At 37.9% G+C, this 70,726-nt stretch overlaps 6 protein-coding genes and 1 long non-coding RNA gene across 24 annotated transcripts; 4 read left to right on the plus strand and 3 right to left on the minus strand.

Moving 5' to 3' along the window:
* The first annotated feature begins 8,054 nt into the window (after positions 1-8,054).
* LOC103448661 (RNA exonuclease 4-like) lies at positions 8,055-11,783 on the plus strand. Its single transcript, XM_029098103.2, has 8 exons — positions 8,055-8,158; positions 9,307-9,431; positions 9,591-9,742; positions 9,951-10,081; positions 10,176-10,390; positions 10,668-10,874; positions 11,118-11,198; positions 11,295-11,783. Exons 2-8 carry the CDS (start codon positions 9,397-9,399, stop codon positions 11,536-11,538), a joined length of 1,065 nt encoding a protein of 354 aa, XP_028953936.1. The 5' UTR covers positions 8,055-8,158; positions 9,307-9,396; the 3' UTR covers positions 11,539-11,783.
* LOC139189665 (uncharacterized) lies at positions 10,524-12,978 on the minus strand. The gene is made up of 3 exons (XR_011573504.1): positions 12,538-12,978; positions 11,398-11,554; positions 10,524-10,842 (listed from the first exon to the last, which is right to left on the minus strand). It is a non-coding gene; the product is annotated as an uncharacterized lncRNA (long non-coding RNA).
* A 488-nt stretch (positions 12,979-13,466) lies between these two features.
* LOC103448663 (nuclear/nucleolar GTPase 2) lies at positions 13,467-19,308 on the plus strand. The gene is made up of 11 exons (XM_008387923.4): positions 13,467-13,867; positions 14,060-14,193; positions 14,635-14,764; positions 15,021-15,181; positions 15,574-15,675; positions 15,759-15,863; positions 16,099-16,227; positions 16,801-16,941; positions 17,650-17,750; positions 17,978-18,035; positions 18,742-19,308. Exons 1-11 carry the CDS (start codon positions 13,630-13,632, stop codon positions 19,129-19,131), a joined length of 1,689 nt encoding a protein of 562 aa, XP_008386145.1. The 5' UTR covers positions 13,467-13,629; the 3' UTR covers positions 19,132-19,308.
* Positions 19,309-29,647: 10,339 nt separating this feature from the next.
* Positions 29,648-36,799, plus strand: LOC103448665 (MLO-like protein 11). 12 transcript variants are annotated; one of them, XM_029098107.2, is made up of 16 exons: positions 29,758-30,312; positions 30,634-30,793; positions 31,005-31,062; positions 31,206-31,381; positions 31,655-31,771; positions 32,504-32,564; positions 32,723-32,811; positions 33,080-33,154; positions 33,692-33,777; positions 34,767-34,816; positions 34,992-35,032; positions 35,248-35,418; positions 35,565-35,600; positions 35,707-35,774; positions 35,873-35,933; positions 36,018-36,799. In XM_029098107.2, exons 2-16 carry the CDS (start codon positions 30,668-30,670, stop codon positions 36,408-36,410), a joined length of 1,608 nt encoding a protein of 535 aa, XP_028953940.1. In that variant the 5' UTR covers positions 29,758-30,312; positions 30,634-30,667; the 3' UTR covers positions 36,411-36,799. The 12 variants fall into 12 exon arrangements, with proteins under 12 accessions (XP_070664993.1, XP_070664992.1, XP_070664997.1 ...); XM_070808894.1 differs by having other exon boundaries at positions 29,777-30,312; positions 30,643-30,793; XM_070808895.1 differs by having other exon boundaries at positions 29,896-30,312; positions 30,654-30,793.
* A 149-nt stretch (positions 36,800-36,948) lies between these two features.
* On the minus strand, positions 36,949-38,259 carry LOC103448822 (glycine-rich cell wall structural protein 1.0-like). Its single transcript, XM_070808510.1, has one exon. It carries the CDS (start codon positions 38,257-38,259, stop codon positions 36,949-36,951), a length of 1,311 nt encoding a protein of 436 aa, XP_070664611.1.
* Positions 38,260-38,965: 706 nt separating this feature from the next.
* HIPM (uncharacterized) lies at positions 38,966-40,949 on the minus strand. 7 transcript variants are annotated; one of them, XM_008387924.4, is made up of 4 exons: positions 40,801-40,949; positions 40,164-40,245; positions 39,587-39,679; positions 38,966-39,173 (listed from the first exon to the last, which is right to left on the minus strand). In XM_008387924.4, the coding sequence occupies exons 1-4, from the start codon at positions 40,933-40,935 to the stop codon at positions 39,103-39,105; spliced, it is 381 nt and encodes a 126-aa protein (XP_008386146.2). In that variant the 5' UTR covers positions 40,936-40,949; the 3' UTR covers positions 38,966-39,102. The 7 variants fall into 7 exon arrangements, with proteins under 7 accessions (XP_008386146.2, XP_017191002.1, XP_028953949.1 ...); XM_017335513.3 differs by having other exon boundaries at positions 40,164-40,241; positions 40,820-40,945; XM_029098116.2 differs by having other exon boundaries at positions 40,820-40,944.
* A 1,422-nt stretch (positions 40,950-42,371) lies between these two features.
* LOC103423059 (putative nuclear RNA export factor SDE5) lies at positions 42,372-53,752 on the plus strand. The gene is made up of 12 exons (XM_029098117.2): positions 42,372-42,647; positions 43,836-44,465; positions 45,205-45,230; positions 45,547-45,624; positions 46,046-46,083; positions 46,234-46,472; positions 46,735-46,817; positions 47,069-47,125; positions 47,629-47,702; positions 47,788-47,882; positions 48,003-48,073; positions 53,379-53,752. Exons 2-12 carry the CDS (start codon positions 43,847-43,849, stop codon positions 53,493-53,495), a joined length of 1,497 nt encoding a protein of 498 aa, XP_028953950.1. The 5' UTR covers positions 42,372-42,647; positions 43,836-43,846; the 3' UTR covers positions 53,496-53,752.
* The last annotated feature ends 16,974 nt before the right edge of the window (positions 53,753-70,726 follow it).

Consider the following 70,726-nt stretch of genomic DNA (forward strand, 5'->3'; position numbering starts at 1 on the left):
TTCGAAGATGTGACTACGGGACAGAGGTTCAGGGCCGAAGGGGTAGAGGAAGACCTAGGAAAACTTTGGAAGAGACTCTAAGAAAAGACTTAGAGTACTTGGATCGAACGGAGGACATGACACAAAACCGAGCGCAATGGCGTTTTAGGATTCATATAGTCGACCCCACTTAGTGGGAAAAGGCTTTGTTGTTGTTGTTGTTGTAGTGTCCCTCCACTTGGATAATGATATATGGCGTATTTGTCCGTGTTTCATATACAATAAAAGATCTCTTGTGATTAAGATACCGTATCACCGTCTGAGCATGATGATTAGTATGATTTTGAAAGAAATATTTGCCAACGACGTTACAATTCTGCTTGGCCAATTTTTATTATTTGAAGTTTTATTTGATGTTTAATTTGTTTTTTTCAAAAAGGATTTAGTAGGTGAGGCACCAATTCAGTGATAGGAAATCTAAATTGGATGCGGCAACAAACAAGTTTAACATGTACTAAGACTCTAAGAGAAGGTGATTAAATTAATTAAGTGGATTTCAACTGGTTAGTGGGGAGCTGTCTCATCTTCCACACCAACCACAATGACAACGCGGACCGAGAATTTTATTATAAATAATACATATCGGTGTAGTCTTAGTATAAATCTTTATGGAATTCTATAATATCTTTTAGTTAGTGTTGTATTTAAAACGTATTACTTGAAAGATAAAAATTCTTTATTCCTTAATTACTACTATAAATAAAATCACAATAGAATGATATAATACACACCTCATAATTCACCTATTATATCTTCTCTCTATTTGCTGTCGCGCCCTCTCTTCATCTCTTTATAAATCTTCAGTTAAATATCAGAATGCTTTTGCTGACACTTAGAGACTGAAACTGAAGGTTCGTGGAGGAGGTTCTTCTACAACTAGCATTCAAAGACTTCATTTCGTTTCCAGCAAAATTAGGTTCTTCTAAAACACAAAATTGATATTTTATAAGCCCATGTTATCAAGATGCATGAATTCCCAGTCTTATTATTATATATATTGCTTATATGGTTCAATATATATAAACATGTTCATGCACACGCAACTACTATTTTCATATTTTGATTATGCAAATTTGCTATATTATGCTACATTGCTATGTTGAATTATGGGAGTTAAAGAAAAACAAGAAAATAGAAGCACTAAGGTCCCGTTTGGGATTGAGGTGATTTTAAAAAAAGCCACTGTGAAAAAAAGCTGAGGGTCATTTTTGTGTTTGGTAAACTGAAAAAAAAAGGCTTATTTTGGAAGCTGCTGTGAGAATAAGCTGAAAATCAAAGGAAAAGTTGAAGCTGCTATTTGTTGCTTTGAAAAAAAGCCAGTTTTTTCAAAGCACACAGAGCTACAGTGCTCCTTTAATGAAAAGACACACTATCATCCTGCTTTTTTTTCCAAAAGCACTTTCACAAAAAAGTTTACCAAACACTCTACTGGCTTTATTTCACAGCCGCTTATTCTCACAGCAGCTTTTTTTCAAAGCACAGCAATACCAAACCAGCCCTAACTAAGGTTTTAAAAACTCTAAAACTGAAAAGAAAGAAAAAAAGAAATAATGGTTGAGCCACGCCACCTTGCATGGTATGGCCTAAAGCCAAGTCGAGCCGCAACATCGAGCAGAGCCGAGCCTGCAACTCCTACTTCAAGGTTCTAAAAGATGCTAGGCTAGTCGAGTGGCGAGCTGGGGCCTAACGCCTAGGCAGATTAGGCGGATTTAACTAAATCAGTTATATTTCATGTAAATAAGTGTATGTTTATACTTAAAATATATATAATTTCATCAAAAACTACAAAATAGAATGACACATATATTATGAAGTATTGGAACATAATGAAAACATGGAAAACAAGCATATAATGTGTGCTCATTTAAGTATTCAATAAGTATCTTACAATTTATTGAAAAAAAAATAAAAAGCAAATTGAAATTTATCTATTTTCTACCCAAGTGAGTCGCAACCTAAGTGGGTCTGGGTGGGCTAGGCAGGTGCCTAGACGGTCTAGACGAGCGCCTCAGCAAGTCTAGGCATCATTTCTTAATTTTCAAACGCCTAAGCATTAATCGGGGCGGTGACCAGCTGCCTAGAGCCTAGATGGGGCCCAGGCGACGCTAGGAGGGGATTTTTAGAACAGTGCCCAAACTACGTGGTTTTGGCGTCTACTGTTGTGCTTTGAGCCCAAGCTCATTACTTTGGACTTTCATCATTGCAGCCTGCAGCTGCCCCCTAGGCTTTTGTCTTCTTATTGGTTATGATGATGCTGGTTACTTATCTGACCCGCACAGGGCACACTCTCAAACTGGTGAACAAAAATATCCCCTTCATTTGCAACTTCTAGTGTTGGATTTCTAGTTTGCAACTGAATTCCTATCATGATAGTTGCTGTATTTTCACTTGTATATTCTTCTTTTGAGGTGCACATTTGACATATTCTTAATAAAACAAACAAGAAGAAGAAGGCACCATAAGTAAATTCGATCTTTGGACACAAGATATTCAGAATTAAGAAAAGGATATCATTTTATTAGCTTAGCTTTAGGAAAGTTTATCTCCATTTGGCATAGGGTTTTGACTTTGTTCTAAAAATCAAGTGGTTCCTTCACATTATATGCAAACATATATGGATCACATACTTGCCAAATAAAGGGCAAAAATTGGTCCATCTCGAATGTTATACTCTATCATCTCGCTGCACTTTGATTAATTAGGTCGAGATTCGAGCTTAGAACTTCTTTTGCTATTAAAAAAATAACGAGTTACTAGGCCGAATTGTTAAATTAATTCTTCCTCACAAGCAGTGATCGCGACCATGCATGACCTTGCATAAACTATGTTAATTTAGCCTCGATGAGTGGTCTTGGTTAATTTCAAGAACCCTAGCTATGATATGATATGAGTTTGACATGAACCCTTGATATTATGAAAAAAACTCAAAGCTTATTTATTGAATAATATCAAAGCTTATATAGTGACCTTTAAAATAACATGATACTAAAATAACAAAGTATCCTAAAATCTTACCAACATAGTAAACCATAGAAATTGGCCTAAAATACCCATATATTATAGTGAGCAATATATGAACTCGTAACGACTTTATTTTCAAATGACAAGTGATTATGGGTCCAAATATGTAAAACTTAGATTTAACTGTAGAATATGCCCCTTTCAATTTGACATTTGTTCTACCTGCCATTGCATTTACCTAAACAAACACTAAAAGAAGGAAAAAAAAAAACAACTTGCCCACTCAAAACATGACATGAACTTTCCACTGCTCCAATTACAATCCACTTGAAGATGGCATGCAGCAGGAAAGAATCGTTGAATTGGGGGTGAGGAGTGTTAAGAATGAATTCCACATTCATGAGTAGAAGGACCTTGCATGTGCTTATAAGAGGTTGGGCTACTCCCAATTTTGTCAATTGGTTTTATGGTCGAACCTCAACTTTCTTCAGGGACTTCGTCGCAAAAACTTTTCCATTTCACTTGTTTAAAAACTTTCTTGGAGCTTCTAAGGCGGGATATGATTGAACACACTGCATCTCCATGAAATGATTTATTTCTTCACTTTCGTTAATTTATATTCATCAACATCAGGTTTGCTAATTTTCATAGTCATTGCTATTAACATATATTTAGGACAAGACCTTGACACAAGATGTTGTAGATGTCAAGAGGGTAGGAGATAGAATTATGGTAATCAATATTGTAATAGGACAAGAACTCATCAATGTGATTAGTGCGTACGCACTTCAAGTAGGGTTGAATACGAGTTTGAATGAGAAATTTTGGGAAGATCTTGGAGACTTGGTGTAAGGAATTGATCAGACGGAGAAAGTATTTATAGGAGGAGATTTAAATGGACACGTGGGCAAGGAGACAGGCAACTATGGAGGTTTTCATGGTAACCATGATTTTGGGGAGAGAAACGAGGATGGAGAAGTCATCTTGGATTTTGCAATGACATATGCTCTCTTATTAGCCAACACCTTCTTTAAGAAGAGAGAAGAACATGTGATCACCTACAAGAGTGGGTCGTCAAAAACACAAATAGATTTTCTTCTAATGAGGAAAGATGATCGTATAACTTGTAAGGATTGCAAAGTTATAACTGGAGAAAGCTTGGCTAAGCAACATCGCTTGTTGATGATGAATGTACATATCAAAAGAGAGAGAAAAAATAACAATACCTGGAAATGCCTAAGGACTAGATGGTGGAATCTTAAAGGAGAAAAACAAGCCATTTTCAAAAAGAAAGTAATCACCCAATACGTGTGGGATAGAGAGGGTGAAGCTAGCCAAAGGTAAGATTCCATGGCTAGTTGTACCGAAAAGTAGCAAAAGAGGTATTAGGAGAGTCCAAGGGAAAAGAAGATGTACAAGGATGAGGATATGACAATATGTACAAGCAACTAGATACTAAAGAAGGAGAGTTGGATATTTATAAACTAGCTAGAGCAAGGGAAAAGAAGACAAGGGATCTAAACCAAGTGAGGTGCATCAAGGATGAGGATGGAAAATTTCTTGCTACAGAGAATGTTGTCAAAGACATATGGAGGGGTTATTTTCATAATCTTTTCAATGAAGGATATGAAGGGAATACTTCTTTGGGGAGTTGAGTAACTCAAGAGAGTGTAGAAACTATTCCTTTTACCTCCGAATCAGGAAGGAAGAAGTGGTTGTAGCTTTGAAAAAGATGAAGCATAGAAAATCAGTGGGCCCAGATGATATACCGATCAAAGTGTGGAAAGTCTTGGGAGAGATGAGTATAGCATGGCTCACATACATTTTCAATAGGATTTTGAAAACGAAGAAGATGCCAAATGAGTGGCGAAAAAGCATTTTGGTGCCTATCTACAAGAATAAGGGCGACGTACAAAATTATATGAACTATAGGGGTATTAAGCTAATGAGTCATACAATGAAGTTCTAGGAGATAATCATTGAGCATAGATTGAGGCAAGAGACACGGGTTTCGAACAACCAATTCGGGTTCATGCCAAGGTACTTAACCATGAAGGCAATCTATCTCTTACGAAGATTGATGGAAAGATACAGAGATAGGAAAAAAGATTTACACATGGTCTTTATAGATTTAGAAATAGCGTATGATATGGTCCCAAGAGACATTATTTGGACGATTTTAGAGAAGAAATGAATACGAGTAGCATATATCAAAGCTATAAATGATATGTATGATGGAGCAAAGACTGTCATAAGAACTTATGAAGGACAAACCGAAAGCTTCCCCATAACTATAGGGTTACATCAAGGCTCATCCTTAAGTCCTTACCTTTTTGTATTGGTAATTGATGAGTTAACGGGACATATTCAAGGTGATATTCCTTAGTGTATGCTTTTCGCAGACGATATAGTGTTGATAGATGAAACTCAGGAAGTACCAAAGAGCGACCATTTTCGCTACCTAGGATCTATCTTGCAAAAGAACGGAGAATTAGATGGAGACCTCAACCATAGCATACAAGTTGGATGGATGAAGTGGAAGAATGCATCTGACGTGTTGTGTGACCGTCGTATGCCACTGAAGTTCAAGGGAAAAATTTATAGGATGACAATAAGGCCGGCGATGCTGTATAGCACAAAATGTTGGGCGGTGAAGCATCAATACATACATAAAATGGGTGTAGTAAAGATGAGTATGCTTTGTTGGATGTGTGGGCACACAAGAAATGATAAGACTAGGAATGAGGATATATGAGGTAAAGTAGGAGTAGCCCAAATTGAAGGAAATATAAGAAAAAATCGATTATGGTGGTTTGGACATGTGCAAAGAAGGCATACTGACGCTCCGGTTAGAAGATGCGACTGCGGGACAGATGTCCAAGGCCGAAGAGATAGAGGAAGACCTAGGAAAACTTTGGAAGAGACTCTAAGAAAACTCTTAGAGTACTTGGATCTAACGGAAAACATGACACATAATCGAGCGAAATGACGTTCTAGGATTCATATAGCCGATTCCACTTAGTGGAAAAAGGCTTTATTATTGTTGTTGTTGTATTGCTATTAACATATATTTAAGGGAACTTTAACGAATCATGGTACTGTTCATTTTAACGAAAAACCACATTTTTACACTAAAAAGTCAATTCTGATACCATTCACTTTACCCTTTATTTTGTCATTTTCGTTAAAACTCAGAGTTTTTAAGCCATTTTCATTAGTTTTTCTTATATCGAAACATGTTTCTGGACCTCTAGTATTGAAGTTGACGTGATAGCCACTTTTTGCTTAGGATTTTGGTTTGACATTCGAAACAAGAGAGAGAAAGAGAGAGAGAGGTGTAAATATGTGTAGTGGTGGGATGACATATTGGTCAAGGAAACATGCAGTGGTGCATATTGCATGGAAGTGGACCAGTTGATCGATCGACAGAATCACCGGAATATGAATGAATGATCTCAGCTTTCACTGCTGTACAACTTTGATTTCTTTTTGGTCTTGGCATCTCCAAAGCTCTTATGAATGAAGAATCTACTAGTGAGGCCCATCTTGGTCAAAAGGCCGTCTTGCTGATATTTCTTCCCCATGAAATGCCATGCATTTCTAAAGTCAAAATCCTCTATTATGTCTGAGGTTGGATATTCTTCATAATATTCGATGATATGAAAATAAATAAATAAATGACAAAGATTGAAAATAAAATTTTAAATAGTCATGAAATTAAATCCAACAACTAAAATACTTGTATTATTGAAGCCGCACCTGATAAAGTTAGTCTAACGATATTAAAAACATATAGGTATTCTCTAATTTGAACATAATTTAATAGTGCAATCATATCAACGCATAATAGTTTACCTTGTCAGTATAATAGGATGTCTAGAATGTTAACACAAATCTTTGACTTGAAACTAACTTTGACGGGTAAACTACACAAAACTATTTCAATTATAGATTGAATCATAATCTCATAATATTTTAAACATTTCAATGTTATATCTTAACTTATGAATTTGTGGCAATGTTAGATCTCTATTGAATTTTCTGTCAATTTGATTGTTAAATGATGACGTGGGTAACCTTGTAGTTGGCCAACTAAAATAAAAAAATTAATTAATTATTAATTTTTATTTAACAATTAAAATTAATTAAAAAAAAAAAATCCTTCCTTCGTCCTCCCCTTTGTCTCTTCTCCGTCCCCCTTCTTCCTTGTCCTCTAAACACAGCCAAATTTCCTCCTCCTCCGGCAACGTCTGATACACTGCCGATCGCAAAACGCCGATCGTCCCCCTTCGAATGGAGATCAACCGAGCCTCTCACTCTTATCATTTTTCCTCGCTTCGATTCCCATCATCACCCACCGGGGCTTTCGCCCCACTGCCACTTTAATCTCCTGGCAGTCACCATTTTTCTAGGAAAAGCCACCAAACAAAATGGCAAGGGGAGAGTTCCAAAAAATTAAAATGAAGAACCCCACCAAAAAAAATCCCAAAACGAAAAACACAGATATAAACCCATAAAATTCAAGAAATTAGAAAAATTAAATTTCAGAAATTCAAGAAGTGGCCATTTGAAGATTTGCCGAGCTTCGGATTTTTGAAATCCTCCATACTTTTATTTGCTGGAACGGAAGTTCATTACAGTCCAATATTTTTCCCTTCCTTTTTCCCCTTTTCTGGGTTCATACCAGGACCACCACTACAAAAATTAGCAGAGCAACCATCACCATCACCATCACCATCACAGATTCGCTTCCTCGACGCGTGTCAACCTCTACACCTTCTCCTTTATGTCATCGTCCGTCTGGTTCTCCATCAACAACCGTTCGATTTCTCCATCAATATCAATGTATTTAGTAGTGAATTATGACATAATCAAATAATTTTTCATGGTTATCATTACGAGCTAGTTGAAAACCTTATCTTCTACCAGCCCACTGCGTCCTCACGTTTCATTAGCTGTAGTGTCGGGCTTTTTGTCACCGTCAACCATCATACTTTATATCCCAGAATTTAAGCAAAGAACAATAAAAGGTTTCATTCCTTTTTTGGTCACATCCCAAATTAGCAACAAACCATTCGTGCGGGTCTCTCATCTCGCTCTGAATCTCTTGGTGCACAGATGCAAAGACAAATTTGACCAGAATATTATATATCAAAAGGTAACGACGAAGTCGACGAGAGATTAAAGATTTCATCTGATGCTTCTCATCTAATTGCTGCTGCTGCATGGGACTTGACTTGATTAGTGTTCTGATTACATGCATTAGCATGCAAATTAAAACCTACGTCAATCCAAAGCTATACATATACTTTACACATTACTAATCCAATAAATTAAAAGGAAATCCTTCTTTAACTGAAAGAGAAGATTCAAATGGGTAATATTGCTCCACAGACACTTTTGATGCAGATTGAACTAGAGCTGAAAAGTATCGTAGAGTACAAGAATTTCATATCGGAAATGGTGTGAAATGATTTCACTTCTACTTATGAATGGTTTCACTTCTACTTATACTGAGAGCTTTTGTTATAAAAACGTCATACATGTTATGTTGTTTAGGTGAAATGATGTGAGTTGGGGGATAAGATTGGTACATTTATTAGTAGGTGGTTGGCCCGTCTCTATGAAATCTTAATATAGTATCACAACAGATATTTGATTAGGCTCAAATTGCATAATGATCTTGTCTTGCATGAATTATCGAGTTTACTAACTTGCCTTGCTTCCGCGCTTGAATGATCAATGCGGAAATATGACCACTTGTAGCCTACTACATGACGGTCCTACGTGAGAGAGCATGTTGAGAGTTCAATAATTCCACATCAAATCGGTGTACTTACTAGTTAATATAGTGGGCATCTAACCTGTCTTTCTAAATCTTGACATGAAGTTCTAAAATATAGTTCAACCATTCGAGTTGAATGGTGGGCCCCTGATCAAACTTTTGGGTCACTACAAATGTTCTCAATTTTGAACAACTTTTTCATTTGCTTAGAACACAATCATATGATATTATTACTCCACTCATATTATATCACACGTATCATTTCACCTTGTTGTTCACATCTATTTATTATAACACGTAATAATAAACCATATGTCTTATTTTTCTGTTCTCATAAAAATTTATTGTATGGTAAAAACTTTTAGTAGCGGGACGTCCTAGTGTATGAAAAAGAAAAACCATAGTACTGCAGATCTTGTAGGTTAGAATTTTTTGGTTACTTTATTTCTTCAAGGAATCATATATCAATCTCCACTCGGCCGAACCTAATATCTTCCTCCTATACTACCACATACCAGTAGTACTGCTATAAATACCTTCCACACCCTCCATCTTTCTCTTCAAGTCTAGCTTCTTCTTTAGTGAGTAGCATTACAACTTCAGCAACCACCATGGAGTATAAAGTTGAATCAACAGAAACTCTGAGGTTATCTCTCTCTCTCTCTCTCAACACATACAGAAATATCACTGCATTCACATTTCTTTCAGCTTAATTAAGTTGTAACTTGTAAGTAATTTTTTTGATTAATCATGGATGATTAGTATATAAACTAATGAGAATTATATATATGCGGTGATTAATCAGGAACAAGTGTGCAGCATGCTATCGACAATTCAATAGAATCGAGCACTTAGTGGAGCACATGAGAACCTCATACCACTCAGCTCATGAACCCATGTGTGGAATTTGTAAGAAGCATTGCAAATATTTTGAATCTCTCAGGGAACATCTTATAGGTAACTAAAACAAACTATGCAGATCAACTGAGCGTAGCCAAGTTGACTATAAACTGTGTTTTCTCTTTCTGCATCAAAGTTCAAATCCTTCTCTCCATAGCTTAAATTAATTTAGAGTCAACTATATCTCTTATACAAAAAAACAGTTATTAATTACATAATCCCAAATTTCTTTTGCAAATAATAATCCTATTATTTCTATTTTCAGGGCCATTGCCAAAACAAGAATGCAGAAATATATTCAGCACCAGAGGATGCAAAATCTGCTTAGCCATCCTCGAAAGCCCGTATGCTCTTAGGGTTCACCAGGACAGATGCCAACTCTCTGGCGGCAATGCTGTATTAATCAGCACACACTACCTTATTAATTATGACCTTTTGCCCAAACCCTATTTGCTATAAATTTAAATTGATTCCATATAATGCATTTCAGGGATTACTTGGTCGCTTTGCTAATCTGGGCATTCGTGACAATACTGAAAGTGGTAGCACAGGAGGCACTCAAGTTGTTGCACTTGCTTGCAAAATGGTTGGTGGTGGCAGCGATGGCTCACTGGATCTCTGCGCAAAGGTCTGCCTCACTGATGAATATGACAACATCATCTTTCAGTCTTATGTCATGCCACTGATTCCAGTCACAAACTATAGGTATATATGCATTTATATGAAGAATTATACTAACTAATATGTAACGTATGTAGCGTATATATGTAGGGGAATGATTTCAGGGTCTCTTCTTTATTTCTAACTGTCGGATGGAACAAAACAAAAGACGAAGATATTGTGAAAATTGTACTTCCTACAATAAAGATGTTGTTGCTTTAAGAGAATATGGTCATCATTTCGGAGTGTGATTTAGCGATTGAACGGGTTCATTTTTTATATACATGACCGATCATTTTGCTTTATACTTGTATATATACAGATATGAAACAACTGGTATTCGCCCTGAATACTTGAGGGATGCAATCCCTTTGAGGCAAGTGCAAAAGAAGATCCAAGACTTCCTCTGCAATGGGGAACCAAAGTGGAAGATTCGACTCCGAAGTGGAAGAGCTAGGATTCTTGTGGGTCACGGTTTGGATCATGACCTTGACTCTCTGCAGGTTGAATATCCACAAGTAATGATTAGGTAATTCAACTTATTTTTCTTTCATCCAAACAAAAAATATCCATTTTATAAAATCATCAGACTCTCTTCGATCAATGAAAAGAAAATAAAAGACAACGAAGTGCACAATGACTATTTTAAAGTACTAATTAACAATTATCTATATATATTTATAAAAGTATAGGATCACATATATACACATACAACTTTCCATTGCGAATTTCAATTGTAATTCTAGTTCTAAACGTGACTGACTGTGTATAGGGATACTGCAAAATATCCTCCATTGTTGAAATCAAGCAAGCTCAGCAACTCCCTCAAGTATCTCACACAAGCATATCTTGGGCAAGTACCCAACCCTACTATTAGTTCCCTATATATATAAATATAAATTCTAGCTACATATTAGTACTAATGCAATTTTACATATAATCTTATTAGGTATGACATTCAAACAGGCATTCAAGATCCTTATGAGGATTGTGTTGCAACAATGAAGATCTACAAGAGAATGAGATCCCAAGTTCACAAAGTAGAGGCACACCCGCTCGCTTCTGACACTCAAAACCGGAATAACTTTGCGGCGTGGCGCCAAAATGAGCTTGAGAGGATGAGCCCAGATCAAATGATGGAAATCTCAAGGTCTGATTACAACTGCTGGTGCCTGGACTCTTATAGTGGCTGAAAGTGAAGGGAGGCACCTATACATATAGAACAATTAAGGAGATTAGTACTAGATGAGCAATAGTAATACTATGTAGTTATTTTTAATAATTAATCATAAATAACTTTGAGAGTAATGGAAATACATGATCGTGTATGCATGCATTTATGAATAATGATAAATTTTTATCGAAGAATATATGTAAACCAAATTGTTGTACTAGCTTGATACCATATTTATATATAAGATGCACAAATATTATCACATGATTGATTTTTTATTTTTAAAACAAGGGATATTCTATAATAAAGAAAAAAAAATAAAGAAATTGAATTCGGGACTCAATAGCTTAGTTTGTTAGAGCAACTCTTACGGGTTTTATACTCAAAACTTCTATTTGATTCTTAGTAGCACATAGATTAAAGATGAACACTGTAATCTCCATGCTCCCCCTTGCAACATCACCCATTGGAGATGCTTTTACAACCCATAATTTTCAGAATTTTGATCGAACTTTAAGCTTCTACCAACAGCTAATCTAAATTGCACGAAGAAAAAATTCAAACTTGAGTGCATAAGTAAGCATATCCGCTTTATTACAAGTCATTTTAGTTAAAACAACCAGCAGATTACAAATATGCATCAAACACAAACTGATTGCCTGCCTGAGCTTGTACACTCCCTCTCATGGGATGGGAGACACAACCACCTATCCGGTAGCTCTGGAGGTTTCAAGGTAGGCAAATGCTTCAACCATCTTCGAAAATGGTGCTTAATCTTCCCACTCTTCAAAGTAAGGCGCCGGTTTCTCCAAGATAGCCCCAGTTGAAGTAAGCTTAAAACTATGCTTATTCAAGTTGATTAGAACAACATGCTTTCCATTCTACACTCAACTTTGAATTTTCTATTCGTAGTTATTAGATTAGATTACCACCTGAATAGTAAGAAATTTCCATATATATAGAATTTGAGCTATATAGTATGAGGACATTGGATTGAAAAATAAGATCAACATTCTACCTGAATAACATGTGTTCCGACTCCACCGGCGCCTCCCAAAACAAGGATGGAGTTACCGGCAGAAAACTCAGTTCTTTCGAGACCTTCGTACTGTCTCGATAGCCGGGGGCAGGCTAGCAGCTTCAGAAAAACTCAGATTTTGGGCTTGCGAGCCAATATGCTTCATCCCTCACCTTAAACTTTGACACTTGGCTTCCTACTTTCACCACCACACCTGCAACTCATACCCTGGAACTGACCAACGAAGAAAAAGTTCAAACAAACAATTTGTTGTGACGGACGGCGTAACCAAATTGAAATGGAACGTGTTCCTTTATAACTACTGTTACAATCCACTAATCCACTACTTTCGTGGAAAGCAAACACATTTGGAAACGAGAATGACGATTCGTTCTCATTTTCTTGTTATACGATCAGTGGTTGAAACTTCTTCAATACTGTCGATATTGCCGTGAAAATATCCCAAAAATTAGAAAATGATAACGAAAGGAGGGTGAAGCGATAAGGAAAGGAGGGTGAAGCAAGCTTCACCCTATATCGGAGAAACTAAATTTGGGCTAAAATCGACATATTTTGTCGATTTCTGACATATCAATTTAAATATCGAAAGAATTTTTATATTTCGTTCCAAGCAATAATTGATATTCTTTAAAGTTTCATTTTAAAATTTTATCATTTTCATTTAAAAGAACCGATATCGATTTAAATATCGAAGAAACTTTTATATTTTGTTCCAAGTAATAATTGACGTTCTCTAAAATTTCATTTTTAAATTTTATCATTTTTATTTAAAAGAACCGATATCGATAATGGATACTCATTCCGTCAATAATTTCACAAGTTTTTAAATCGATACAGATACTGATATTTTAAATATTGCGTGTGATATGAGCCCAACTTTATTGGACCGCGCCACCGACATTTGGGCTAATTTCAGTTTGTTGGTCCAGTCCATCAATCTCCCGTCACACCGTCACTTTATAATTTCTCGTCTTCCACCTCCACTCTGCCTTTCCGAAACCCTAGTCGCAGGGTTTTGCGCAATACAAAATCTCAGCCATTTTCCCTCATTTTCTCGGCATCACCGCAAAGATGGTGAAGAAGACGGAGAGGAAGGTCAACATCTCCGGCAAGCCGAAGCACTCTCTGGATGCAAACCGTTCCGATGCCAAGGCCAAGAACAAGGACGCGCGTACCGGCGCCACCGTCCGCCGCCTTAAGATGTACAACACCAGGCCCAAGCGTAACAGAAAGGGAAAGGTCCTGAGGAACGAGTTCCAGTCCAAGGAGCTGCCTAACACTCGTATCCAGCCTGATCGCCGCTGGTTTGGTACGTAGATATATGTCTGAATACACCGTATATGTATAATTGCCCCTTATATGATAAGGACATAGTATAAGAGATTAGACTTTTGCTGCAAATCATTGAATTTTGGCCTTTTTCGCTTTGTAATTGATTATCGAAAATGCTGGTGAATTTGATTTGTCTATGAACAGCAGTGATTGTTTATTGAATTTTTAGGGAATACTCGGGTTGCGTCTCAGCAGCAGCTTGACATCTTCCGCGAGGAGCACAGTAGGACGGTTTCGAGTAATTACAATGTTATTTTGAAGGGGAAGGAATTGCCATTGTCTCTCTTGAATGACCATCAGAAGGTATGCTGCTTTTGGAATGCTATTTTTCTAAGAATCACAGTTATTAAATAGCATTGGGAGGTAAAGTACTAGTTCTGTTTCATTTCCTTTGGCTACATTCGTTTTGGAGCGATATCAAAATATCAAGCTTCGATGTGCATATTGCTGTGAGGTGCAGCAATGCCAGTTGGCCAGAGCATGGTTGACTTGACTTAGTTTTCACATAAAAAAGGAAAAGAAAATTCAGAAAGATAGAGTTTGGAGATGTTTCTTTGTATGGGTGCAATGGTGCCCAATTTTGATTCAATCAATGGAGGATTCTGGTTGCAGTTTTCCTAAATTGACATGCCTTGCTCCATTAGAATGTGAAGAAGAAGATAGCATATTTTTTTTTTTTTGGCTGATGGCAAAGTTAGTTGTTTTATTCTAACTTGCTATGTTCATGATTTAACCTCTGTGAAGCAAACCAGAGTTCATCTTCTAGAGAGAGAGACATTTTCTGATGTATTTGGACCTAAGACAAAGAGGAAACGTCCAAAGCTCCTCGCGGCAGATTATGAGTCCTTAGCTAAGAAGGCTGATGGTTCTCAGGGTAATTTTTTCTTTCTTTAAATTTTATATGCTCTTGATCTTCCCAGTTGTAATAACCATTTCGTTCTATTGCTTGATTATTTGGTTAGTATTTATGTTTATGCTTTAGTCTGGAGCATTTGCAAGTAAAAAGCACAAGTTAATGTTATGCATTTTCTTTTAGTCTGGTATGGTATGTGTTAGAATAAATTTTTTTTTCATTTTTGTATTGCCATTTTCAAACGGTTCTGCATCTAATCTTGTTTGCAACTCTGTAGATGTGTTTCAGGAGAAGCATGCTGATGACAGTGTTGTAGAAGGTAATGAAGCGGATGGATTTAGGGACCTAGTTCGGCATACAATGTTTGAGAAGGGCCAAAGTAAACGTATTTGGGGTGAGCTCTACAAAGTGATAGACTCTTCTGATGTGGTTGTCCAGGTTGGTATTTCTCTTTTTTCATTGATTTGGAAAGAAACTAATTCCATACATGTACTTTTGCTGACAAAGTTAATTTTATTTCTTGGATATTATTCATTACATATATGGTGAACAGTGTAGCATTGTAAACATGGATTACTTTGTGCTATCTTTTTTTGTTAGGTTAGGACAATGTTTACATGAAGGCAATTCTGCATTAAATGTGTCACCTGGCTTAAAATCTATTGTTTTTCCGTGTGTTTCTTTATGTAGAGTTGATAATTATTAATTATCAAAACCAGGTTATTTTTGGTCTTTTGCTAGTATTATCTTATGTTTGTCCACTTCAACATGGTACAGTCGTCCGATATGAATGTGACCACCACAACCTTGCCTTTTTCTCCTCATTTCAGGTTTTGGATGCAAGGGACCCACAAGGTACAAGATGCCACCACTTAGAGAAGCATTTGAAAGAGCATTGCACGCATAAACACTTAATTCTTTTGTTAAACAAGGTTGGTTGTGTTTTGGGGTCCTCTTGAATTGAAGGTGCTTACTTTTAATTTTATTTAACAATATTGTTATTTTGATTCTACAGTGTGATTTGGTTCCTTCATGGGTGCTTAGCCGTTGGTTGAACGTATTAAAGGCTGAATTTCCAACTATTGCATTTCATGCTAGCGTCAATAAATCATTTGGCAAGGTACCTTCTGTTAACCTTTATGCCTTTATGTATTGAGTTTCATGGAAGTATATGGTGAAATAATAATTTATTTAGAATTTATGATCCCTTTTGGACTTCCATAATTCAAGTTTTATGAACTCTCTCTCTCTCTCTCTCTCTCTCTCTCTCTCTCTCTCTCTCTGTATGTGTGTATTCCTAATTTTTCTTGCTTTCTGTGCAATCTTCTGATTTTGTTTAATTTATTTGCACTTAGGGAACTCTTCTATCAGTTTTGAGACAATTCGCCCGTTTGAAAAGTGACAAGCAGGCCATTTCTGTGGGATTTGTTGGGTATCCCAATGTTGGAAAGTCATCTGTTATCAACACATTGCGAACTAAAAATGTAATATCTTCAACACCATTGCTGATTCTGGTTTTCTGCTTGCATTTCCATTTGTATAGATTTTGTACATGTGTGTTCATTTGCTAAGGCACAAAATTTGGTGTCACCACCATTTTGCAATGTCATTTTATTTAATTGAATCCTGCTATGTTTCGTAAAATCAAATAGAATTATATTCCTCAACCATGATCTAGAGGATTTCATTATTCTGGGGGTTTGAGCCTGATGCACGTTTCTCAATAGATAAAAAATAATTGTAGTTTGATGCACTCTGGTTTTAGTTTGAATTCTTAGGTTGCCATCCACTGTTGTTGGAGGCAAGTTTCCATCGGATAATTGTTGTTTTTTTTTTTTACTTGTGGGGTACGATATGCCAAATACCGATACCAATTCCTCTGTGTGCCTGTCTAGCATGAGCACATTCATATACTTGCCCACACACGATCCATAGGATGTACTTTTAGAAGATACTGAAAGCTGTAAATCATATAACAAGCTTCTTAGTTGTGGTTTGTCTTTCTAGCTATTCTATTACAGGATGGCTGATGTATTTTTTTTTTCATTGCTCAACAGGTTTGCAAAGTTGCTCCTATCCCAGGGGAGACTAAAGTGTGGCAGTATATAACACTCACAAAGAGGATTTTCTTGATTGATTGCCCTGGAGTTGTCTATCAAAGCGGTGATTCTGAAACAGATATTGTACTGAAGGGGGTGGTATGCTTCTTCTGTTTTTCCTTGTGTAGCTCCTAATAGTGAATTCTACTTTTTTGTTCTCATTGATCTTTTAAGTATTGACTGTAAACAATATTTTGGGTATATCGTTTTGGTAATATTGATTTGCTACCAATATTGTCTTTAAATTGCTCGTTTGTGAACCTTGCTTCTGGTTTATAGACAAGTCAGTGATAGATGTAGTCCATGTAAACGATAATGGTCATGTGAGCTACACCAGAAATCACGACTGGTAATATTAATTTGTGTCTATACTTTTACCAACTTCCCGCTGTTCGTAACATCTCTGATACCTGTTTTTGACTAGAGTGTGCAGAGTGACTTTTTTGGAGCGTTAATAACATATCCCTCTCTATTCTCTACATAGAGCATTTGTCTCTGATGCTTGTGCAGTAATTGTGCAACCACATAAGTGAATTCCTCTCTATACATGCACGTATGCATATACATAGAATGTCACTTGTTGCACGTTATGTCGTATTGTGTATCTCCCTGCTGTACTTTCTTTATCTTTGTCCAAGTTATATTTTAGATTGGTTCGAAAGTACAATCTTCCTGCTGTACTAGTTTAACCCCGTTAACATTTCCGTTTCCTTGTTCTCTGCGGACTCGGAGCCTGCGCTTAATGTTTGCCTAAAAATGTAATATTATGCTAATCAGATGGTAAATAATTTGGGTCTATTTTGCTAGGTACGTGTCACAAATTTGCAGGATGCTACAGAACACATAGGAGAAGTTCTGAAACGAGTTAAGAAGATCCACCTGAAAAGAGCATATAAGATAGAGAACTGGTATGCTTCTTTGTCTTTGTGTTGGATTTTGATGTTATGTCCTGTTACTAAGGGTGTATTTGTGGGCTTTTATGCTGTTATTTTCGTTCTCACCTCATTCAGATTGCAATCATTTTTTATATGGTCTTTGTACTTTGTAATTTTCTTTTTGACACAAATCCTGCAAATGGAACGTATATTCTCAGAGAGGGACACGTAACTGTGTTTTAATGGTCCTATATTCTCAGGGAGGATGATAATGACTTCCTGTGTCAGCTATGCAAATTGTCAGGCAAACTTTTGAAGGTAACTCGCTACTTAATAATGCTTTCTAATTATCCCACTAGTCATAACATTTCTACCCATAGTTCCTGCAATTCTTTGGGAAATTTCCTTGCTCAGATCTTGTCAATTGGTGTTTCCCAAATTATCTACATACATATATGTACACATGACACAAACATGCGTGTTACTTTTAATGTATAGGAAGATGTCTTTTGCTAATGACTGGAACATTGATCAGGCTCGTCCTTATTTAACTTTGCCTGAATGTGCGGCTCAAATTCAGTCTGCAATACAAATCTTGAAAGAGAACACTATATAGATGAATATTGAAAGTTCCTAGTGTGTGGCTCTTTCTTTAGAAAGATGTATTTTTCCTGTCAATGTTAGTCACTTGGATTTTGTGTAACTGTGAGTTGGTGATAGATAATGCCCCAATGAAACAGAGTCGAACCCTGCAGGGAAATTGCAGTCTTTGACAAGTTGAGCAGAAGAGTTGCATTGCTTCGACATAATTGGTGTTTTGTTATGCATCTTTTCTTTCCTCCCTTATGCTAGTTGAACATCATTTACACCTTATGATGGTTGACCATCATTAGAAAACAAATTATGCTGGTCCACAATCTGATAGTCAGCAACTTCAACAAATGTTAACTGTATCTTGTTCCTTCGTTTCTTTGCTTTTTCAATGTTTCTGTGTCTACTAAATTTTTGGCTGGTGTGCTTCCAGGGTGGTGAACCCGACTTGATGACTGCAGCAAAGATGGTCCTCCATGACTGGCAGAGGGGTAAGATACCATTTTTTGTGCCGCCACCAAAAAGAGAATCGCCAACAGGGGAGCCTGATATAAATCACAATAAAGAAGACACTGTGGAAGATAACAATCAGGCTGCAGCTTATCGAGCCATTGGAGATATTATTGCATCTCAGAAGGTGAGCACTATCCCTGTGCAAAGGGATCTTTTCAGTGAAGAAGAGTTAAGGGGCGATGAAGGACCGGAACATCTCCCAGCCGCTGAAGTATCTGAGAAGTCTCCAGAGTCGGACGATGAAGTATCTGAGCACAGTGACTCCGAGGATGACGCGGCTGAACAGTCTGAGGATTCTGAAGGCAACTGAGCCTCCAACACATATTTGTGTCACGGAAGGTGTTTTTGTAGTCCATAAATGTTATGTTAGCGTTTTCTTTTCAGACGAACCTCATCTCGAAAACAAGTACGAGTAATTTATTTTGTTTGGGTTTTTTTTTTCAATTTTAAAATCTTTTATGAAGTGGTATTAAAATTGATGTTTGTTGTGTTTGCTCACCTATGAACCATTCTGTTTCTCAATCACGTTAAGATTAGTGCTTGAATGGGAGTGCTTCTCCAGAAAGCACCTATGCTCGTTAGTTGTAACCACTTTCAAGCTTGTTAGTGTTTCGTTGTGGTAATTTTTCTTTGGTGTATACTAAGCGGCTAGTTTAAGAGTAATACAAACAATAGGGTGGTGATGTCCACATGCTTGTTTTTACCTTCTACGTACTCCTGTTAATTTTTGTTATTTGATTCTCTTCAATTCATTTGATACAACGGTTGGAAATTAAGAGATTTGAGTGAAAAGTAAATCTCTAGAAAGAGCAAATCTCTAGACCAAAGTTTAGTGCTAGAAAGATTAATGCTAAAAAGATAACACCACCCTAAACAATAAACCATAGAAAGATTAGTGCTAGAAAGAGCAAATCTCTAGACCAAAGTTTGTAAACCGAATGATGTAGATGTTGATGATTGGATTATTACTTAAGTGTTGATTAACGGAGTAATGTTAGGGAGATCAAATTTTTTAAACCAAATGATGTTTGACCAATAAGAAAAAAGCATGTTTAGTCAACACTTAGTTAATAATCCAATCATCTACAAACACATCATTTGGTTTGCAAATTCGGTTTAAAAAATTTGATCTCCCTAGCATTTCCTTGATTAACGTGTGTATTTCCTATTGGTGACACATCATTTGATTTGCAATTTAATTTAAAACTTTAGCATTCCTAGCATTCTGTTTGTTATAATTTTCAGCGTGATAGCAATTATGCATTTGTTGGCCCGTCAATTTAAAAAAAAAAGGGAAATTTTGAAATGGGTCTAATTTTACAGGCCTACTTTTGAGATAAGTCCAATTTTTAGTGATTTTTTACTTTTGAAATAGGTCCAATTTTTAGTTACTTTGAACCCCATATCAAAAGATCCCTTAAAAATGACACAATGTTCTTTGGAACCTTGAGCCTGTTTGGTATCATTATTGAATCCAATTTTTTGTTTCTAAAACCCACGTGTATTAAGTAATTTAGTTAGAATGATGTTAGAGATACCAAATTTGTAAATCAAATTTTGTAACTCAAATGATATAGATGTTGATGATTGAATTATTACTTAAATATTGATTAATGTACTTATTTTTTATTGGTGACACATCATTTCATTTGAAAATCATAAAGTAAGTTTCAAATTGAAAATGAAACGACTCTTAAATTTCCCAATTGAAAACCATAAAGTAGGTTCCAAATCAAATACGAAACGAATCTTAAATTCCAAACCCAGGGAAGTGAGGGCAAGTTTCAAACTTTCAATCAAACCTATTACTGGTCGCTCTCCCACGTAGGCCTGGTGCTGAAACACATGATGTGTTGCGACCAAACCCGCCATAAAAGTTACTTGTCCTTGTAATGGTAGGCTCCCTTTAGGGTTGCAATTAGGACAATCTTTTCTTTTTTTTTCAATATTTAGGACATATTCTAAAACTTCAGGACGAGAAGTCCGACTCGACTAATCAGTTGGTATTGAGGATGCCGGCCATTGGTGGCGGCGAAGGCGATCATCTTAAGGAATAGATAAAGCTCTTCCCAAAGCTATCATGCAATGCATGGAGAGCCCTGCCAATGTGCAGGCGAATCAAACATGATTAATGGTGTATGGCTAATGTTGTTTAGACTTCTAAGCTTTTAACCTTTTAAAAGAAAGGAAACTAATGAAAAAGATTTGAAAAATTTAAGTTTTAACAATAAGGATAAAATAAAGGGTAAAGTAAATAGTATCATGATTGACTTTTTAGTATAAAAATATGATTTTTCATTAAAATTGACAATACCAGAAGTATTTCGTTAAAGTTCCCTTTAAAAAAAGGGATAATACAAATACAATGTCTCGGTTACGTATTACCCTTGAGCAGGGACACCGGATTACATCATTCGTCAAGTATTGCTCACACAAGCACTAGACTCTTCTATTCCATTTAACAGCATGCAGTGGGAGAGGTTCTCTAGAGAGATTATATTCATATATCTCAAATTACTTCTCTCACACTCTTTTAATTTTTTAATATTTTTTACACATCACTAACACTTCATAAAAAAATATTAAAAAATAAAAAATATATGAAAGAAGTAATTTGAGATGTCTAAATATAATTTCCCTCTTCTTAATAAGACAGCCCAACCGAATATCCTTGGCTAGAGCCAGCTCTTTATCAATTCTAGTCAACCACTCTTGACCTTGAGTTTGGACCTAAGCCTGGAGAAAAGCCACCTATACTTGCATAGCTAGCCACCTCAAGATTCACCTCACTACAACACTTTCATGTTTGTTAGTGTTTCCGCTCACCCTAACAAACAAACACGTCTTTAGCAGACAATTTGAAATTCATTGGAGGAACTTCGAACTGTGAAAAAATCAAGTTCATAAAAAAAATATCAATATAACATGACCCAAAGACTCTAATGTGACAATACCTTAAAGCAATTGCATACGCATTAGGATCCCGATTCATGGATCTCTGGGTTCTAGAAATAAAAATAAGAGGATCGAACCATTTCTTTTGACTCTTTTTCAAATTTGATAAATATTGGTTGATCGTATATTTCATCATAGTTTTATGATTCAGAGTATCATTTCCTATTTGATTCATTTGAATTCCAAATTCGAAATTGCGATCGGATCTATCCATTAAAAAGAATCGATTCAATACGTTTCTTACGTGCCCATACGTGCTATATTGGATTGGAATCAGATTTCAAGTCAATCTATATGAATTGACTGCCTCCATAGCGAAGGGTTTAAACCAAGATTTTCTGATCCGTTGCCAAACTTATTCCAAATAGATGAACATTCTCAACATTCAATATTATACCTTGAAGAGGAGTCGAACCTCCACGCTCTTTAGCAAGAGATTTTGAAATCTTGCGTGTCTACCAGCAAAACAAGTTGAGATACTAACAAAGTAGCATCCCATCCTGAATTAGGACCTTATAAATATTCATTGTAACTTAATTAGTAAATACAGGTTTTGCAAGATGCGGCCTTTTCGTGTTAGTCGTCTTGTCAGTTTACCATCTTCTTCGTTAATTTTTGTCAATAAAATCAGAATATAGAATTTGTACTTAAGCTTTTTCTTCACCTCTTTTCATTTGTTAACATTATAATATACATACCAGAACTTTCCACATGTCAAAGAAGGGAGTATCTAGGATGCCTCGTAGGATAGGGTACTTCGAGCATTTAACTTTTAAATATTTGTTTAAAATTATAAAAATTAATATTTAATGGTTAAAACAACCGTACTATCCCATACACAATAATATCTAGAATTTTTTTGTCAAAGAAAGAGGTATCCGCCGAAATTCCACCTAAACTTGTAACATACTGCCAATTAATGGCAGGTCCTAGACCCTAGATTCAAGTCGCGATTCTCCTTCCCTTCTCCCTGCGAACCCACCTTCTTGCAGCCCACCTTCCACCACATTAAGGTTATCTCCAACCGAAGAGTCCAGTGGGTTAGAGAATCGAAAATAATCAGAAAATCGTCTCTAATCGAGAGCTAAGCCAGAAGGTTTGTGGAATCTAAAAGGACCCCACGAAATCTAAAAGGGTTGGAGGGCTGGGTAGAAAAATCATTATAAATAATATAAATGTATTCATGTCGGTTATCCTTTAGCTAAAATTCAAATGCAACGGCTAGCTGACATTAGCTAGCAGTTGCATTTGAATTTTTTTTTTTACAAAATTTTTCCTATAACTTCTATTTTTCATATATTTTTTTAATTATATTTTTTTTCTATAACTTTTATTTTACAAAATTTGTTTCATATTTTTTTTTAAATTTCATTTTTTCCTATAACTTCTATTTCACAAAATTTGTTTCATATTTTTTTTAAATTACATTTTTTTTCCTATAACTTCCTAAGCCATTATACAACATTAAATTAAATTAAGTAACATGAAACAACATTAAATAACATTAACCAACATACAAATTATACAACATAAAAAAAACATTTAACAACATGAAACTTAAACAATATTTTTAAAAACATTTAACAACATAAAACTTAAACGCATGCTCCATGCTTCTTTTGGCCCAAAGATGTGCAACAAGATCCTGTTGTAGGTAATTGTTTGTGGCACGAGAATGTATCATTCTATAGCACCTCATGTACTCATTTATAAAGATACTACCAGTTCTTGGATTGAAAGGCAAATTCGGCCCATCATATATTTTTGCATGAGCCCTTCTTGACCTATTTGGATCTTCTTGGTCGTCATCGGACTCTCCATCAATATATTCATCTCGCTCATCATCCACTATCATATTGTGTAATATGATGCAAGACATCATGATGGAATCCAAATTTTCTCGACTCCACCCTTTTGTCGGTTCGCTAATGATCTTCCACCGTGCTTGTAGAATACCGAAAGCTCTCTTAACATATTTCCCGTATACCTCTTGGTGTAAGGTAAACAACTTTTCTGCATCATTCCTAGGGTTTGGAATTGCTTGGACAAGTGTCGCCCACTTTGGGTAGATGTCATCTGCCAAGTAATACCCTATATTGTATTGACAGTTGTTGATGTAGTAGTCAAGTTGAGGTGTTTTACCTCCCATCAAGTTATTGAAGAGGGGTGAACGCCTAAGAACTGTAATGTCATTTTGGGATCCAGGGACTCCAAAGAAAGCATGCCAAATCCATGTGTCATATGAGGCAACCGCCTCTAACACAACAGTTGGCTTTCTCGACCTTCCGCTAAAGCCTCATTGCCATCCGGTGGGACAGTTCTTCCAATCCCAATGCATGCAGTCTAATGACCCTATCATGCCCGGAAACCCACGGTTTTCAGCTTTGCGAATGAGCCGATTCAAATCTTCTTGATTTGGCTCGCAGAGGTACTCGTCTTTGTAAACCTAAACAATTGTGTCACAAAATTGTTCAAGAGTATCAAGGCATGTAGACTCAGACATACCATGGGTTTCATCCATTGAATTAGTTAGGGAGCCATGGGCCATCATTCGGAGTGCAACAATAACCTTCTGATGAGGTGATAAATTAGGGCGGCCTACTTTGTCCCGCTTTTGTCGAAAGTATGGATTGACCTGCTAGACATCATGAAGTAAATGCTCGAAGACATGACACCTCATCCGGAAACGACGTCTGAAATCCTCTTCTGTGTACACCAAGTTAGGGTTGAAGTAGTTGTTCATCAGATTGGCATGTGACATCGTTCTGTTTCGTGGTTTGTAAGAGTGACCAGCAATAGAGCCACCCCATTAAGGTTGTTCTTTAGTTAGTTGACACACCATGGCCGTAGCCATGGCTGCTACTCTGTTTTGTTTGTTGCGCCTTACTTGAACTTCTTCATCAGACTCATCATCTTCTCGTCTCATTTGCGCCCATTTTGCTTCCAATTTGGAATTGGATGAAGATCCCCAGTTGGAATCTGAAGAGGATCCAAAGTTGGAATTCATTGCAAACTTGAAATGAAAAAGATTGAATTGAAAGAGATTGAATTCAAAGTTGTATGAATTATAGCCCAATATCCACCCTATTTATAGCAAAAGAAAAATTCAAATCCAACGACTAGCTGACGTCAGCATGATGTCAGCTACCAACATAATAAGTTATGTTTGGCCCTATGGTCCTTTGGCCCTCGGTTGGGGACGGAGGCAAATATGGCCCTGTACTGTTCGTTAAAATATTAATATCTTGGAGGGCCAGATGACTAAAACGAACCCTCTGGCCAGCCCTCGGTTGGAGATGGCTACCGAAGGGTCTAGAAGGCCGAAAATAGCTCGAAAACCGTCTTCAACCGAGGGCTAGGCCAGATGGCTCATGGAATTTGAGAGGGCCCCACGGAATCTGAAAGGGCTGAAGGGCTGGCTAGAAAACTGATTAATCATGTTGGTTATAATTGACATGAATATATTTATATTATTAACCGACAGGAATTCTTAAAAAGAATTTTGAATCCAACGGCTAGTTGGCGCCAGTTATCGTTGAATTCAATTTTTTTTTTAGGTTTTTTTTTAATTCTCAAAAATTCTATTTTTTTTTTCCTATAAATACCTAAACCATTCATTCACCATTCCTCACAAAATTTTCACCATTCATACACCATTCCAATTCTCATATTTTCCTTCATTTTTCAAAAATCTATCCTTCAATTTTTTCAATAATTTTCAAATGGCCTCGTCTGTAATGAAAGGTAGGGCTTGGACCTGAAAAGAAGATGAAGCTCTTAGCAAGGCTTATAGATGGGTGTCGAAAGATAGTGTGAGGGAGAATTTTCAAACAAATGACGGTGTTTGGACTCGTGTGTCCAAAAAATACTTAGAGTTCTATGAAGGCACCACTCCAGTGAATATTCGAAACCACGAGAGTTGTTCTTCAAGATGGAAGAAACATCTTCAGCCAAGTTTGAACAAATGGCATCAAGCATTGTTAGCAGCCGCAAGTAGACATGAAAGCAGCGCTAATTACTACAACGAAGTAAGTGTTTTCAAAATTTATTTTAAATATTCAATTATATTACATTTAATTTCATAAATTAATTTCCTTTTATTTTTTTCCAGGTACGCCAAGCAGAGGAATTGTATATAGAGAGCAGCTCGAAACCCTTTCAGTTTCACAATTGTTGGGAAATTTGTAAAAGGTGGGTGTTCTTTGAAGATCCACCACAGAGAGCTCATACGCCGGTGCTCAGAACTGCATCCTCAGCTACAAATATAGATGAAGATGGATCACTAACCATTCAACAAACCAGGGTAGAAAATTTGTCTTTGGGTGAAGGTTCTATACTTAGGGCTATGAGACGAAACAAGGCGCGAAGGTTGAAGGAAAAGGGCAAGGCAAATGATGATTACGCCGCTTAACATGAAGTGGCGGCCTCATTGCGATTATTGGTGGAGCAAAATGCCTTTGAGGCAGAAGAAAAGAAGTGTAGGCAAGAAGAACGGGCCAAACAAATACAAGAAGAGATGGATGATAAGAATATGGAAATGCACACTTCGAATTATACTCCAATGAGTAAGACCTATTTTGATAGAAAAAAAAAGAAATTATGAGTCGACGGCAGTTGTTTACCTCTGACTATACTCCTACAATGGCAGATGATGAAGATGATGTTGATTATGGATATTAAATTTAAGTTGTTGTAGTTTTTAAATTTAAGTTAATGTTGTTTTCAAATTTAATTTGTAGTTTTTAAATTTAATTTGTCGTTTTTAAATTTTAGTTGTAGTTTTTAAATATAAGTTGTAGTTTTTAAATTTAAATAAAAAATTATGTTTGGCCTTTTTGCCCTCAGTTGGAGATGGTTTTTTGTGACAGGGCTAAAATGAGCCCTCTGGCCTTTTGCCCCTCGATTGGAAATGGAGGCAAATATGGCCTTATACTGGTCGTTAAAATATTAATATCTTGGAGGGCCAGAGGGCTAAAACAAGCCCTCTGGCCAGCCTCGGTTGGAGATGGCCTAACAACTCCTTGTTGCTCTCCTCTCTCTCTCTCTCTCTCTCTCTCTCTCTCTCTCTCTCTCCACATTTGACTATTTTCGTATCGTTCTCTTCTCTGTTTTACCATTAGATGCTAATTCAAAAGGGGAAATAAATGTTTGGATCGAAATGATAATTTTAACCTCCAAAATAATGGAATCATGAATGAAATGTGTGAGATTTAATGGAAAATGAGAATTTGACCATAGATAAAAATTTAGAAAAGTAATTAGCTCAAATTAAAGTTTACAGGAGTAAATTGACAAGAGGTTACAAATTCAGCGAATTTCAAAAAATAGAGCTATAAAAAAGAATAGAACTTGGCTGCTGAAAAATCAAGCAACTCCTGCTGCTGACCAATAACAAATGAACACATATTCAAGTAATTGATTTTTAAATCACAAATTAAATACGTATTTATTTGTAATTTATTAACAGTAAGAACTGCTGTTGATTTTTTCAGCAGCCAAGTTATTTTCCCGTAGAAAAACAATATTCGTACTAGTTATACTGTAGAATATGTGAACTACAACTGCATGACGGTCGTAGACTGGTGGGTTCCTTTAAAAAGTGTCACGCATATTCTCTGTCAAAAGAAAAAGTGTGTCGTGATATCATGATTCATGCATGCATGCATAGGGAGATCATTGATCGATTGTTTGACTTTTGGCGCCAATCACTCCCTGATGGAGGGGTCGGGAAAGTGAACGAGGAGAGGGAGCATTCTCGTTGGATCCTTTTGTGAGGATCTTGAGATTCTTAAATTACATATGTTCATCTTATATCGTGTGGTAAAAAATCATAAAAAAATTTTAATTTAAAATTGAACATAAATAGTACTTAATAAAAATTAACTGTATGATATACGATAAACAGATGTGATTGTATGATTTTCGTGATCCCGTAAAAAGGATCCTCTCAGGCATATATGCAAAAAGGGTAAAATTACAAATACATACGACAATTGGCTGCCGCCATCTCCTTTTCACTAGATTTTTGTCAATAAGAGGCAGTCCAATAATACACCAGGGTGGCTCAATATTCAGCATCAACTTTGTTACGTGTTACGGATCACTTTAAATCGTTGATTGATTGAGATTAAATTTTTTAGCGAGAAATTAGATTGTTTTCCATGAATCGGGCCCGCCCCAAAATTTCATAATGAGCTTGGTTCAATCAATCGTTAAGTGTCCATTTTGTAGTTAAAATGTATGATTAGTGTTTTTTCTTTTGTGATTCCAAATTAGTTTCAATTTTTCTACTTAATGTTTGAAAAATAGACATTTGGTGGATCCTTCGAGACTTTACCAATATTAAGTAATGACATTACTAACATGATGAAGTGCACAAATACTAAAGTTAGTTTTCACTCATTGATGTCTTTAGAGTTCTAATCCCCCAGATGATATGAGAGTTAAAACACACTTAATATTTGTCCATGTCATCATTGAATGCTAGTGAACCTAATAGATGTTCATTTTTCAAAACTTCATATTGTTATTTGGAATGTTTTAAAATGTTAGGACCAAATTTAGAATCACCTCTAAAGGTTGGATGGTTATATGGACTTAACCCTTTTTTTCTAAGACAATTATTGATTTTCATGCGCTATATTTATCTTCTTGCACTTTATCTCTTATTTATAGCCACAAGATTGAATAAATTAATGGTGAATCAACGAATGTAAATAAACAAGTGAGCGTAGGAGAATAAAAAAGAGGAATACTGTTTCCATTCCTCCCTTTAAGGGATGAGGTCATCCCCCACTTACTTGTAACGTATCCTCACCATAAAACTTTCACAATTGTGACAGTTCAATCTTATAATCTTCATTTGAAGATCATTCTTACTAAAAGTCATTTATATCGGATATCGTTTAGTTATCTAAATGTATGAAACGTATCAATGGTTCATCATAAATATGCTACTTGATACCTACAATATTGATCTACTTGATACATTTAGATGATCAAACAATATTCGATTTAAATTTTTTTTGTAGGGTTGATTTCAAATAATAATTAAGAGATTAAATAGATTAACTAAAATAAAATAGTTTAGCAAAAAGAGTGTCATGAATCATGAAAGATGTGCAAGGATTTCACACACACACACACACATATAATTATGGATTTGGATCCTCGCTGGATCCCCTCCCTGGGGATCCTAGGGATCAATGCACATGAACTGTTGATCAAAAATTGAGTGGCCACAATTAAATGCTTTTTATATTTTTAAAAGTAAAATAACTTTGTTTTGCGTGAAAAACATAAAAAGTAATAAATTGTGGCCGTACGATTTTTTATCAACGATCCATGTGCATTGATCTCTAGAATCCCTAGGGAGAGGATACGGCGAGGATCCAAATCCTATAATTATAATATAAATATATGGTAGACTGTTAAAGTGTAGGAGAGGAAACATTTAATTTATTTTCTTCTGAATTTTGAGTTATTACAAGATGCAGGGAGGACATGGTGAAATGTAATTTAGCGCTTCTTTACATATGTGGAGTGGAATGCAAGTCACTTCCCGAAACGAACAGACCAAAGCGAGACGAACACGAATGTGGGACTCATAAAAAATTAAAGATTCGATTTTTGATAACGAGTTAATCTAATTTTGAGAGAGAAGATGTCGGATTGAACAAAAATGAATTAGAATCAAATTTTTTTGAACATATTTGAATGGCTAATGTTAAGAAATAAAAAATTGCGAAAGTCCGATGTTAAGGCTAAAATAATGTAACACTGTAAGTGAAATGATGTATTTTACAAAAATAATGAATGAAATGACGGCAAAAGAGCTTTTAGTAGTGATGTGAACAAAAGCAAAATTAGTCATTCCAGTCCTCCTCAATGCAGACCATTTCGAGCTTTTGGCAAAAGTACTCCACATTGAGAATTACCATTCCTAGCTTTAAATGTTTATACTCCATCAAAGGACAAAAGAAGAAAAATAAAGAGGGAGGGAGAGTGAGATCTCTTCTGGTGAAGGTCCCAGGTATTTTTTGATTCAAACAACAAGGTGCTGTTGGCCACAAAAATATAAAACCACAAAGAAGAAAGAGCAGAAGGTTTCTTTCTTTTCGCCATTTTTGGTCCCACATTTTTGTATCTTTTTTTAGACCCAAGAAAAATCATATTTTTACAAGGAAACCACTGAGAAAAAAGGATCAGAGTTTCTGGGTTTTGCAACTTTCAGTCAGCACTGAGTTTTGGGTTTAGTATGATCCCTTGAATCTGCCCTGTTTTGCGTGTTGAATGAGATGCAGGCTGAATGTGGTAAGAAAAAAGTTGTGTTCTTTTGGGGCCTCTGATCCTGAATATTTACCAGGAAGGATAAAGGCCAAAAGGGTTGGAGGAAAGTGCCTTTTTGGTCACAAGAGTCTGCAGAGAGTGAGTAATTTGCATAAAAAGAAGGAAAAATTGCTCCTTTTTGGAACTTTTTCTCTTTTGGTGGGTGGAAAATGAGATTGCAAGTTGAAGCGTAAAAATAGCGACAGAGGTACTTGGAATTATTCTCAGGTTTACTTAATTAGCCCATCTTATATTGCTTATTGAAGTTGATATTTTCTCAATTTTTGGAAATTTGGAAGGGGTTTTTTACTGACCTTTTTGTGGTTCTTACAGTTTGCGTTCACATTTATGAATTTTTTTAGTTTAAATGTTAGAAATGCAGAGAACCCATGTTTTGTATTTTCCTTGTGAATGTCGTTGGTGTGGTTTGAGATCAGAGAGCATGTGGAATTTCTGTTCATAGTCTGTAGGATGATGTGGTTGGAGTAGTTTTTGGTATGCTATTGTAATCTTGGTTCTGTTGGAATAGTTTTCATAGTGTTTGAGTAGGGGAGTAATTCAGAATGGCGAAAGATGAACAAGAAATGAGATCGTTGGCCTTGATTCCAACATGGTCTGTTGCTACTGTGTTGACAATTTTGTTGGCTGCTTCTCTGCTTGTGGAGCGCGGAATCCATAGGCTAAGCTATGTAAGTGATACTCTAGCAGTTTTCATGAACCTTGTTTTTCTTCCTTGTTTTTTAAGCTATTGGATACTTAAGTGGAATTAAGAAGATTAGTTGACATAAAATTTTCTGTTGTGGCTTAATTCATGAATCAAACTTAGAACGCATGCAACGTTAATTCAGATTTTGATTATACATATAATTGTTTTGTGTGTGTATGTTCTGTTGGTTTCAGTGGCTGCGGAAAACTAATCGTAAACCCTTGCTTGAAGCTGTGGAGAAAATGAAGGAAGGTATATGACCTAAAGTGCAGTTTTAACCTCCTGCACGATCTGAGAAATTCTTATTGATGTGTTTCTGGCAAGGCATTTAACAAAATAATTTCATATTACACTTCTCACTTGTAAAATTTCACGTTTTGTCCTGCTGCCTCCAGAGTTGATGTTACTTGGGTTTATCTCTCTCCTTTTGACGGCTACCTCAGGCATGATATCCAGTATTTGCATTCCATCAAAGTTCTACGATAGCAATTTTTCACCATGCTCTAGGTCTGAGATTAATGAAGAAACTGAAAGTAATTCGTCCCAAGAAAACCGTATTCCCTGCAAAGAGGTGCCTAACTTATCCATGTATAGCAATCAAACTAAAGTTCTGTTCTAAATTTCTAATACCTTTTTTACTTCTACGATGAGTTTTTTTTTTTTTTTCTTTCCCTTTTCTGGCGCACTATATTTACTTGGTTCTTGGAAATTGTTGAATATGAGTTAAATGCTGAAGGAAATTATTTTGGACTTCTTCCTGTCTTTTCTCTCCTATTTACCACGAACCATAAGTTATGTCTTATCGGACAATCTTGGTTAAATGTAAAACCGTTTGTTTGAACAGGGTTATGAACCAATTGTTTCATATGAAGGCCTTGAGCAGTTGCACCGCTTCATCTTTATCATGGCAATAACACATATATCCTACAGCTGCTTAACGATGTTGCTGGCAATAGTGAAGGTTAGAATTTTTTACATTTTTCTACTTATTCTTCATCTTTTCCATCCAGACCGTATTTGGTACAGTGATGAAACCTGCCAGTATCGGTAAACTGCTTTTCTTCTGGATAGTGGATAGTGTAGTTACTACTGAATACTGATAAACTGTCTAAAGAAGAGTGCATATGTTTTGGTGGCCAATTTGTGAAATTAAGTAAACATAGAAGTTGAAAGCGTCCATTTTCCCTGAGTAAGAACTTGTCTACTGATTTCTATTGAAAGAGCTCAAAACAAAAGGGTAAACTTTTCTTTTTTACGTTAAAGGCAGAGAAAGAATTGCCAACTATTAGTTTTGCAAGAAGTTCAGTGAAGCAAGGTTTATATTCTTTTAATTGCCATCAACGGTCAACCTATTCGTTCAGGAATTTGTGTGTTATAACTACTATTCGTTTAGGCTTGCATTCGCCACAAGCTTGTGGATCTAGAGTGTCGTATGTCAGGCATTGTGTTTATCTAAAGTATGCACACACGTGCACATCTACATCAACCTTTTGCACACACTTGCACTTCTCTTAAACTTCTATCTGGTTGAGGGGAATTTCATTGGTCTTTAATATTACTTCTCTCTAGTGCATAATATGCTATATATGTGTTGAATTGATGATTGGGTATTTATTGAAACACAAGATGAGAGTAGAACATTGAAATACTATTTTTGTTCGATTACTGTTTGACATTGTAATAATGTGATCAGATTCACAGCTGGAGAGTGTGGGAGGATGAGGCTCGAAAGGACCGACATGATTCATTGACTGGTAAGCTCTGACTTCGCATTGGTAGAATTATTTATTGATCAGCTTATTGGTCCCCTTGCTAAGAAAGAGAGAATATTTGAGTGCTTGAACTTTTATGATCCATGTGGCCTGGATTTTCAAATTACCTATGAGATGATTGTAGATAGACTCTGTAACAGAGATCACACGGCAGTTGACAATGCGAAGGCAGTCTAGCTTTGTAAATCCGTCAACTCCTGTTGTCAGGAACGACATTTTTATCTGGGTGGTAGGTGCATCTCTCTTTTCTTACTTAAATACATTGGTAACTCCATTCTTTGTTGTTTTACATTCTTAATTTCTTACAGACGAAACCTTTTATGTTTGATAAGCATAACATGCCCACGTTGAGCTTCCAAGAAAAGAAAAATGAAAACCGATGGCTGCTTTTCTTCCTTTTATGTGATTATAATTTAGGTTTCTTTGTGTTTCTTGGCATCCGGAAGCAGCTGCTTCAATTCAAGGTCTTTTTATAGTTGATATGTTTTGTTGTACAGATATGTTTCTTCCGGCAATTCGGGCATTCAGTGTTTCGTGCTGACTATTTAACACTCCGCAAGGGTTTCATCATGGTATCTAGCATTTTCATTCATCTGAAGAGTAGAACGAGTCTTCCTCATTTTGTTTTTCTTTTGTTTGTAAATTTCCCAGTATAATGTTCACTGTTGGCCCTTAGTGATATGGTTTTCACTGTACGCCTTCAAATTTACTGTGATAAAAACTTGCATTGCATGTTTTATAACAGTTAACAATAATCATAAGACAAACACATAATGTTAAATGAATGAACAACTAAGAGTGTTAATACGATATAAGCGAATATGATTTTATTTTTATTTTTGTATCAATTCATGGCATGTGCCAGGAGCCATGGTGTCCAAAAAAATTTTATGTTGGTAATTTTTCATTTTTCGGTAGAATTTGTTTGTATGGTGCATGTAGAATACCCTGAAACTGGTTACGTTTGCTCTTGTTCTTTCATATTATAAGTATGTTTAGGTAATCTAACACTGTAAGTATTTTGCTGGTACATACGAATATGCTAGGAATGCCAATTTTTAACCACCGTTCAATAAATGTTTGCTCTTTTCTTCTCTTCCTCATGCCAGAATCACAACCTTTCGCCAAAGTATGACTTTCACAGCTATATGATTCGGTCTATGGAAGAGGAATTCCAAAGGATTGTTGGTGTGAGGTAAGTTTATAAGTTTCTTCTGTTATGAATGAATGTTAGCATGACGACAACTACTATTGTTAGTAATTGTACCTAGCCCAATCCCCTACCCCCTTAGTTTAGATAATATCGTATGTTAAAAATGCAAATTGTGAAATTATATTTTTCCAATGGGATACACAATTTTGTTGGTTTAAATAGTTGCTGAAAGCCCTCATGGCGGGGATAGCTTAATAGTATATCCACACATGCTCGAAGGGATGGTCTAGTGTTTGAACCAGACCACATCCCTTAATTTTCGAATAGAAATGAAAAGTACAATTTTGATGAAAGTGATAATTCAAATGGTGGTTGTTGCTGTATTATATTAATACCAACCGTTTATTCTACAAGCCAAATGTCCTACAGAAGGTTGTAACAATATAGTTCAAGGCGTTTCTTGCCTTTAGGTTCGTCGCTGAGTGTTGAATATATCAGTTACAACAACCCTTTACACCGTGGGTTGTGAGAATTAATGTTAATTAACAGCGTATTTGCACAAATGTTCTTTGTTATGATTGCTACTTCTTTATGGCAATGACTGTAGTTGTGTGTATGAACTCAATGTGAAAAAAAGGAAGTATTATCAAGAAAGAAATACCATTCAACCGTGGAAATAGAGTGGAGATCCTTCCGATACTAATAGAAAAGAATCTTCAAAGTCCATGTAAGGTATTGGATACTTCCAAACTATCCGTCAGCTCTCGTTGTACAGTTGCAATGTCTTAGGAATCGTATTGGGTTTGGAGTTGGATGGCAGTGTGTCTGGTCAGATGCAACAAGAAGAGAAATTTAGAACAATAACAAGAATAATAACAAGAAACGTTCAAGTCCATTTTTTTACCTAATTCAAATTCTGCTGGTCACAAACTTCTGTCATTGAATTTTGTTACTAGTACTACTTATGGGTTTGGATAGTTGAATTCCACAGAGAACGAATAGCTAAATGAATTTTCTTAAATCTCTTGCAGTGCCACACTCTGGGGATTTGTTGTTGCTTTCATGCTGCTTAATGTAAAAGGTATGCATAGAACTCGAAAGGATTTAACTGTTAGTCACCTTCAGTAATAATTGTAGCTTGCGTGTTTCATTACACTGATACTCTTCTAACTGCCAGTTGGAGGATCATAAATTCGTAATATTATCATCGGTCTTGAAAACTCTAAAATGTGACTGTTTTCTGTGACCTATCACAGGGTCTAATCTTTATTTCTGGATTGCAATCATTCCAATTGCGGTAAGTGCAGATTTGCTCATATCCTTTTTAGTTTTGGTTTGACACCTATTCACCAAAAAAATGATCTCTAAGATGGGAACAAAAAATTGCATTGACAAACAGACACTTTTGAAGTTTGCATTAGTAGTGAATTTTACGACCTTAAACTTCTCTCTCAAATCTGTTAGTCCTGTGCTTCTCGTGTTATGAAATTTAAATTGTATGTTCCTATGCAGCTAGTTCTTCTTGTGGGAATGAAGCTGCAGCATATTATTGCAACCCTAGCATTGGAGAATGCTGGTATAACTGGATCTCGTCGAGAAGGAAAGCTGAGGCCTCGGGATGATCTTTTCTGGTTCAAGAAGCCTGAACTTTTGCTGTCCTTGATCCATTTTTGTTTATTCCAGGTTTGCACTGGTGATCGTAATGCCAGTCTTTTCTTTTTTTATTGTATCATAATGTTCTTTTACAACCTGCACTCACAGAGTCACAGATCAGAATCATAGAACTAATGTACATGTGGTTTTTTGTTCTATCTTTTTTGATTTTGCAGAATGCATTTGAATTGGCTACATTCTTTTGGTTTTGGGTAATTCCTTTTCCATGATTAAATTTGTACTCACTGTGGAGTGTTGGAAGTCGAAAACACCTTCAGTCGTTTAAGGCCACTAAATTTCATGTTTATTTGATTTCAGTGGCAGTTTGGGTATAATTCTTGCTTTATCCGAAAGCATTGGCTCGTGTATATGAGGCTGATTTTAGGGTATGCAAACAATTTGACTAGTTACGTGACTTACGTCAACCTACCATATCGAGTGTGTTGTCAATCACGGGTTTTATATTACTGTAATCATTTTATAGGTTCGCCGGGCAGTTCTTGTGCAGCTACATCACCTTGCCACTGTATGCCTTGGTTACTCAGGTACAGCCAGATATACATATATTATGCGTACTTGTCATTGATGAAACTCCAACTCATGTATTTGTATTTCACGTTTATTTTCAGATGGGAACGAATTATAAGGCGGCAATAATTCCACAAAGGATAAGAGAAACAATTCATGGATGGGGAGAGTCAGCTAGGAGAAGAAGAAGGCTAGGCATGTACAACGATGGTTCAACCATTCGCACAGAAGCAAGCACAGAAGTATTGCTCGAGGAAGATGATCATCAAACGCTCGATTGCCCTGCAGATGATGCTAATACGCATGATGGAATTGAAGTGCAATCGGTTTCTAGTTCTCCGGCCAGTCCTTGCCCGGTTGATAATGAAACCTCAAGTACGCCAGCTACACCCCTTCTTCAACCATCGGCTTCTATTTCTTCTTCATCTGTTACATTGACTATTCAAAGAGAAGGTATTCAAAGATCCGCATCAATGCCAGCTAGAAGGGAATGAAGCATTGTGAAGCATTGCTCAGCAATGATGGTAACGAAAAATCGCATGACTAAGAATTTGGGATCCAATTGAATAAGAAAGTATTAGAAATGGGAATTGTGTATATTTGGCTTCCCTCCATATGTACTATGAAAAGTACTTAAAAAGGGCGTAGAGGTAATAGAATACTCGCGGGATGTAACAATGCGACACGATATTGCAGTAGTTAGAATGTAAATATTTGATGTAATAGCTATATATATGAAATTTAGTGTGTCACTGACTAGTGATCAATGATGCGAGCTTGGGGTGATGTTCGAATGTAACTTGACAATGAGACATCTTACTGGTGTTACTTATCAAGGTGATGAATGTACCACCGGGGCAAGTTTTTGCCCGGTTTGATCAAATATCCTCGTCTTGTACACATCTTCTGTGATTATAAGTTGTAAATTCAATCAAGCATAACATGGTAGAGTGAGTAGAGACTTCATTAGAATTGCACTAGTATTTTATTTTCTTAAGCTTTTACTTTTACGTACAGACTTCATAAAGTTCTCTAGTTATGTAGCTTTGCAGCATTTGGTGTGTTGGTTGATGAATCTGGTTGCATGCGTTCTCCTTGTCCACCCTGGCCTGCTCGGTGGAGGACACCATAACTGTTGCAGATATGGTACCTATAAAGTGAGCTTTCAGGGCAGCCACAGCCCGGCGCACCCGGGTAACTACATGCCTTGCAAACTTGGTACCAATCAATTGACTGATCTGGGTCTGGCTCACTTGGGTAACTACAACCGCAACCTGGGAGAGGAACGTAAAAGCCCCCACCGCAATTGCTTCCGTAACCAGACCCTATGCCGATGCCAAAACGGGCCTCAAACCCGCTATCACCATGCCCAGTCCCAATACCAACTCCTCGACCCTCCCCATATCCACTGTCTCCAGAACCTCGCCCAATGCCAATACCAGTGCCAGCGTCTCTTCCACTACCTTCACCAATGCCTTTTCCATGCCCAACACCTTTGCCAGAGCCTCTGCCAACACCATAGCCCATTCCAATCCCTTCACCATCACTACCTTCACCAATGCCTTTTCCATAGCCCTCTTTAAATCCTTCTCTATCACTGCCTTCACCAATACCTTTTCCACCAATACCTTTTCCACCAATACCTTTTCCATAGCCCTCTCCGAATCCTTTCCCATGTCCACCTTCACCAATGCTTTTGCCATAGCCCTCTCGGAATCCTCCATCTCCACCTTCACCAATGCCTTTTCCGTAGCCCTCTCCAAATCCTTTCCCATCTCCACCTTCACCAATGCCTTTTCCGAAGCCCTCTCCAAATCCTTTCCCATCTCCGCCTTCACCAATGCCTTTTCCAGAGCCTTCTCCGAATCCTTTCCCATCTCCACCTTCACCAATGCCTTTGCCATAGCCCTCTCCGAATCCTTCTCTATCACCGCCTTCACCAATGCCTTTTCCGTAGCCCTCTCCAAATCCTTTCCCATCTCCGCCTTCTCCAATGCCTTTGCCATAGCCCTCTCCGAATCCTTCTCTATCACCGCCTTCACCAATGCCTTTTCCGTAACCCTCTCCAAATCCTTTCCCATCTCCACCTTCTCCAATGCCTTTTCCATAGCCCTCTCCAAATCCTTCACCATCACCACCTTCACCAATACCCCTCCCAATGCCTACACCTTCCCCAGTTCCACTTCCAGTCCCAATGCCAATGCCAACGCCTTGGCCCATGGGTTTTTGCATTCTCATTTTCATTTCATGCCCACTTGGGTCCTTGATTTTGAGGACCCTATGGGCATTGCTCAAGCTGAGCAAGCAGACAAGTGCCAACAACCCAATGCTGCGGGAAGCCATCTTTTTCTGTATGTTTGCTTTGCTTTGCATGGTTATATGACTATTTATATATAGCGAACTTGTGCTCCGCATGAAAAAGTGCTTACGAAACATGGAAACTGGAAAAGCACCAAAAGCGCTTCTCCGAGGTTTGTTAGTTGTTTTAGAACTCTCTGGAGTCATGAAACTTTTGTGAGCAGACAGAGTACTGCCACAACAAATGGACCTTGTTTTCAGCTTCCCCGCCGGATAACCTCTTCTTTCGTAGGCAATTTCATTGATCACATCACACAATACAACTAGAATTGTCAAACACGTGTGGTGTGTGTGTGTCGATAGTGGTGAATTTTTTGTACAAGCGATGGTTGAACAAGGATTTAAACAATGAACGGTTCAGATCACGGGTTTTGGAGTGGCCAAAACAAATTAATAACTCCATATTAACTTGCTAATTGTGTTTCCACGCTAGCTACTGATACCTTGTTTTATGGATTTGGATCCTCTCCTGAGCTAATGGAGAGGATCCTCCTGACCAATAATTGTGGGTCTTTGAATGAAAATCCAATGGCTATAATTATTATAACTTTAAAGGAACTCCCTGTTTGTAGCCTTTGGATTTTCATCCAACGGCCCACAATAGTTGGTCAGGAGGATCCTCTCCATTAGCTCAGGAGAGGATCCAAATCCTTGTTTTATAACTCTAGCTCTTGCGGAAATTGGAGGAACATTTCTTGCACTTGCAGCCCATGGTAATTTATTAGTTCAGAGATTCGAGTTACACAACTAGATCACTACATTGCGTTACAAGAACATAAATAGTCTCTACAAATGAACACTACCAAATAAGGATTTAAGGATGCTATGTCAGTTGCCCACATAGGCGTTAGCTGATATTGACTGTTGATGCATTTCGAGCCAGCGTGCCAGGATCAGCCCTGCGCATACACGAGTGACCATGCAAAGCAAAAATAACAATGACAATTTGGCATCAAAGTGGATTGCTTCCAGTAAAGGACTATTCAAGTAGCTTTGGGACGAATATAAAGAGAGGGAATGAAAATGTTGCTAGTGTGTGAATGCATCGCAAAAGAAATGTCATTCTCGAATATATATTCCTGTGCAGAGAACAGTCTCTGCAACGACTTCTACATCAATATCCTGCAAAAACCAGAATCGTGATATTCTTGTCAGCGGGGTAAACCCCCTAAAACTTGATTCCGAATGGGAACAACAGACAACATTTTACATAACCCTCACAATGGCCAAAATGACAGATGCGAACTTGGGAAATCTAGAAAACTCTAAGCTAGTTATTGCCTATAATTTATCAACAGTCAAGCAACCTCACCGCTGCCTGATTCTGCCTCCATGGCTTTTAACTCTTCGGCCAGCGCTCGTTCCCTGTTCTTTAGTTGTCTGTCCACAGCAACCATATATAGGCCTAAAAAGAAGTGACAATCATCATCAGAAAAAATAAGGAGGTGCCAAGAAATTGAAACAAAGACAAATTCACAGAATAAACAATTACACGAAACGTGGTGTTATCTATAGTACTAGTTGGGGTTTTACCAGTTTGAAACCCTGACCGGTTTAGCGGATACTTTATCTAATGTAGATATAATTGGGTTTTATATTTCTCATCCAATCCAATTGATGAAAGAAAACAATTAAATTGAATCAGTTAGTTTGGTTTGAATCATCTAAGTTCACAAATGAATGCAGGAGCACACCATGCTCACTAAAATCACAACCGTAAAGAAGTTGTGTTATGAGTGGCATGAATATTATTCGCGTGACAGATTGTGAAACAAAAGTACTGTAAAACTAAAAGCAGACAAAGCATTTTCCTTACAAAAATTTGAGTCGGAAATCCAGTATGCTATTTGAATCAAGAATCAAAATATGGAAAGGTCAAGAGCTCATACTGACAGCACTTCCAATTGCACACGCCCAGAGAATCCTCATGGACCATCGATCCCCGATAACTCCTCTGCCTCCCATATCTAGCTGCCAAACCCAATTAAAATGCTTTAGCAACAACAAATATTGGATACCGAAAAACCTCATTGCGGTTTAGCATCAACAAATACTCGATACTGAGAAACCTCATTGCTTATCGCATAATCTAGTACAAGAATTTGAAATGCAAAGTTTCAACATTGTCATACAATTTGAAGCTCAGTAACCAAAGAGGCAACAAGCTTAGCAACTATTCCTCACAAAATTTCAGACGCTTGCTCACCGCTACAGACTACTGAGGATATGGTGGACCAGACAGCAGCTGATCCCAACCCAATCAGTAAAAACACATAATTCAGCTCAAATTTAGATCAAAAACAAAAAGTTTCTGTAATCTATCTCAGAAGTATGCCTAGCAGAGATGTGTAATTCACCAAACACATAGCAGATATCAATAACTTGCAATTGGAAAAAAAACCCAAAAGGCATTAGGCATAGCATGTCAGAAACAAGTAAAAAATTACCAAAATGGCATCAAAATTTCTAACACTAAAGCATAGAAATGCAGACAAAGAAAGAAGCAGCATAGAAATGGAAGCTTACTGGTTTGGCGGAGACACACCTAGCGTTTGGGGACGGAGATGGAGGAGAGAGCGGCGGAGGGAAAGAGAGAAACGGGGGAATTTTAACCGGTAAGAGCCAAATGCCACATGCTCTTCTGCTTTCTCCAATTTTCATTAGGCTTTTTAACCAAAATAGATGTTGAGATTTGCATAACTAGTCACTTTAATTCATAACATTTGAAATCAATACTAGTGGTTTATGAGATTATTCATCATTAATTATTTTGATCCTTACGTAAAAAATTATGTTAAATAAGAATCACAATGACAAAAATACCCTCATTTAAATAAACAATTGGCCAAAATGACAATTTCAGGAACCACTTTTATTGATTTCAAATCTCAAGAACCAAAATAAAGAGTTATGTAAATTTTAAAAACTATTTTAACTAAAAATTTTTCAATCAACCAAAGGTTGGAGTTTTGTTTTTACAAGAATCCCATCTAAATTTGTAGCCCAAAAACAAAAAGAGTAGGATTCCCTTCTCTTCTAATCTCTCTCCCCTTTCATTCCTTCCTATTTAAACGGTTGTGATTATGTCATGTCTACATCATATTTTAAATTTTTTTATATAGAGAACAAGACAAAAAGAAAAGCGTGAGAGGAGGGGATGGAAGAGAATGGTAATAGGAGAGAAAAGAATTCTACTTCAAAACAAAGAATCTACAACCACCCTGTGTGTGTGTGTGTTTTTTTTTTTATAATAAATTTATTTGGATATCTTCAAATAAAAAGTAAAAAATAACGGTTTCAAATATAAAATTTACGTGATGAAGATACATTATTCGAAATAAGTTGAATATGTTCACTCATAATGAGAGATGTAAGTGTTATCCATAAATATTTTCAACAACATTCCATCGCTCATTTATTATAATGGATTGCATGCTTTCTTTTCAACAAGACATTAATAGAAACATAATGGGTATAAGGTGTCAAATAGCTACATTTTTTTACTTGGAGTGAAGCACACAGAGTAGAGGTAGCAAATTAACACATTGGGTCGTTAATGAGTAACTATTAAGTTACATCTTGTTTTATTGGCGTAGTGTCCATGTAAGGGTTTACCTTTTTTGTTACATGCATGTAAAGGTGGCAAATCAACGCATTGAGTTGTTAATGGATAACCATTGAACTCGTTTCAGTTTGATATGAACGAGGTCTTAATAGTTACTCATTAACAACCCAATATTTTAATTTGCCGTCTCTACGCACATACAACAATAAAGATAAATTCCTATTATCCTATATGCCCACCATTCTAATAACACGACCAAAAAATGCCGGTACAGATATACCACAAAGACAGTAAACATGACATACCTACAACCGTAGCCCACACAAAGACTTGGTAAACGCCTACATTTTTTTTGTTGTTGATAAAAATGGATTGTAAACATTTTTGACAAACGATATTATATACATTAAGAGGATGTGGTGAGTTAAGTTTCACAATAAGTTAATAATAATAAGATTCAAATTTGTATTTGACGATAATCAAACTTAAGATCTCTCTTAAATAACCTACAAATCAACAAGTAAAATTGCTTGAAATTCAGTCCATTTGCAAAGTGAAGAAAATTACGAGAATGCCGTTTTGTCCAAAGAGAGAAGCGCGTAGAACGCAGAATTTTGAAATCGCGTGTTACTCTCGTACTGTCAAGCTGCCTACTGTCACTCTGCTTTTGCCATTTTTCTTCCATGGGAGGGGCTAAACGCCTTCCCACAAAGAGAAAGAAAGTCTGAATTTTGAAAGAGAAAGAAAGAGGGCTCTCTCTCTCTCTACACTTTCTCTCTCTATATTCTCATCGCTCCATCTTCTCCAGGTAACCGACCTTTCGTTTCTTCCTCCGCACTGCCATTCATCAAAATATTATTATTTTTCCCTTTTTTTTTTTATAAATTTTTTCTTTCCAAAATCGTTCCCTAAAACCCTGGTTACTGTTGCGTTGGATTATATTTTGAAATATGCACATTTTTATGTTCTGTGATTCTTAATATGATATGTGTTTCTTGCCGATGATTACATGACTACGTAATGTCAGCGCGTGTGTCCATACAGATCACGAAGCATAATTCTTACTTAACAACCTAATGACATAATTTTTGCGTGTATATATATGTGTGTGTATGTATACGTTTACATACATACATACACACATACATCTAGTTTTGATATTTTACTTTCCCTTGAGAGCTATTCCGAATTCGCGGCTTTTTTACAAATTCTGCCTGTGTAAATTTATCGCACGCTGCCGGTCCCAAGCCAGGATAAGAAGGTGGGGAATGTGTTAGATGGTCGACAGCCAGCACTCTGTTTTTTGACGTAAAATCCCCTATGATATGAATGTGGAATATGGGATACGGCACATACTGACATACATGATGCATTTGTTTGGTAAGCTCAGTCAAGGAATTGTGGTGGAAGTAGAAAGTAGAGATTTTTTAAGTTTGAAGAGTAGTATAAAAGGGAACGAAAGCACTGGGTATTCGAGATGTTCTATAATTGTAAAATGCAAGAAAATCAAAGCTCGAAAATTTATAAGGAAAACTAATGAAAATGGCTTGAAAACTTTGAATTTTAAAGATAAAGACAAAATAAAGGATAAAGTGAATAGTACCAGATTGACTTTTTAGTGTAAAAATGTGGTTTTTCGTTAAAGTGAACAGTACCGTAGGCTTTTTGTTAAAACTCCCAAATTTATATGCAAGTGTTGCATCCTGTGACAATAAGAGAAGGGAAAGAGAGGAATTACAATTACAAGTTTCTTTGTTGTGTTCCTGATTGTGGTCATTGGTCCTTTTAGTAGTTGTGGATGCAAACTGGGGTTGCTGCTTGAACATACAAGCTTGTATATAATATAAAATTGAGAGCTTGAGAACTTGCTTTCCATTTTTATGTCCACATTTGGTTTCTATTTACAAATCCTTACTTTGGGAAATCTTATCTCGTGTCATGGTGGAGTTCCTGTTTATGCATTAACGTTGCTATTCTGTTGTTCTTCTTTGTGAAGCATATGTTACAATGCAAGCACTTAACACACCTGCTGCAAGCTGTGATGACGAGAGAAGGGACTTGGAGTATTTGCTTGAAGCATTTAGCTCAATGGTTTCTCTTAAGGACATAGCCTCCGCATACTGCCAGGCGAAGTGCAATGTAGAAATGGCTGGTGAAATTCTTTGCAGATCACATTTAACTTCCTCAAACGGTGCTAGTTCCTCAAAAGTTAAGCTTGAGGGTGCAAGCGCAACTTCTTTGGAAGGCCCGGAATCTGGACGGGACTTTGCAAGTGCAGTTCATGCAGGTGTGTCAACCGCCAAAAGTATTCAGAATCCCTTCAATGGAATGGACAACACCAGAGCATTGAAGTCAAAAAAACTTTCTGCTTCAGTGGGTACTGTTTCAGGGATGATTGGAAAGGAGTACAGTAGGCCCAGAGCATCAACAATTGAATATACTGAAGTGAAGAAACCATTAAAACTAGATTGGAAAGAAGTGCCTGCCTCTGCGATATGGAGTGAAGAAGTCCAATCAACCACGCCACCAACAAACAGCAAACTGCAAGCTGATGCTGAAGAATTTCTGTGTAAAATGCTTGGAGAGGGCTTTAAACTTGATATGAATGTGATCCGAGAAGTTCTTGGTAAATCTTCTTATCCCTTAGAAATCTGATTTCTTTAGTATTTCTGGAATACCATTCCAGAATATGGCACACTTTTCATTGTATTTTTCATCATATTACTTAAACAGGAGACAATGAAAAATATAATTGTCGATATCACAATGGAATCTTTCATTTTGGATAACATGTCAAGTGCATGTACCTCTTGAAATTGAAATACAACTTGACAGTTCCTTGAGTCCCCTTGTTGCCTTTAACACTAATAAAAAAATACAATTGGATCACTATGGTCTGAAAATATGAATACATGGTCATGATATCATTGAATTTCAAATATTGCTCTAGATGATGAAAATTTAAATATCTTCATGATATTCTTCACTCTTCCAGTTCTAGGTTTATTGGTTCTTCTGGTTATCCATTACCTCTCAAGCTAGTTGTGGAGACCTGCCTAGGTTATAGGCAACTGACAAATTGATTGCCTAATCGGACTTGCGGGTATTTGGCAGAGTTATGGAGTGTTATGAATATTGGAATATTCAATCTGTGATATTGAACAATATGAATGTATTCTGATTTATCTTTACCATTGAGTAAAATGGCATTTTCAGGTTCTTTAGTTATTAGTGCTTTGATGTCATTAGGGTTAAATTTTAAATACAAACAGTAGGTCAATTGTGCCTTTGTATTGTAAAAATACCTTCCTGATGATGTTCTTGAGGTTGACAAAACGTTTAATTGAGAATTTTATTGAATGCAGGCCTTTGTGGATATGATGTGCAGAAGGTATAATGTATATTCTTATGTTGCTTCTTACATTACAGCTTCTATAGTAATCTTTTGCTCCGAGTCATATGATAAATGAAACTATGCATGAAATCTGAGAAAGTATTAGTACCACAGTTTTTCTGTCAATTATTCCAAAAATTAATTATTTCCTTGATGACTTGGTTCTCTTTGTAACTGAATGTTTCAATTCTAATTGCATATATTTTCTGTTGCTGTATAAATTAAGATTGGAAAGAATCGTTTTCTTCTCTTTACCACACAAAATTTTAATCTTTGTCATCAATTTTGAAGAATTGATATTTTAATTCTGCAGAGCATGGAGAATCTTCTTTTCATGTCAGCATCAACATTGGAGAAGTCTGATGATGTTGTCGGCTTAGCTGGTTTGAAGGTAAGCTTTAGTTTTACTGCATTCTCCAACCAATCACGGAAGTATGATTACCAAAGGTTCAGGCAGTCGAGAAATTGTTAATTGAGCAAGGAATAGAAATGATCAAATGAAGGTAAAATCCCTTGGCATGTTGGAAATACAATTGAGACAGTTTCACCATGTTTAGTGGCATCATGTTTGCTTTAATCAGGAGGCTTGATATGTAGGATAGGTAGGGCAAACTAAAGTAGGATTTGAGGCTGTCAGAAGTAGGAACAAGTTCTGTGGCCCATGATTGAAAAGAATTCATTCTTAATGGAATAGCTTTTGATCGGTCTGCTGCGCTTCACTATGTTAGAGCTCAAATTTACACATGAAGTAGCCAGCAATAGTTTTTCATTTTCTTGTTCTTTTTATTCATTTGAAGCCTTTCCTGTAACAGTCTGCAGAGAAGCGTCCAGATCAACATTCTGCCCATAGGTATGTTGTTATTGGTAGTTTTGCCAGTTCACTTTAGACTTTAGAGGAGCCTCATTTTGCTTTAACTTAGAGTGAACTACTTATTTCTTTCATCTCTCTCCCTTTGCACAAGCTAGAAGTTTGAAGTTGTTTTTGTTTCCACGCTTGCAGTGATTTATCTGAATCACCAGTAGGAGAAGGAGATGGGCTTCTTAGCCAACAGGTTTTACAAGCATTGTTTCATGTTCCTGAAAGAACTGACGAAGCACCTAAAAGAAGTCTCCCATCGAGGGAAGTGAAAAGATATAAATACAAGGGACTTAAGGGATACGTGGTTAAACCATTTATAGACACGGTTGTAGAATGTAAAGCTACTGTAGCACTAGCACCACAAGGAGTTTCCGGGCCAGGTATGAACTTTACTCTTTTCATTACTCAAATAATTTCTCATCCAAGATTTTCTTTCTTCTAAATTCTTTCTTAATTCTCTAACCCAGTATCTGATTCTTTCCTATGGGGTACCTTTAGCTATTGATTAGTAATCATGGGTACTTAAGGAACCATTGATTTGTTTGTGGCTTCATTTCAGTTTTCCATGGTGGTTGACTAAGGATTTTATTTATCTTTATGTTTCTTCCGTATAAAGTTTTGTAATGCATTTACCTTCTCTAGATGGAGATGATGATAATGGCTATGAGGTCCTACGTAAATCTGTGAAAGAATACTGGATCACAATGAAGGAATACTATAAAGCTGTAAGATTCTTATTCTATTAACTTTCTGGAACTTTACTTACAGAAGTTATTTTATTGAACGTTCAAGGAGACCACAATGGTGGTCTGTTACGCTTGACAAAAGGGAGATATGATTGCCCAATCAGTCTGAGCATTTTCTTGTCTACATTTTATTTTCATCTTCAACTTTGTTGGTTTACACTCCTAATGCATTAATCATTGTTATTATCGTTTAACATAGGTGAATATTAATCCCCCCACTTGCTCTGCAGGCTTTTAATGCATTTTGTGAGGGTGATCGTGCACGTTCAGACAAACTGCTAGAGAAGGTATAGATTTTTTGTTTTAATTTGGTGATTTAATACTTAAAGATGGAATTAACTGTGCTACTTGTTCTCATTAAGCTTTAATTTTAAATACACAAACTTTAAATAAACAAAGTTCTTATAATCTACGTTCCAGCTTTAGTGATTTGAGTTAGAATCTCTGTTTTCCGATCGTTGTTCCCAATATGGGAATGCAAGGAAATATTTAGGTGATACATGTGTTTGCTTCACATAAAGTTTTATGTCAAGCATTTGTGAACCGAAATCTGATTTTTAAATTGTTCTTTTGGCCCTTCTTGCATAATACAAGTAACAGTAATACAAAGCAGTCTAGGCACAGTTGTGTATCTTCAGATGCACATGCGTATAGTAGATGGAGGCTGTGTTCCTTGTTTGCGTTCTAATAGACATTATCATTAAATGCCTTACTTCTAAACTTGCTTTTCCCTTCTCCCCTTAATTTTAGAGGCTATAATGATATATTTTATGCTCTTTGGAATTTCTAGGGACATTACTTTAACAAAATGGCACGGGAAGCAGACGAAAAATCTGCTCAAATGCTTATTCAAGCTCAGAGTAGGTGCGAAATGTACACTACTCTTGATCCATGAGTTATGTGTGTTCCGCCTCATAAGATGGCCTAACAGGTGATAATTTGAATGCAGTGAAGATGATGTGTCTCTTGACTTGCAAAACCACGAGCCCAAGGAAGCTATACGTCTTCTAAGATCTCAGTTAACCTATCTCTCTGGCATCCCAGGTAGGTCATCATGGCCCTCCATCATTTTTTCTTGAAATGAAATTAACAAGATGGAATGACTTTGGATCTCCCATTTATTAAGAAGAATCAAGGACAATATGAATTTGCATTTTTTTTCAGCTTTCAAGTATCTTCGGGTCATAGTGGGATTGAATGATGAAGATACAACAGGAGGAGCCCGGAGAAGACTGGTATGACTTTATCATCAAGCTCATGTTGCAAAGTTTTCAGCATTTCATTTGATTTATACACTGTGTTTTCAAATTTTCATTTGAGCTTCAACTTCAAAATTACAAATGCACAATTTAGTCTGGTTCTGCTGTTACTGAAAGTTACTATCAGAAAATCTTATCATGTGGTGAAATCGCTATCGTAATTTTTAAGTAGGTTTTCCATTTCATCCTTGTACATACACAAATACAATTGATTGAAATTGGTCACAATAATATAACTGTTTTTGCTTTAGTTGGTATGGAAAAGAGCACATATTATAAGAAATAACTCTTTGTATTTCATTACTTAATGTGTAAGGATTACAACTCAATATATATACAGTTCTCTAATAAAGCTTAGTACCTAATTATACTTAAGTAGGTATCTAATACAGAGATTAGTTGCAAAACTGTTACATCTAAACATGACAGCTGTACATCTGAAAATGACAGCTGTTAGCTATGACTACTTATCCCTTTACACCCCCTCAAGCTAAGCGGAGGAGAACCCAGAGAAAGCTTGGACTGAAGAAAGTGAAACCGAGCCTTGGATAGGGACTTTGTATGGATGTCTGCAATTTGATGATCAGTGGAAACATACAACACTTTGACTAAACCAGCAAGAACAAGCTCTCTAATGTAGTGATAATCGATCTCCACATGTTTAGTGCGCGCATGAAACACAGGATTGGAAGCCAAAGATATGGCAGAAACATTGTCACACCACAGTGTGGGAGTATGAGAAAGAGGGAAAGTAATGTCTTTGAAAATCTTGCAGATCCATGTAAGTTCAGCAGCAGTAAGAGCAAGAGAGCGATACTCGGCCTCGGTTGAAGAGCGGGCAACAGTGGCCTACTTTTTAGCACTCCAAACTGATAAGATTGGGACCAAAGTAAACACAATAACCAGATGTAGAACGTCTATCAAAGACACAACCAGCCCAATCAGCATCCGAGAAAGCTGTGAGCTGCAGAGACCCCTTTTTGAACCAGATGCCTTGATCAACAGAACCCTTGAGAAACCGAAGAATGCGTTTAACAGCCTGAAAATGAGTGTCACGAGGGCAATGAAGAAACTGACAGACTTGGTTCATAGCAAAGGACAGATCTGGCCTAGTCCATGTGAGATATTGGAGAGCACCAACGATGGACCGATATTCCTTTGGTTCAGGCAACAAAGTTCCAATGTGATCCAATTTGGCAGTACCAAGAGGAGTGGCACAAGGCTTGCATCCTTCCATTTTCGTCTTAATAAGAAGATCCATAGCATATTTGCCTTGAGACATGAAGATACCATCAGAGGATCGATGGACTTCAAGACCAAGGAAATAGTGGAGAGGACCTAAGTCTTTGACAGGAAACAGGGTACTGAGCTTTTGAATGAAAGCTTGGCAATGAGAGGCATTGGGTCCGGTGACTAATATATCATCAACGTACACCAAGACAATCACCAAAGAAGGAGAGGTGCACACAAATAGAGAGTAATCAGATTTAGAATTAGCAAACCCAAGAGAGAGCAAGGTAGATCCAAGTTTATCATACCAAGCCAGATGGGCTTGTTTTAAGCCATAAAGAGAGCGATTGAGCTTACAGACAAAAGAAGGCTGAGAAGCATCAACAAAACCAGGAGGTTGTTGCATAAACACCTATTCTTTCAGTGAACCATGAAGAAATGCATTACTAATATCCAACTGATTAAGGAATCAGTCATTATGGACAGCAAGGGTTAATAGAATGCGAATGGTTACTGGTTTGGCAACTGGGCTGAAAGTTTCTGTAAAATCAATACCGGCCTGCCGGTGAAATCCTTTGGCTACAAGGCGAGCCTTGTAACGATCAATCGAGCCATCAGGTTTCCTTTTAATCCGAAACACCCATTTGCAGCCAACAATATTGTGGTGAGGAGAGGAAGGTACCAATGTCCAAGTACTAGTGTGTCGAAGAGCCTCAAATTCCTCTGACATGGCCTGAACCCAATGAGCATGCTTAGATGCTTGCAGATAAGCGGTAGGCACAAAAGTATCAATATCGATGGGATGCTTAGTGGCAGATAGAGCTTTAGGTTTGAAAATGCCGGCTTTAGATCGGGTGAGCATAGGATGAGAATTAGAGGGAATAGAGGGTGGAACGAAAGAGGATGGATGAGATGGCAGAGGTAAGGAAGCACTAGATGAAGATGAAGAGGAGGATGACGGTACCGGAGAAGAAGATACTGGCGGAGATAGGTCAGGATGAACTAGCGAAGATGAAGAGAGTGATGAGGAAGTTGGAGTATGCTGAAAGAAAGGGAAAGGGAGAGTGAAGTGTGGAGATGATGTAGAGGTAGTGGACTGTGGTAGGGAGGAAGAGGAAAGGTGATGTGCATTATGAAACGGAAAATGCGCTTCATTAAACATAACATGCCTTGAAATATAAAGGCGTTGAGATTGGAGATCTAAGCAACGATAGCCTTTGTGCTGAAGACTATAACCAAGGAAGACACAATGTGTGCTTTTGCCGTCCAATTTCGAGGAAACATAGGGTTTAAGCCAAGGGTAGCAGCTGCATCCAAAGACCTTTAACTTGGAATAATCTGGAGGACGTCGAAAAAGAAGTTCCCAAGGAGATGTATCCAACCGAGAAATAGGCAGGCGGTTAATGAGATAAAGTGCAGTTGCAAAAGCTTCAACCCAAAACTTGTGTGGAACCCAAGAAGAAACCAAAAGAGTTCTTGCAGTCTCTGTAAGATGACGATGCTTCCGTTCAACACACCCATTTTGTTCCGGAGTGTGAGGACAGCTATATTGATGAGAAATACCATTGCGAGCTAGAAAAGAATTGAACTCGGAACTGGTGAACTCACCCCCTGAATCTGATCTCAAAATCTTTATTTTATTTCCAATCAAGGTTTCTACATAAGCTTTGAAGAGAACAAATAGAGAAAAAACCTCAGACTTAGCTTTCATGGGAAACATCCATGTGTATTTAGTAAACTCATCCACAATCAACAGGTAGAATCTGTAACCAGTAACAGAAAGAACTGGAGAGGGACCCCAAACATCACAATGGAGCAACTCTAAACTAGTTGAAGTAGAACTAGTACTAGAAAAAAAAGGCAGCTTGTGGTTTTTGCCGATGGCACAATCGGAGCAAAAGAAAGATACAGACTGGTCACCAATGTGATCAATACAATGCTTATTTAAGACTTTCCTAAACATAGCAGAGGAAGGATGACCAAGTCTGTGATGCCATGTCTTCAAAGAGGCTTTAGTGCTGAGAAGGGCAATATGTGAAGAAGAAACCGAAGAGAGACCTTGAAATGGATAGAAACCTTCTTTAACTGGCCCTCGAAAAAGCGTCCTCCTCGAAGAACGATCCTTGATTTCAGAACCATCAGAATTAAGGGTCAAAGAACAATAGTTATCTTTCAAGAATTGATAAGCAGAGAGTAAGTTGAATTTCATCAGCGGAACATGAAGAATATTGTTTAATCGGAAAGAAGCATGTGGTGTTGAGACTGTAGAGTTACCAGTATGATGAATAGCCATACCTTGACCATCACCAACATACACCTTGTCATTGCCAGAATACGGACGGGGAGCCTGAATTGCAGAAATATCATTAACAATTTGAGAGGTGGCACCCGAGTCCATTAACCAAGTGGGAGAAGATGGCTTAGAGTTGGTGTGAACACACATAGCAGCGAGCTGTGCAGGAGGGATTTTGCCAGCAAAAGCATGATTCATCCGGGCATAGCAATCCAGAGCTTCGTGATCAAACGAATTACATATTTGGCAGGAAGTTCGACCACCAGAATTGTTGAATTGACTACGATTACCACCAAAATGATTGCGATTTCCAGAGAAGTTTCTGTAATTGCCATGATTCCCACCAGAATTGTTGAATTGACCACGATTGTTGGAATTCTTAGAAAAATTACCACGAGGCTTGCGCGGAGAGAAACCTCAACAGCGATTATTGGTGTGAAACTTGGATGGCGCACTGGAAGATGACTGTTGAGCAGCAAATGCTTGAGGAAAATTATAGAACTGGGATGGTGTAGGAAGAAGAGGAGGTGGATACTGCGCAGCAAATGCCTGAAAAGGCTCAGAAGCAGAGGAGGCCACATTTTTCTTCTTGCGATGCATGAAAACTTCCTTGTTAATCAACAATCCATGAAGTTCATCCAGTGTTGTGGTAGAAATCCTGAGCATGATAGAGTCAATGAACGACTCATATTCATTAGGTAAGCCATTAAGAGTGACGGCAATCAAATCATGATCAGAAACCGGAGCTCCAGCAGCCATTAATGAATCAGCAAGACCTTTGATGCGCTGCAGATAATCTGAGATAGAGAGATCGCCTTTGTGAACAGAGTGAAGGCGAGAACGGAGCTGATGAATGTGAGCGGCAGACACACCACCAAATCGATGCTCAAGGTTTAACCAGAGATCGCGAGACGAAGCGACACCAACAGTAAACGGAACAATATCCTCAGAAAGAGTGGAATTCAACCAGATCAGGATATTCTGATCTTTGTCATACCACGCCTCGAAGTCAGGATTTGGAACTCTAGTGCTGCAACCAAATGCATCAAGAACAAACGGCGGCGGGCAAATTTCCGAGCCATCAACAATGCCGGTGAGTTTGTATCGGCGAAAAATTGGAGCGAATAGAGCTTTTCAGACGAGATAATTGTCACGTTTGAGCTTCGTAGGAACCATACAACTGATATTCTGAACAGTTATAGAAGAAATTGAAGAAGAGGAAGAATTAGGGTTCATCGTAGCAAAATTGGGGGAAGAAGTTGCAGGAGGAGGAGTAGCAACAATTTCAGGTTGCACAGGAGAAGAAGTCGAAGACTCCATGGCCAAAGACCAAAGATCTGAGAAGCAACACGATCGAAGAACAAATCGATCGAAAAAAAAATCGCAAGAAAAAAGAGGGATCGAGAGGCGGTTAGGCAGAGAGGCGGTGATACCATATAAGAAATAACTCTTTGTATTTCATTACTTAATGTGTAAGGATTACAACTCAATATATATACAGTTCTCTAATAAAGCTTAGTACCTAATTATACTTAAGTAGGTATCTAATACAGAGATTAGTTGCAAAACTGTTACATCTAAACATGACAGCTGTACATCTGAAAATGACAGCTGTTAGCTATGACTACTTATCCCTTTACATATATCATAAAACAGATCGCTTAACACTTTGTGCTTCTTTTTTCTTCATGCGCTATGACTCCATATGCTTTATGAAAACTTAAATTTCACATGTCTTTTGTAAATTTTGTTGTGCAGATTGTGAAGCAACTGGAGAAGGAATCGATCAAATGGACCGAGGAGGAGAACGGGAGGACAATATCGATCCGAGTGGATGAAATTGACCCGAAAAGCTTGAGCTTCTCAAAAAAATGAGTGAAAGAAACAAGAGCTCAATTTGAGCAGAGCAGAAGTGGAACTTAAAGAAGAGGCCATGCCATGGTAAATGCTGGTTTTGTTAGGGATGCTGTCCATTTGGGGTTTGAGATGAACTTTTCTTTTGTGGGAAATTTATGTTACAAGATTTTAGAGAGATGAAATTCAAGCAACACACCCTCTATTTACGTATATAGAAAAATACGGATGTTTTTAATTTGAACCTAAAAAATTCTTAGAGCAATTTTTTTCAACTATCTAAACTATCTAAAATTTAGTACATCTTTCATAGATTATCGTTGCAAAAAATTAGATAAATCAAAAACCATTAATGTGAGAATAAATTTCACATTGATGGGAAGATGGATCTTACATGGATTTATAAGTAAGTTAGATTACATCTTCTAATATCCCAAGCAAGTTATATATACATCTTCTAATATCTCAGTTAACCTATCTCTCTGGCATCCCCGACGTCCCTCCATCATTCTTCTCTTGATATGAAATAAACAAGGTGGAATGACTTTGGATCATCTCCCATTTATTAAGAAGAACCAAGGACGTAGACGTGGATTTGCATTTTTCTTTTCATCTTTCTAGTATCTTTGGGTTATAGTGGGAACGATTGATGAAGATACGACAGGAGGAGCCCAGAGACAACTGGTATGACTATATCATCAAGCTTATGTGTTACAAAATTTTCAGCATTTCATCTGATTTATATCATGTCTTCAAATTTTCCCTTGAGCTTCAACTTGTGGATTACAAATTCACAATTAGTCTGGTCCTGCTACAAATAAAGAGTTATTTATTTATTTATTGGGACAAACTGCTACAAATAAAGAGTTATTTTCAGAGAAAAATACATAGTATTGATATTAAAAGCCAATTTTCTAATCATGATCATATTTTTGAAGTAGGTTTACATACAAATACAACTAAACGAAATGTGTTAGATCTAAGCACAATTTAAGTATGTTTATACCATACTTGACCAATCCCGAAACTACTGAGCACCGGTCAACGTTATACCGTTAAGGATCCAGAAGAGTTTCCCTACAACTAGGAGGCCAATCACAGCGCGACACGTGTCAATCTCAGAAGCTAATCATAGACCGACACGTGTCAACATCAGAAGCCAATCACAACACGACACGTGTCAATGTCAGAATGAAACTAGAAACTCTCTTATATAAATAGAGATCATTCTCTCACAATATTTTGTAATGTCATTTGTACTAAATCATTCACTTGTACTCACTAAAGGAGAGTTTGAACCTATGTGCTTGTGTAAACCCTTCACAATTAATGAGAACTCCTCTACTCCGTGAACGTAGCCAATCTGGGTGAACCACGTACATCTTATGTTTGCTTCCCTATCTCTATCAATTTACATAGTTATCCATACTAGTGACCGGAGCAATCTAGCGAAGGTCACAAACATAATACTTTCTGTTGTACCAAAGTCCTCATTGATTTTGTGCATCAACATTTGGCGCCATCTGTGGGAACGACACTTATTCCCACTCTCTTCAGCTTTGTCAAGCTGGTTTCCACCATTCGTACACTCTCTTTTGACCAGGCATCCCTCTTTAACATGGGGAGCAAAGGAAGCCACAACACACAGAATGACACCCCTCTTGCACCTAGTGCGAAGCAACGAAAGAAGGAAGGAAAGAGGGTTGCTCTTCAAGCTAAAGTCGATGAGCTAGAAGCTCAAAGTAACAAGATAGCAATGAAGAATGAGGTCATCCAGGAGCAGTATAAGAAGCTCTTTGAGACGTTTCATGAAACTATGTGTACTCAAACACGCGAGCTTGTTGCCCCTGAACATCAACCATCATCTGGGTGCCCCCCAACACTGAGGGTCACCTTCCTTCAACATGGGTATCCCTGATGAGGAGCGAGCTAATCATCAAACCATTGATCAACATGAGACTTCTCTCAACCCAGCTGCTTCGACCCGAAGCATGAGAAATGGAGGAAGACACCTCCTTGCAGAAGGGTTGGAAGGATCAAAAGTCGTTTATCGTGACTGCCGAGACTTCCTAAAGCAACGTCAAGAGAATCCCCTCCACATATGCTCGAAAATCAATGACCCAAGGGTTTCTGAAAGACTTGGTCCCCTCCCACAACCCAGGCCAGCTGCCAATCTAGGGAAGGAACGACATGTCCTAGAGGAACATGAAGGTACATGGGACTCTGAGGTATTCCAACAGACTCGCCCTAGAAGTCAGTACGGCGAGTCCAAGGAAAAATCACACGCCCTTGCTCAAACTTTCCTACTTCCAAGAGGCGATGGAGACTTACGAAAGAAAATCCCAGTGGTACATGACTCCACTCAAGACCCCCTCGTCCTACAGCTCATTGAGAAAGTAAACAAGTTGAAGGCCGAATGTTAAGCCGAGATACCTAACTGGAACCAACCCAGGCCTGGCCCTCTCACAAGGAGAATCCTCGACACCCCATTCAAGCGAAGATAAAACAAAAGCTTGGTTTACAACTCTATACTAGAAAGGAAGACCCAATTGAACACCTTAACCTCTTTGAGTCCACCATGGCATATCAGATGCATACCGACGAAAAGCGATGTCTTCTCTTCCCCTCCACCCTCTCTGGTGGAGCTCTAAACTGGTATTGCCGTCTGCCACCTGAGACAGTAGACTCATTTGAGGAACTGAGGAAACTGTTTGTCTTTCAACACATCTTTCAGACCGATCGCTTGCATTCTGCAGATGACTTGTACACTATTCGCCAGAAGCCAGACGAGTCACTACGAGAGTATGTTGGTCGTTTCAACCATGAGTATTCTCGCTGCGCTGAGGTAGATGACAAGACCGCCCTCAAGGCCTTCACGGCAGGCCTACGTGATTGTTTCTTCAAGTACATGATCAATGCCAACACTTGGAAGACTTACTCTGAGATGATGGCACAGGCTTACAACCATGCCTCCGCTGAGGCAAGGACATATCAAGGGAAACCCTCCACAACCACCCCTTACTAGCAAGTAGGGAGTGGAAGCCAGATCCAACCAAATGAGAAGACCTCGACCTTCCAAACGGCAGCGGTGCCTCCCCCTGCCTTACTTAATACTTTGCCAAGTCAACAGACATATCAATCTCAGGGCAAAAGGAAAGATTTCCATCCTTACCAGTCTCATTTTAGTAAAAGGAGTAAGGGACACTACCGCGATAACCAAGGGTATCGCCATGATAATCTTGGACCCCAGACAGTCAACACAGTGGGTCAAACACGTGTTAGGACATCCCCTACCACGAGGTATGATGCATACACACCTTTGAACGCCACATGCATGACCATTTACCCCAGTATAGCATACTTGATACGAAGCCAAAGCCGAGGCACCCGGATTACAAGCCCATGAAGAACACGAGCACGTTTTGCTGCTATCACGAGTATAACGACCATGACGGCGAGAAGTGTATCTCCCATCGTGATCATATTGAAGCTTTGGCACGTGAAGGAAAAATTGATCAATTCCTCCTTCACCCTCCAAGGGGTAACCGTAACCAACGCCAGGTAAATGTGATATATTCCATAAGTGGTGGCACACCCATATCTAAATCTTCCAACAAGGCCATGAAAAATAGTGAACGAGCTTTAAGGTTTGGCCACCAAGTGTTTCACGTGGAAGACATCAGGGGAGGTAAGTATCAAAAGCCTAACTGGGATCCAATATGTTTATACCTTGAGGAAGAAAGAGGTATCATCTACCCTCACAACGACCCACTGATCGTGGAAGCTCACATAGCCAACTTTGAAGTACGACGAATCCTGGTAGACACGGGGCTTTGGTTAATATCATGTTTGCTGAAGCTTTCAGGGCACTTAATGTCGTTGAACACTTGCTCGACCACTCAATTTCCCCTTTGATAAGCTTCTCCGGTGATATCGTGCAACCTTTGGGGAGTATACATTTACGTTTCACCATTGGTACAAGCCCTTACACAGCTACCATTACCACTAACTTCCTGATGGTTGATTGCCCAACGACATACAATGTCATATTCGGACGCACAGACATCAATGATCTCAAGGCCATGGTATCCACACATATGTTGTTGATGAAATTTCCAACCCCCTATGGCAATAGTTACATCAGAGGAGATCAACTTAGTGTACGATTATGTTACAACACTTCGGTCAAACAACAACATTTGCCTGTGCCCAAGGAAACCCTTTCTATACATGACCAAGTCATAAAGACTAGCCCAGACGAAACCAACTTGGATCTTTACGGTGGCAACAGTCAACCCGACGATCCTCGAGATGACTCTTTCACCCAGCAAGCACAACCCGCTGAAGAGTTGGAGAAGGTCTCTATCTCAAAAGATTATTCGGATCGCATGGTGAAGATTGGTACCACCTTGTCACCACTCATTCGGTTAACATTGATCTCTTTTTTTGCAAGAAAACACTGAGGTCTTCGCCTGGTCATACGAGGACATGCCATGCATCTCTCTCGATATAATCTGTTATCGCTTAAGTATTGACCCTAAGACCAAGCCAGTGAGACAGAAGCGAAAATCTTATGATGTTGAATGGTACGAAGCAATGAAGACAGAAGTTGAAAAACTCAAAGGCATAGGCTTCGTCCACGAAGTTAATTATCCAACGTGGGTAACAAATGTTGTCCTTGTTAAGAAGAATCTGACAAAGGAAAGTTTTCTGCTCCAAAAGGTCTTGTGGAGAATGTGTGTTGATTACACTGACCTAAACAAAGGATGCCCGAAAGATAGCTTCCCTCTTACTCTCATAGACAGACTTATAGACTCTACGGCAGGGTGTGAACTCTTGAGCTTCATGGATGCTTACTCAGGATACAACCAAATCCTTATAAACCCTCTGGACCAAAAACACACAACCTTCACTATTGACATGGGACTACATTGCTATAAAGTCATGCCCTTCGGCCTAAAAAATGCAGGATCGACTTATCAGAGATTGGTCAATTCAATGTTTGCCGAATAGATTGGGAAGAGCATGAAAGTTTAAGTTGATGATATGCTAGTCAAGAGCAAACATGCTGACCAACATATCACCAACCTATCTGAAACTTTCACCATTCTGAAGAGGTATCGAATGAGGTTGAACCCAAACAAATGTGCCTTCGGCGTAGGCTCTGGCAAATTCTTAGGCTTCATGATAAGCCAACGAGGAATTGAGGCTAATCCCGAGAAGATCAAAGCAATCCTCGACATGAAGGAACCGGTAACTTCAAAAGACATCTAGAGCCTTACTGGCAAGGTGGCAGCCTTAACTAGGTTCATCTCTAAGGCCACCGACAGATGTGCTCCTTTCTTCAAAGCACTTAAGGGAAGTAAGAAGTACATTACATGGGCTGATGAATGTGCTGAGGCATTCAAGAACCTTAAAGACTCCATGAGTAAAGCCCCTTTGCTTTCCAAACCTGAGGTTGGTGACACTCTCATTATCTATCTGTCGGTATCGGCTTCAGCAGTAAGTTCCGTTCTCATTCGAAAGGATGGTAATGTCGAACGGCCAATCTACTACGCTAACAATGCCTTACAAGATGCGAAGACACGATACTCTAACATTGAGAAATTGGCTCTAGCATTAGTCATGTCTGCTCGAAAACTTCGCTCTTACTTCTAAGCACACTCCATCATCGTGCTTACCAATCATCCTCTTAGACAGATACTCTAAAGTCCTGACACTTCTGGGCGAATGATCAAATGGGCAATAACATTGGGTGAGTTTGACATCTCCTACCAACCAAAGCCAGCTGAGAAGGGCCAAGCAGTGGCAGACTTCATCGCCGACTTCACATATCCTGTTGACATTGTTTCTACGCCTAAAGAAGTGGTTTCATTACCCTCGGAAGCTCAGAAAATAGAACTAACAGCCCCAGCATGGAGTCTATATGTTGATGGCTAGTCCAACCAACAGGGTTGCGGAACAAGACTAGTCTTTACGACCCCTGACAAAGTGGCGATTGAGTATGCTATTTGTTTCAAATTCAAGGCGTCGAACAATAAGGCCGAATATGAAGCCCTCCTAGCAGGCTTACGTTTGGCCAAACACCTTGGGGTTAAACAAATTGATATCTTCAGTGACTCCCAATTGGTGGTTAACCAGGTCACCAACAACTTTGACGCTAAAGATAGCTCCATGGCAGCATATCTGGCACAAACACAATTGTTGCTCAAGCACTTCCACTACCAGATCACCCAAATTCCTCGAGCGGCAAACAGTCATGCAGATGCTTTGGCTCGCCTCGCCTCAGCGGTGGAAGACAAGATTGGGAGAAAAATTCAAATCGAATTGTTGGCAGCACCAAGCACCATGGCTGCGGAAGTGTGCAACTTACAACTAGGAGATAGTTGGATTACCCCGATTTATAGATTCCTTGCTCATGGCACCCTTCCAAATGACAAAGTCCAAGCTAAGCAGATTCGATACAAGGCTACCCGTTACTTGATCATTAATGACCAACTCTACAAGCGGGGTTTTAACCTACCATACCTAAGATGCCTTATGCCTGCAGAGGCGAAAATTGTCCTACGGGAAATACATGAAAGAGTCTGCGGAGATCATGCTAGATCTCGATCCCTAGCACACAAGGTTTTTCGCCAAGGATATTACTGGCCAACACTCCACCAAGATGCCATCAGAATATCCCGCTCATGTGATAAGTGTCAACGCTATGCAACTATTCCCCACTCCCCTCCCGAGCCGCTCACTCCTATGATCAGCCCTTGGCCCTTCGCCCAATGGGGACTTGATTTAATTGGCTCAATGCCTGCAGGGAAGGGCAAGGTTCGCTATGCAATCGTTGTAATTGACTACTTCACAAAGTGGGCCGAAGTAGAACCTTTGGCAACCATTACTGAGGCAAAAATAGAAGACTTCGTATGGAAGAACATCCTTTGCAGATTCGGCATTCCCAATGCGATAGTCACTGATAACGGGCGACAGTTCGATAACAATAAGTTCAGGATGTTCTGTTCTAAGTTCAACATCAACTTATGTTTTGCCTCCCCAGCTCATCCCCTGTCTAATAGACAAGTTGAAGCCATTAACAAAATAATCAAGCGAACTTTGAAAACCAGCTTGGACAAGGCTAAAGGTTGTTGGCCAGAATTTGTACCCCAAGTTCTTTGGTTATACCGCACTTTGTATCGGACATCAACAGGAGAAACCCCATTCTCACTTGCCTTTGGTACAGAGGCAGTTGTCCCAGTTGAGATTGAGCAAGCAACGTTCCGAGTCCAGAACTACGTGCAAAGCGAAAATGACAAACAACTTACCCTCAACTTAGATCTAGTCGAGGAACATAGAAACCAGGCTCACTTAAGGAATGTCGCCTATAAGCAGCGCATCTCCAACTACTATGACTCAAGGGTCCAACATCGTTCTTTCAAAGTGGGGGATTGGGTATTGAAGAAAAGATTACTCTGCGACAGAGTCCCAAGTGAAGGAACACTTAGTCCAAACTGGGATGGACCATTTGAAGTTGTTGGCATCAGTCGCCCTGGCTCCTACAAGCTTAGAAGCTCCGATGGCAAGACCCTTGGCCATCCATGGAACGCTGATCACTTGAAGTACTATTACAAGTAAACTCACATTGTACAAGTGTTAAGCTTCAGCCGTTCGGCATCCTATGTAACGAAGACTATTTGGCATGAATTTAATAAAGAGGTGATTTAGACAACTTGATCCTAATCCTCTTACATTCCTAGCAATGAAACACTCAGGTTCAAAGCTTCAACATGAATGCTTCCAACATGAAACAAAGCCTAAGTATATGTCAACAAGACTATACAAATAAACGAACAGCTTCACAGTATATTCATTCAATCAAAAATTCCAACACATTCATACATAAGCCAACTGTGCTTTGAAAGGGTTCAACATATTTTGTGTCATTTGACACTTGCTACAATGTGCTTAGACACCTTGCCCTTATTCTCACCAACCAGGTGATGAAATGTGAAGAAGGAACTCATCTTCATGCCACCAACCAGGTGATGAAATGTACAACCCGTACTCTAATATCATTTGGCAACTTGCCACTCATGCCACCAACCAGGTGAAGAAGGAACTCATCTTCATGCCACCAACCAGGTGATGAAATGTACAACCCGTACTCTCCTTCATGCCACCAACCAGGTGATGAAATGTACAACCCGTATTCTAATATCATTTAGCAACTTGCCGTTCATGTCACTAACCAGGTGATGAAATGTACAACCCGTACTCTAATATCATTTGGCAACTTGCCACTCATGCCACAAACCAGGTGAAGATGGAACTCATCTTTATGCCACCAACCAGGTGATGAAATGTACAACCTGTACTCTCCTTCATGCCACCAACCAGGTGATGAAATGTACAACCCGTACTCTAACATCATTTGGCAACTTACCGTTCATGCCACCAACCAGGGGAAGAAGGAACTCACCTTCGTACCACCAACCAAGTGATGAAAGCAACTCACCATTCATTCCACCTACCAGAAGACGAGTGGTACAACTTGTACATGTGAACTCCTAGCATTCACAAATAATAAAAAACCCTCAAGCTTGACAACTCAACTAAGGGAGCACTTATGCCCAACAAGAGTTATAGTCACCAACAAAGCCTTATTGCAAGCCAACAACAACTTCAGTGCATGGCATATGAAGATCAAGCTATTCAGCCCTCTTGCATCTGCTTCAAACATTTCCCCACTGTAACAATGCAAACACTACAACTCGTAGAAAGCTTCACACACTCTTGATCAAGACAGTGTGAAGCAAAATCAATTTATGGTGCCAACAAAAGCTTCATCAATGGAGGGCAACCACCATTCTCAAAAGCTTCATCATTCTTGATCAAGACAGTGTGAAGCAAAACTAATTTATGGTGCCAACAAGTGCTTCATCAAAGGAGGGCAACCACAATTCTCAAAAGCTTCACACACTCTTAATCAAGACAGTGTGAAGCAAAATCAATTTATGGTGCCAACAAGAGCTTCATCAATGGAGGGCAACCATAATTCTCAAAAGCTTCACACACTATTGATCAAGACAGTGTGAAGCAAAATCAATTTATGGTGCCAACAAGAGCTTCATCAATGAAGGGCAACCACAATTCTCAAAAGCTTCACACACTCTTGATCAAGACAGTATGAAGCAAAACGAATTTATGGTGCCAACAAGAGCTTCATCAAAGGAGGGCAACTATAATTCTCAAAAGCTTCACACACTCTTGATCAAGACAGTGTGAAGCAAAACTAATTTATAGTGCCAACAAAAGCTTCATCAAAGGAGTTCAACCACAATTCTCAAAAGCTTCACACACTCTTGATCAAAACAGTGTAAAGCAAAACCAATTTATGGTGCCAACAAAAGCTTCATCCATGAAGGGCAACTACAATTCTCAAACATTCGAAGCAAATTGAAGACTATTCGAAGCAAATTCAATTTATATGGTTCATCCAAACCTTCGACTACTACAAGGTGTGGCTTGCATCACAATCTCTTGCTCAACAATGTGGAAGCAAAATTTGTATATGTTGTATCTCCCACATTTTCAAATTTCTAGTTTCCCAAAAAAAGAGAGGGGAAATTCAACAAAAGCTTCAACTCCAAAGCTTCATCGATGGAGGACAACAACAAATTCTCAAAAGCTTCACACTATCTTGATCAAGATAGTGTAAAGTAAAATCAATTCATGGCACCCAACAAAAGCTTCAACTCCAAAGCTTCACCTACAAAGCTTCAACTCCAAAGCTTCACCAACAAAAGCTTCAACTCCAAAGCTTCACCTACAAAGCTTCAACTCCAAAGCTTCACCAACAAAAGCTTCATCAATGGAAGACAGCTACAAATTCTTAAAAGCTTCACAGTATCTTGATCAAGATAGTGTGAAGCAAAATCAATTCATGGTACCCAACAAAAGCTTCAACACAAAAACTTGACCTAGAAAAGCTTGACCCACAAAAGCTTGACCTACAAAAGCTTCACCCACAAAATTTTCACCTACAAAAGCTTGACCCACAAAAGCTTGACCCACAAAAACTTGACCCACAAAAGCTTGACCAACAAAAGCTTGACCTACAAAAGTTTCACCCACAAAAGCTTGACCCACAAAAGCTTCACCTACAAAAGTTTGACCCACAAAAGCTTCACCTACAAAACTTTAACACAAAAGTTTCACCTACAAAAGCTTCACACTATCTTGATCAAGATAGTGTGAAGCAAAATCAATTCATGGTGCCCAACAAAGCTTCACCCACAAAAGCTTCACTACAAAAGCTTCACCCACAAAAGCTTCACCCACAAAAGCTTCACCTACAAAAGCTTGACCCACAAAAGTTTAACCCACAAAAGCTTCACCTACAAAAGCTTGACCCACAAAAGCTTGACCTACAAAAGCTTGACCCACAAAAGCTTGACTCACAAAAGCTTGACTCACAAAAGCTTGACCTACAAAAGCTTGACCCACAAAAGCTTCACCTACAAAAGCTTCACCTACAAAAGCTTCACACTATCTTGATCAAGATAGTGTGAAGCAAAATCAATTCATGGTGCCCAACAAAGCTTGACCTACAAAAACTTGACCCACAAAAGCTTCACCCACAAAACTTCAACACAAAAGCTTAACCTACAAAAGCTTCACACTATCTTGATCAAGATAGTGTGAAGCAAAATCAATTCATGGTGCCCAACAAAGCTTTCACCTCAAAGCTTCACCTACAAAGCTTCAACACCAAAGCTTCACCTACAAAACCTTAAAATATATATATATTTATTATTTTTAATTTTTTTTCAGAAATTAGAAAATTTAAAACTTCGGAAATTCGAAAATTCGAAAATTCGAAAAAAAAAAATTTCGAAAAAAAAATTTACGAAATAAAATAAAATAAAATATATGAAGAATGAGTTTTGGGCTACCACTTAGAAAGGAAATGCCTCATTCGTCAACTCCCTCGACCGGAGACTTGGGGGACTCCTACCATATGCTACTGCACCTTGATACTTGGAAGTCTCACGACCACCTAGTGACTTGGATTTTTCAAGTCTCCAAACGAGAAGTTTTCCTCACTCGGGAAATTAAAAGAGCATTACCTCAACCTACATGCTTCACTCACAAAGTTTCAACATACAAGCTTCAACAAAAGGAAAAGTTCACAGAACTTAGTGAAGAAGGCCTTGGTGTATTTAACACAATACGTTGAAATGAAGCAAAAATTGTTTATTGATATCTCCAATAAGTTACAAATATGTACATATACATGAATCAAAATAAACAAACAAGAGAGAGCCTTCACAAAGGTTACTCAGGAGAAGTCTCAGCAGTCGGCAGAGCCCCAGAAAGAGAAGGCACCAGAGGGTGATTATTCGGAGCCTCAGTGCTAGGCAGAACCCCAGAAGGAGGAGGCACCAAAGGTTGATCATTTGGTGCTTCATTACGCGGTACAGCCCCAGAAGACGAAGGCAATAAATGCATTTGGAACAAACCCACAAACCTCTGATGATCAAGTAAAATCTGACCATCAGATTCCTGTAGCTGGTCGAGCTTCCTCTTCATGTTTGTAGCATAGTCATGTGTGAGCTTGTGCAACTGTTTATTCTCATCCTTGAGCCCTCTGATATCCTGTTTGAGACTTATCACTTCAACCGCTAATGATTCAACTTGGCGGGTTCGAGCAAATAGGCATTGGGCCATATTAGACACAGAACCTGCACACTGAACACTGAGAGTCAGAGAATCCTTAACAGCCAACTCATCAGACTGTTTGGAAAGTAGTCTGTTATCTTTGGGAGTGAGAACGTTCCTGGCCACCACTGTAGCGGTCATATCATTCTTCATCACAGAGTCCCTAACGGTAAGAGGACCAGTAGGGGATAAGAAGGATGGACACCATATGTTGTCTTGAGAAGGCATGGCTGCCTCTTCACCAAAGTTCAAGTCAAAACGACAGTCGGATGGGCCAGACATTCTCAGAAATGATGAATGAGAAATGAGGTGCAATAAATCTCTGAAGTAAGGGGAAAATTCCTACAAGCAATAACTCTCTGAATGTACTCCTTGAACATAATTGGTGCCCTTATAAAAGAAAGGGCAACAGGGCCGTTGGTTCAAAAATTGAAGAGGCACCACTTTCCACATGCAACATCAGCTCTTCGGGTACCATAGATAACTTTGCCAAAGATCTCTGACAAAGTTTTGACACATAAATTTTGAAGGTCCAACTACCCTACTATTACCAATAAGGGTAAAGGAACAACATCACTGCTTGATAACTAGAAAGTCCCAATGTGTGTCAACCTTCGTGCTCTGTGGCAAGGCAGACTGGCAAAAATTCCCAACCTTTACTCATATTCGAGAAAACACTCCCAACAAGACTGCTTGCTCAAAAATCGAAGAGGAACCACTATCCGAATCTCGAGAGCCAGACTCCCAACATGATACTTTCTAAAAAATCGAAGAGACACGGCTATCCGAATCTCAAGAGTCAGACTCCCAACATGATTGCTTTCTCAAAAATCGAAGAGACACCGTTCTCTGAATCTCGAGAGCTAGATCCCTGACAGGATTGCTTATTGGAAAACTGAAGAGGCACCGCTCTCCGAACTTCGAGAGCCAGATTTCCTTGGATAAAGCTTGTCTGCAATCTTCACACGCAACATCAGCTTTCCAGATACCACAGACCACTTTTTCAAAGCGCTCTGACAAAGTTAAAACATGTGAAGCTTGCAGCTCCCATTACATTGCTATGACCAAGAAGGGTAAAGGAATAGCATTATTACTTGCTCAAAAATCGAAGAGGCACCGCCTTCCGAATCTCGAGAGCTAGACTCCCAACAACATTATTACTTTCTCAAAAGTCGAAGAGGCACCGTTCTCCGAATCTCAAGAGCCAGACTCCCAACAGGATTGCTTTCTAAAAAATCGAAGAGGCACCGCTCTCCGAATCTCGAGAGCAAGATCCCTGACAGGATTGCTTGTTCGAAAACCAAATAGGCATTGCTCTCTGAACTTTGAGAGCCAGATTTCCTTGGATAAAGCTTGTCTGCAATCTTCACACGCAACATCAGCTTTCCAGATACCACATACCACTTTTTCAAAGTGCTCTGACAAAGTTAAAACACGTAAAGCTTGCAGCTCCCACTACATTACTACGACCAAGAAAGGTAAATGAATAGCACTACTACTTGTTGTTAGGGAGACTCCTATATATGTCGATCTTCATCCTCCACAGCTAGGCAAACCTGCAAATAAAAAAAAATGCTCAACTTTTCTTCACATCCGAGAGGGCACTCTTAGCAGAGTCTCTCAAAATACTCAGCTTCTTTTCCTCCCGATAATACCTCTGCAAACAAGCCACACCAGAGCAAGAGTATCTCATATCATCAGGGTTAAACGTAAGAGTATCCCATATCATGCTTTTTCGCTGTCTTTTCCTTTGGCCTTGTTCTTACCTGCAAGACAAGGAGAAAGAGAGCAATCAGTCAGCACTTGGAATCAAGCTTCTAGTCAGGAACTGACTGCCTGGAACCCCTTGCCTGATTACTTACCTGGCATTGCTCTCGAGTACTCATCTTCAACATCTTATGCTTCCAGAGAAGATACCACATCTGCCTGAGGAATAGATAAGGCAAGTGAGAAGGATACAAGGAAGCATGTGGAGACAAGCGTAACAGAACACGTGCCGATACATCCACTACTTTGTCAACAACAAAAGTATCCCATATCATCAAGGTCGAACGTACTCTAGATTTGATGGACTTGTTTTGACCCTCAAATTCTTGAGTCGGCCTGATACTCTGGAGGGAATCAGAAAACCCTCCAGCCCAGTTCAAGAATAAGCCTGTGGAAAGTTACTTCTTTAAAAGCAAAAGTGTCTCATGTTATCTCTTCTCCATTTGCTTCTTCTTATCCTTGGTGCTATTTACGACACAAGGAGAATGAGAACAATCAACCGGAAGTCGAAGTCGAACCTCCGATCCAGGTTGCTTGCTTAGAAGTCTGATTGTTTACCTTGTCTATTACCTCATTCGGCAAATCTCCTAGCTCGGCGACTTGGGGGACTCCTACTATAGGGTTTGTATCGCACTTGATCAAGCCTGAAACTACAAGTAAGCTTCAAGTGAAATTGATACATTACCTTGTGCATCTTCATCGGTTAAAGATACCACCCCTGGATGGAGGAAAAGTACTTCCAGAGAAGATGTCACATCTACATATGAGACAAATAAGGCAAGTGAAAATAATACCACACTTCGGTACTTAGAAGTTTCGTGATTACTCAGTGGCTTGGATCTTGCAAGTCCCCAACCGAGGAGTTTCCCTCACTCGGGAACTTAGGGGAGCACTGTTTGTACCATACTTGACTAATCCCGACACTACTGAGCACCGGTCAACGTTATACTGTCAAGGACCCAGAAGAGTTTCACTACAACTAGGAGGCCAATCATAGTGTGACACGTGTCAACATCAGAAACCAATCATAGCGCGACACGTGTCAACATCAGAAGTCAATCACAACACGACACGTGTCAATGTCAGAATGAAACTAGAAACTCTCTTCTATAAATAGAGATCATTCTCTCACAAACTTAACACTTTCTGTTGTACCAAAGTCCTCACTGATTTTGTGCATCAACAAAGTATATATATGTTCACCCCACAAAACAGATTGCTTAACACTTATGTTTGTTTCTTTTTTTCATGCATTATATATGACTCCACCATATACTTTACGAGAACTTAAATTATACCTGTGTTTATAAAAAAAAATTGTGCAGATTATGAAGCAACTGGGAGAAGGAAGCAATCAAATGGACTGAGGAGGAGGATGGGAGGACAATATTGATCCGAGTGGATGGAATTGACCCGAATAATTTGAGCTTCTCCAAAATAATGATTGAAAGAAATAAGACTGGATGAACTTAAATTAGAGAAGAGGTCATGGTCGCAAATGCTGGTTTTGTTAGGGATGTTGTCCGTTTGGGGTTTGAGATGAACTTTTCTTATATATATTTCATAGCTGTTCCTCTTATATTGTTGCAAAGTTTTCAGGGCTTTATATTTGTACATACGTTTACTAAGAGCCAAGAGGAAACTTGTAGGCGTAATTATTGAAATGCACATTCATTTGGCATCTGATCAGACTTTCATTTCGCGTCAGATCTGACTTCCATTTCGCATCTCACATTTTGATTGTCCCTCAACTACGTTCATGGACTGTTAACTTTTACTCATCGATATTGACATGATATCAGTAATATAAATTGTTAACTACATTGAAGAAGTAGCAGAGATGAACAATCACAAAACCAGGAGATGAAGTTTTACATAAAGAAAGAGAAATGTGGGAGAAGAATTAGAGAGAGAGTTTATAGAGAGAAATGAGATTTGTATATTGACTTAAAAGAATGATGATCACACACTCTGTTTTTATAATAGTAAGCCTAATAACTCTAACCAAATACTAATGATGTGGAACCCTTAATATAAATGTCATATTGACAACAAATAGATCAAGTATCCCATGCATGATCAAAAGTTTACAAGTCAATGGATGGACTTGACGAATGTGAGACACATAAGTCGAAGGAGAAAAGTCATACGGTTATGCAAATAGAGGTAAAACGACGCTTAAACTTAAGAAACGTGTTCGAGGGCATTTTGTAAATAAGTCTTTCTTATATAACATGAGAACTTGAATATGCATATAAAGGTTATGATACAGCAATAATTATGGTGCGTATTATAACATAAGTAATTTGATTACACATCATATGATGTGCGATGCAAAGAAGTTTTTATTTTTGTCAACGATGCCAAAGAATAGACCTGACATTCGTGTCGTGTTTTCCGTGTTCGTGTCGTTTTCGCGATATCTTAATAGGTTATGTCGTGTAACACCTGTTAAAATAAACGAGTAAAATGACCCGACCCGAAATTTATCCGATCATATTAACAAGTAATATGATCCGACCCGTTATCCGTTAAGGAAAATATATTTTAAACCAATAAATAATCAAATGAAAAACATAATACTAAATAAGTATATACATATCATATTGTCACATCCAAAACAAAAAAATGCAATTTTCTTTTAAGTATATTTTCACTTACCTAAAGTCTTTAATAGTTTTTTAATTAATGTAAAAGTGTACAAAATATAGAAAAAATATATAAACGCTCGTAATGACAAGCTTTACAACTTTCATGAAGAGCTTAACTTCAAAATTCGCCACTATAATCATATAAATCATAGATAAAAATTTAACCGTTGATTGTTGTTTACATTTACGCGTCATTGTTCTCATCAAATTTTGTTTTTTCAGATTTTCTTTTTTGAAAACTTGATCTATTAGAGGATATAGGAAGATGAACGGTTTGGATCGTTGATATTATATTCAGAGTTTTACGGTTAGTGAAAATATTGCTTGATGTTTATAAAGTTTTTACAAACTATATGACATCGACTCATATTTCAGTTAACCGTACATATCAAAACGTGATATCAAAGATCTGAACCGTTCATCTTCTTACATCAGCCAGATGATCATATTTCAAAAAAGAAAATTTAAAAAATGAAATTCAATAAAAAAATTAAAGCGTATATGGCAATCGATGGTTAAATATAAATTTAAGGTTTATGAATTATAGTGTTGGATTTCGAAGCTAACCCTTCATGAAAGTTGTAAAGTTTGTCCCCATGAGTGATTGTGTGTTTTTTTTACATTTTTTACACTTCTACAATAATTTTTATTATTTTTATTATTTTTTCCCTCAAATAAAAAACATTATTCATGGATGTTTGGAGGATTTTGAAAATATAAAAAATAATGTAAGTGTAACAATTATCTACTCGTTAAGGAATAATGATGAATCACGAGTGTTTATATATTCTTTCACATTTTTCATACTTGTATGTATGTTTTCTTAGCTCTTGCCTATATAAATAATATATTAGTTTATTTTAATTTTGGACAACAACATGTTAAGTAAAATTTATCCTTGTAATGATAATAAGGAACTCTCATAATAAAAATAAATAATGTCTAAAACATTTTTTTTTTAACTTATATAGAATAATAATACAAAACTATTTATTTAATATAGAATATATTGTATATATTAATATGACTATTGTATTTTATAATAAATCTTTTAGTAATTAAACTTTCAAATTATTAAAATAATTTTTTTCTTAACGGATCGAAACGGATTATCCACGTGTTATC

Source organism: Malus domestica, chromosome 11 (genome assembly GCF_042453785.1).
Source record: "Malus domestica chromosome 11, GDT2T_hap1".
NCBI classification, from domain to species: domain Eukaryota; kingdom Viridiplantae; phylum Streptophyta; class Magnoliopsida; order Rosales; family Rosaceae; genus Malus; species Malus domestica.

Bases quoted from the DNA above. Each gene is read 5' to 3' on its own strand.
- HIPM (XM_008387924.4), bottom strand. From the start codon at position 40,935: ATGAAAATTGGAGAAAGCAGAAGAGCATGTGGCATTTGGCTCTTACCG. The intron at 39,680-40,163 runs GTATGAGCTCTT...ACTTCTTTTTAG, and splicing joins TGCAATTGGAAGTGCTGTCA to GCCTATATATGGTTGCTGTG. The intron at 39,174-39,586 runs GTGAGGTTGCTT...GTGTATGCGCAG, and splicing joins GGAGGCAGAATCAGGCAGCG to GGCTGATCCTGGCACGCTGG.
- LOC103448663 (XM_008387923.4), top strand. From the start codon at position 13,630: ATGGTGAAGAAGACGGAGAGGAAGGTCAACATCTCCGGCAAGCCGAAG. The intron at 14,194-14,634 runs GTATGCTGCTTT...ACCTCTGTGAAG, and splicing joins TCTTGAATGACCATCAGAAG to CAAACCAGAGTTCATCTTCT. The intron at 17,751-17,977 runs GTATGCTTCTTT...CTATATTCTCAG, and splicing joins GCATATAAGATAGAGAACTG to GGAGGATGATAATGACTTCC.
- LOC103448822 (XM_070808510.1), bottom strand. From the start codon at position 38,259: ATGGCTTCCCGCAGCATTGGGTTGTTGGCACTTGTCTGCTTGCTCAGC.
- LOC103423059 (XM_029098117.2), top strand. From the start codon at position 43,847: ATGCAAGCACTTAACACACCTGCTGCAAGCTGTGATGACGAGAGAAGG. The intron at 46,818-47,068 runs GTAAGATTCTTA...CTTGCTCTGCAG, and splicing joins TGAAGGAATACTATAAAGCT to GCTTTTAATGCATTTTGTGA. The intron at 47,126-47,628 runs GTATAGATTTTT...TGGAATTTCTAG, and splicing joins CAGACAAACTGCTAGAGAAG to GGACATTACTTTAACAAAAT.
- LOC103448665 (XM_070808891.1), top strand. From the start codon at position 30,668: ATGGCGAAAGATGAACAAGAAATGAGATCGTTGGCCTTGATTCCAACA. The intron at 30,794-31,004 runs GTAAGTGATACT...TGTTGGTTTCAG, and splicing joins GAATCCATAGGCTAAGCTAT to TGGCTGCGGAAAACTAATCG. The intron at 31,772-32,503 runs GTTAGAATTTTT...TAATGTGATCAG, and splicing joins TGTTGCTGGCAATAGTGAAG to ATTCACAGCTGGAGAGTGTG.
- LOC103448661 (XM_029098103.2), top strand. From the start codon at position 9,397: ATGGAGTATAAAGTTGAATCAACAGAAACTCTGAG. The intron at 9,432-9,590 runs GTTATCTCTCTC...GTGATTAATCAG, and splicing joins GAATCAACAGAAACTCTGAG to GAACAAGTGTGCAGCATGCT. The intron at 10,082-10,175 runs GTATTAATCAGC...AATGCATTTCAG, and splicing joins AACTCTCTGGCGGCAATGCT to GGATTACTTGGTCGCTTTGC.